The sequence below is a fragment of the Triticum urartu genome, chromosome 5, assembly GCF_003073215.2.
Source record: "Triticum urartu cultivar G1812 chromosome 5, Tu2.1, whole genome shotgun sequence".
Lineage (NCBI taxonomy): Eukaryota > Viridiplantae > Streptophyta > Magnoliopsida > Poales > Poaceae > Triticum > Triticum urartu.
The window spans coordinates 347,654,633-347,726,721 of record NC_053026.1 but is presented as its reverse complement, the minus strand read 5'-3'; the positions used below and the strand labels follow the sequence as shown (position 1 = coordinate 347,726,721).

At 41.9% G+C, this 72,089-nt stretch overlaps 3 protein-coding genes across 3 annotated transcripts; 2 read left to right on the top strand and 1 right to left on the bottom strand.

Annotated features, from left to right (window-relative positions):
- The first annotated feature begins 14,520 nt into the window (after window positions 1-14,520).
- Window positions 14,521-22,760, top strand: LOC125508948 (uncharacterized protein At1g32220, chloroplastic). The gene is made up of 10 exons (XM_048673768.1): window positions 14,521-14,816; window positions 15,062-15,200; window positions 16,017-16,105; window positions 17,447-17,502; window positions 17,584-17,639; window positions 18,549-18,642; window positions 19,699-19,778; window positions 20,770-20,812; window positions 21,198-21,289; window positions 22,349-22,760. The coding sequence occupies exons 1-10, from the start codon at window positions 14,755-14,757 to the stop codon at window positions 22,520-22,522; spliced, it is 885 nt and encodes a 294-aa protein (XP_048529725.1). The 5' UTR covers window positions 14,521-14,754; the 3' UTR covers window positions 22,523-22,760.
- Window positions 22,761-24,532: 1,772 nt separating this feature from the next.
- LOC125508947 (ribulose bisphosphate carboxylase small subunit, chloroplastic 3) lies at window positions 24,533-25,676 on the top strand. Its single transcript, XM_048673767.1, has 2 exons — window positions 24,533-24,819; window positions 25,030-25,676. The coding sequence occupies exons 1-2, from the start codon at window positions 24,673-24,675 to the stop codon at window positions 25,408-25,410; spliced, it is 528 nt and encodes a 175-aa protein (XP_048529724.1). The 5' UTR covers window positions 24,533-24,672; the 3' UTR covers window positions 25,411-25,676.
- A 25,452-nt stretch (window positions 25,677-51,128) lies between these two features.
- On the bottom strand, window positions 51,129-55,791 carry LOC125508946. Its single transcript, XM_048673766.1, has 2 exons — window positions 55,466-55,791; window positions 51,129-51,560 (listed from the first exon to the last, which is right to left on the bottom strand). The coding sequence occupies exons 1-2, from the start codon at window positions 55,704-55,706 to the stop codon at window positions 51,406-51,408; spliced, it is 396 nt and encodes a 131-aa protein (XP_048529723.1). The 5' UTR covers window positions 55,707-55,791; the 3' UTR covers window positions 51,129-51,405.
- Window positions 55,792-72,089: the final 16,298 nt, after the last annotated feature.

Sequence of the window (72,089 nt, the reverse complement as noted above, 5' to 3'; positions counted from 1 at the left end):
ACTAGAGAGCGACAACAGCCATATACATGCATTAAAATTAATAAACATTGGATGCAAGTATGAGTAGGATATAATCCACCATGAACATAAATATCGTGAAGGCTATGTTGATTTTGTTTCAACTACATGCGTGAACATGTGCCAAGTCAAGTCACTTAAATCGTTCAAAAGAGGATAGCACCCCATCATACCACATCATAATCATCTCAATAGCATGTTGGCATACAGGGTAAATCATTATAACTCATAGCTAATCAAGCATGGCACAAGCAACTATGATCTCTAATTGTCATTGCAAACATGTTTATTCATAATAAGCTGAATCAAGAACGAGGGACTCATCATATTTACAAAAAAAAGAGGTCGAGTTCATACCAGCTTTTCTCATCTCAGTCAGTCCATCATATATCATCATAATTGCCTTTCACTTGCACGACTGAACGATGTGAATAATAATAATAGTGCATGTGCATTGGACTAAGCTGGAATCTGCGAGCATTCAATAAATAGGAGAAGACAAGGCAATATGGGCTCTTGGTTAAATCAACAATAATGCATATAAGAGCCACTTCAACAATTTAATTATGGTCTTCTCCTACCGACCCCCAAATAAAAGAAAAGAAATAAAACTATTTACACGGGAAAGCTCCCAACAAGCAAAAGAAGAACGGGAAATATTTTTGGGTTTTATTTTTAATTATTACTACTACAGCAGAAAAATAAACTACTATTAATTTTTTGGTTTTTCTTAAGGTTTAACAAACACACCAGAAGAAAGCAGGAAAAAGAAAATAAACTAGCATGGATATTACAGTGAAAAAGTATGAGCACCGACATCTAGCAATGAGTGTGTGTGAGCATAAATGTAATGTTGGTGAGAAATACGTACTCCCCCAAGCTTAGGCTTCTGGCCTAAGTTGGTCTATGGCCACGGCTGGCCTGGCGGATATCCATAATAATAGTTGTCGGGGTCGTACTATGATGAGGAGGAATAGTTGGGATCATACTGTGATGAAGAAGAAGACTCTAACTGCCACTGGCTGACAGTCATCTCTGGATCCCAAGAATAAACAGATTGTCGTGGAGGCTCATCTTGTGGGTCCTATTCCGGGGCTGGTGCAGGATTCTTGTAAGCTTGGACGGCAGCCCACGTAACGAGGTAGGGTCCTACAAAATTAAACAAAGAAGGAGCAGGCAACGTAATAGTTTCAGGATGATGTTTGTTAAAGAACAATTGATATTTAAGCTCTCCTGCCCTATTCTTAACAATAAAATCATGTGCCACCATACTTTTATGATCTAGATAAACACGGGGCAGCACCTTTTCTTCCTTCTCAGCATGCCTAATAGGTATGTTAAAATGTGCAGCTAGGCATGTGGCATAGACGCCTCCAAAGATGGGACCCTTAGTACGGTTCATACTTAACCATCTAGCAATAATACCGCCCATACTAAAAGTGTTATCACTGTATAAACCGTGGTGCAGAATAATTATATCAGGGATACTCAGGTTTCCACTGTTTTCGCGTCCAATTAAACAACGACTAGCAAATAATGCAAAGTAACGTAAAACAGGAAAATGTATGCTAGTGATTCGTGCATCGGAAACCTTTCTAGTTTGTCCTACAGTGATAGTATCAATAAACCCAGCCACATCATCATGATGTGGTTCTTCTGTCTTGCCCTCGAAAGGGATTAAAAAAATCCAACAGAAATCATAAAGTGACATCTCCTTATGCTCATCATATAAATGAAACTCCACCGTAGGTGGTGAGTTCCTAGAATGAAAATGAAAGTTTTGCAAAAAAGTATTTGTGAGTAAGAGATACTGATCGCATTGGTCGTGGAGGAAAGCGGTGAGGCCTGCATTGTGAGTCAATTCATGAAAATCTTCATAGATACCGGCTGCTCTCAAGAACTCTTCAGAAGGCCATTCACGCGCCCAAATCTCCGTGGTGCGTGGCAAATTATACTTAGGCTTCGGTGCCTTTTCCTTCGAGCTTTGGCTCGACGAGCCCCTCAAAAATCTCCTCATTATTTTTCTGAAACAATCTGAAATTTTTAGTAACTTCAAACAAAAATGAACCAACTTCAATAATATTGATAGCAACTACTCCTACAAGTGCCTAGAGCCTATATCAAGCATTAGAACTACTTAGAACCATATAAATTTGACATGCAAGCTCAAGAACATGGTCGCCTATGCAGCACAAATTTGCAAAGAATAAAGCACTAGAATAAAAACTAATTGGACCAATGGAGGAGTCACATACCAAGGAACAATCTCCCCAAGCAGTTTTGTGAGAGGTGCTTTGAGCAAGGAGATCGAAAATCGCAGCAAAAGTGGCTAGAACTCGTGCTTGAGTTGGTTTTTCGGGTTTGTGTGAGATAGAGGAAGAAGATGGGTGCTAGGATAAGTGGAGGAGGGCCACCGTGGGCCCATGAGGTAGGGGGGCGCGCCCTAGGGGGGGCGCCCACCACCCTCGTGGCCAGGTGGCAGCTCCTCCCGCGGTAATTTTTGCATAGTAAATCCTCAAATATTCCCGAAAAAATCATATTAAATTGGCATGGCATTCTCAGGACTTTTATTTTCGGGATATTTTTATATTGCACGGATAAGTCAGGAAACAGACAGAAAATACTATTTTTACTTTATTTAATATAAATAACAGAAAGTAAAAGTGGGGTACAGAAGTTTGTGCTTCTAGTTTCATCCATCTCATGCTCATCAAAAAGAATCCACTAACAAGGTTGATCAAGTCTTGTTAACAAACTCGTTCCGATAATCATGAAACCGGAGAAATTTTGAATAACACTAAGTTACCTCAACGGGGATATGCACATCCCCAATAATAAGTATATCATATTTCTTCTTGACAGTAGGAAGAGGAAATTCAAAACCTCCAAATATAATCGATGGAATTTTTCCAATAGAGTTGATACTATGAACTTGAGGTTGTTTCCTCGGAAAGTGTACTGTATGCTCATTACCATTGACATGAAAAGTGACATTGCCTTTGTTGCAATCAATAACAGCCCCTGCAGTATTAAGAAAAGGCCTTCCAAGAATAATAGACATACTATCATCCTCGGGGATATCAAGTATAACAAAGTCCGTTAAAACAGTAACGTTTGCAACCACAACAGGCACATCCTCACAAATACCAACAGGTATAGCAGTTGATTTATCAGCCATTTGCAAAGATATTTCAGTAGGTGTCAACTTATTCAAGTCAAGTCTACGATATAAAGAGAGAGGCATAACACTAACACCGGCTCCAAGATCACATAAAGCAGTTTTAATATAATTTCTTTTAATGGAGCAAGGTATAGTAGGTACTCCGGGGTCTCCAAGTTTCTTTGGTATTCCAGCCTTAAAAATATAATTAGCAAGCATGGTGGAGATTTCAGCTTTCGGTGTCTTTCTTTTATTAGTAATGATATCTTTCATATATTTAGCATAAGGATTTGTTTTGAGCACATCAGTTAATCGCATACGCAAAAAGATAGGCCTAATCATTTCAGCAAAGCGCTCAAAATCCTCATCATCCTTTTTCTTGGATGGTTTCGAAGGAAAAGGCATGGGTTTCTGAACCCAAGGTTCCCTTTCTTTACCATGTTTCCTAGCAACAAAGTCTCTTTTATCATAACGTTGATTCTTTGATTGTGGGTTATCAAGATCAACAACAGGTTCAATTTCTACATCATTGTCATTACTAGGTTGAGCATCATTATGAACATCATCATTAATATTTTTACTAGGTTCATGCTCATTACCAGATTGTGTTTCAGCATCAGACATAGAAATATCATTTGGATTATCAGGTGGTTCAGCAATAGGTTCACTAGAAGTTTGCACAGTTCTATCATTTTTCTTTTTCTTCTTTTTAGAAGAACTAGGAACATCAATATTATTTCTTTGAGAATCTTTCTTGATTCTCTTAGGGTGGCCTTCAGGATACAAAGGTTCCTGAGTCATTCTACCAGTTCTAGTAGCCACTCTAACAGCATAATCATTTTTCTTACTATTCATTTCATTAAGCACTTATTTTTGAGCCTTAAGTACTTGTTCTACTTGAGTGGTAACCATAGAAGCATGTTTGCTAACAAGTTTAAGTTCACCTTTAATATTAGCCATATAATCACCCAAGTATTTAAGCATATCGGAATCATATTTCAATTGTCTACCAAAATAAGCATTGAAATTTTCTTGTTTGACAATAAAATTATCAAACTCATCAAAGCATTGCCTAGCAGGCTTATAGTGAGGGATATCACCTTCATCAAATCTATAGAGAGAATTTACCTTTACTACCTATGTCGGGATATCGGGATCAGGAGGTTCTTCAATAAATAAAGAATTGAGATCATATGTTTCTTCATCAGGCGGTATATTAAGACCATGTATTTCTTCAATGGGAGGTAAATTCTTAACATCTTCAGCTTTAATACCTTTTTATTTCATAGATTTCTTTGCCTCTTGCATATCTTCGGGATTGAGAAATAGAACACCTCTCTTCTTCGGAGTTGGTTTAGGAATAGGTTCAGTAATTGGAGCAGGAGTTGGCTTAGGAGCTGGCTCGGGAGGTGCCCAATTATTTTCATTTGTCAACATATTATTCAATAGAATTTCAGCTTCATCTGGTGTTCTTTACCTGAAAAGAGAACCAGCACAACTATCCAGGTTATCTCTGGAAGTATCGGTTAATCCATTATAAAAGATATCAAGTATTTCAGGTTTCTTAAGAGGATGATCAGGCAAAGCATTAAGTAACTTGAGAAGCCTCCCCCAAGCTTGTGGGAGACTCTCTTCTTTAATTTGCACAAAGTTGTATATTTCCCTCAAAGCAGCTTGTTTCTTATGAGCAGGGAAATATTTAGTAGAGAAATAATAAATCATATCCTGGGGACTACGCACACAACCAGGATCAAGAGAATTAAACCATATCTTAGCATCACCCTTTAATGAGAACGGAAATATTTTGAGTATATAGAGGTAACCCGATCTCTCATCATTAGTAAACAAGGCAGCTATATCATTTAACTTAGTAAGATGTGTCACAGCAGTTTCAGATTCATAGCCATAAAACAGATCAGATTCAACCAAAGTAATTATATCAGGATTAACAGAGAATTCATAATCCTTATCAGGAACACATATAGGTGAAGTAGCAAAAGCGGGGTCAGGTCTCATTTTATCTCTAAGTGATTCTTTGTTCCATTTAACTAGTAACCTCTTAAGCTCATATCTATATTTGCAAGCTAAAATAGCGGCAGAAGATTCCATATCAAAAAGATAGCCCTCAGGAATAACAGGCATATTTTCATCATCACTATCAACATCGTATTCAGATTCAATAATTTCTTGTTCTCTAGCCCTAGCAATTTGTTCATCAAGAAATTCACTAAGGGGCACAGTAGTATCAGGCATAGAAGCAGTTTCATCATAAGTATCATGCATAGCAGAAGTGGCATCATCAATAACATGCGACATATCAGAACGAATAGCAGAAGCAGATGTAGGTGTCGCTAGCTTACTCATAACAGAAGGTGAATCAAGTGCAGAGCTAGATGGTAGTTCCTTACCTCCCCTCGTAGTTGAGGGATAGATCTTGGTTTTTGGATCTCTCAAGTTCTTCATAGTGTCTAGCAGATATAAATCCCAAGTGACTCAAAGAATAGAGCTATGCTCACCGGCAACGGCGCCAGAAATTTGTCTTGATAACCCACAAGTATAGGGGATCGCAACAGCTTTCGAGGGTAGAGTATTCAACCCAAATTTATTGATTCGACACAAGGGGAGCCAAAGAATATTCTCAAGTATTAGCAGCTGAGTTGTCAATTCAACCACACCTGGAAACTTAGTATCTGCAGCAAAGTGTTTAGTAGCAAAGTAATATGATAGTGGTGGTAGCGGCAACAAAAGTAAAGAGAGCAAAAGTAATGTTTTTGGTATTTTGTAGTGATTGCAACAGTAGCAGCGGGAAAGTAAATAAGCGAGAACCAGTATATGGAAAACTCGTAGGCACCGAATCAGTGATGGATAATTATGTCGGATGCAGTTCATCATGTAACAGTCATAACATAGGGTGACACAGAACTAGCTCCAATTCATCAATGTAATGTAGGCATGTATTCCGTATATAGTCAAACGTGCTTATGGAAAAGAACTTGCATGACATCTTTTATCCTACCCTCCCGTGGTAGCGGGGTCCTATTGGAAACTAAGGGATATTAAGGCCTCCTTTTAATAGAGAACCGGAACAAAGCATTAGCACATAGTGAATACATGAACTCCTCAAACTATGGTCATCACCGAGAGTGGTCCCGATTATTGTCACTTCGGGGTTGCTGGATCATAACACATAGTAGGTGACTATAGACTTGCAAGATAGGATCAAGAACTCACATATATTCATGAAAACATAATAGGTTCAGATCTGAAATCATGGCACTCGGGCCCTAGTGACAGGCATTGAGCATAGCAAAGTCATAGCAACATCAATCTCAAAACATAATGGATACTAGGGATCAAACCCTAACAAAACTAACTCGATTACATGATAAATCTCATCCAACCCATCACCGTCCAGCAAGCCTACGATGGAATTACTCACGCACGGCGGTGAGCATCATGAAATTGGTGATGGAGGATGGTTGATGATGACGATGGCGACGAATCCCCCTCTCCGGAGCCCCGAACGGACTCCAGATCAGCCCTCCCGAGAGGTTTTAGGGCTTGGCGGCGGCTCCGTATCGTAAAACATGATGATTTCTTCTCTCTGATTTTTTTCTCTCCGAAAGCAAATATATACCGTTGGAGTTGGCGTCGGAGGGTTTCCAGGTGGGCCACGAGGTAGGGGGCGCGCCCTAGGGGGGCGCCCCCCACCCTCGTGAGAAGGGTGTGGTCCCTCTGGTCTTCATCTTTGGCGAGGATTTTTTATTGTTTTTTCTAAGATGTTCCGTGGAGTTTCAGGTCATTCCGAGAATATTTGTTTTCTCCACATAAGACAACACCATGGCAATTCTGCTGAAAACAGCGTCAGTCCGGGTTAGTTCCATTCAAATCATACAAGTTAGAGTCCAAAACAAGGGCAAAAGTGTTTGGAAAAGTAGATACAACGGAGACGTATCAAGGGTATGTACCAGTAGCTATGTGTTTGATCTCTCTCTCGTGTTCTTGAGGTGATACAATCTTAATGTATCGCGAGCTTTGCTATTATAGTTGGATCTTATGATGTTTCTCCCCCTCTACTCTCTTGTAATGGATTGATTTTTCCCTTTGAAGTTATCTTATCGGATTGAGTCTTTAAGGATTTGAGAACACTTGATGTATGTCTTGCGTGGGATACCCGTGGTGACAATGGGGTATTCTATTGATCCACTTGATGTATGTTTTGGTGATCAACTTGCGGGTTCCGCCCATGAACCTATGCATAGGGGTTGGCACACGTTTTCGTCTTGACTCTACAGTAGAAACTTTGGGGCACTCTTTGAAGTACTTTGTGTTGGTTTGAATAGATGAATCTGAGATTGTGTGATGCATATCGTATAATCATACCCACGGATACTTGAGGTGACATTGGAGTATCTAGGTGACATTAGGGTTTTGGTTGATTTGTGTCTTAAGGTGTTATTCTAGTATGAACTCTATGATAGATTGAATGGAAAGAATAGCTTCATGTTACTACGGACTCTTGAATAGATCGATCAAAAAGGATAACTTTGAGGTGGTTTCGTACCCTACCATAATCTCTTCGTTTGTTCTCCGCTATTAGTGACTTTGGAGTGACTCTTTGTTGCATGTTGAGGGATAGTTATATGATTCAATTATGTTATTATTGTTGAGAGAACTTGCACGACTGAAAGTATGAACCCTAGGCCTTGTTTCCTAGCATTGCAATATCATTTGTGCTCACTTTTATCATTAGTTACCTTGCTGTTTTTATATTTTCAGATTACAAAAACCTATATCTACCATCCATATTGCACTTGTATCACCATCTCTTCGCCGAACTAGTGCACCTATACAATTTACCATTGTATTGGGTGTGTTGGGGACACAAGAGACTCTTTGTTATTTGGTTGCAGGGTTGTTTGAGAGAGACCATCTTCATCCTACGCCTCCCACGGATTGATAAACCTTAGGTCATCCACTTGAGGGAAATTTGCTACTGTCCTACAAACCTCTGCACTTGGAGGCCCAACAACGTCTACAAGAAGAAGGTTGTGTAGTAGACATCAAGCTCTTTTCTAGCGCCGTTGCTGGGGAGGTGAGTGCTTGAAGGTATATCTTTAGATCTTGCAATCGAATCTTTTTGTCTATTGTTTTAGCACTAGTTTAGTTTATAAAAGAGAACTACAAAAAAAATATGGAATTGAGTTTGCCTCGTACGCTTCATCTTTTTAATATCTTTCGTGAGTATGATGGAAAGGAAAATTGTGCCCAACTGCTAGAAGAAGAATGCATTAGAATGTTTGGCACTAAATATTTGAATGATGAGCATGATTGCAATGTTGTTATTATGAATTCCTTGAATATCCATGATGCTAATGATATGCAAAGCCACAAGCTTGGGGAAGCTGTGTTTGATGAAGATGATATTTTTTGTCCCCCAAGTTTTGATGAGCAAATTTATTATGATGAAAGCGTGCCTCCTATTTATTATGATTATATTTATGAAAGTGGATTTGGAGAGGTCATGACTTTATTTTGTGATGAATCCACTAATTCGGAAGAGGTTCCAATTGATTATGAGAACAAAGTTACTATCTATGATGATTATTGTGATGACTTGTATGCTATAAAGAATAATGATATCCATGAAACTTGTCATCATGATTTTAGTTTTCAATTGTATTATGCCTCACATGATAATTATTTTGTTGAGTTTGCTCCCACTATTATTCATGAGAAGAATTTTGCTTGTGTGGAGAATAATAAAATTTCTATGCTTGTAGATCATGAAAAGAATGCTTTAGGTGCTGGTTATATTGTTGAATTCATTCATGATGCTACTGAAAATTATTATGAGGGAGGAACATATGCTTGTAGGAATTGCAATAATATCAAGTTTCCTTTCTATGTGCTTAAAGTTTTGAAGTTATGCTTGTTTTGCCTTCCTATGCTAGTTGATTATTGTTCCTATAAGTTGTTCGCTCACAAAATCCCTATGCACACGGCTAAACAATCAACTTGTGTGTCTATGGGGTGCCCCCTCCCCTGTATATAAAGGGGTGGAGGAGGGGGCCGGCTGGCCACCTTGGGTGCGCCCCCAAGGGGGGAATCCTACTCCTACTAGGAGTAGGTTCGACCCTTTCCTAGTCCTACTAGGAGGGGGAAGGAAAGGATAGAGGGGAGGAAGGAAAGGGGGGCGACCCCCTTCCCAATTTGGATTGGGCTTGGGGGGGGCGCCCCTCCTCTTGGCCTTCTACTCTCTCTTCCACTAAAGCCCATGTAGGCCCATTAACCCCCTCGGGGTTCCGGTAACCTCACGGTACTCCGGTAAATGCCCGAACTCATCCGAAACCATTCAGGTGTCCAAACATAACCTTCCAATATATAAATCTTCATGTCTCGACCATTTCGAGACTCCTCGTCATGTCCGTGATCACATATGGGACTCCGAACTACCTTTGGTACATCAAAACACATAAACTCATAATATCGATCGTCATCGAACGCTAAGCGTGCGGACCCTACGGGTTCGAGAACTATATAGACATGACCGACACTCATCTTCGGTCAATAACCAATAGCGGAACCTGGATGCTTGTATTGGTTCCTACATATTCTACGAAGATCTTTATCGGTCAAACCGCATAACAACATACGTTGTTCCCTTTGTCATCGGTATGTTACTTGCCCGAGATTCGATCATCGGTGTCTCAATACGTAGTTCAATCTCGTTACCGGCAAGTCTCTTTACTCGTTCCGTAATGCAACATCCTGCAACTAACTCATTAGTCACATTGCTTTCAAGGCTTATAGTGATGTGCATTACCGAGAGGGCCCAGAGATACCTCTTCAATACACAGAGTGACAAATCCTAATCTCTATCTATGCCAACTCAACAAACACCATCGAAGACACCTGTAGAGCATCTTTATAATCACCCAGTTACGTTGTGATGTTTGATAGCACACAAGGTGTTCCTCCAGTATTTGGGAGTTGCATAATCTCATAGTCAGAGAAACATGTATAAGTCATGATGAAAGCAGTAGCAATAAAACTTAAACGATCATTTATGCTAAGCTAACGGATGGGTCTTGTCCATCACATCATTCTCTAACGATGTGATCCCGTTCATCAAATGACAACACATGTCTATGGTCAGAAAACTTAATTAACGAGCTAGTCAAGTACAGGCATACTAGGGACACTCTGTTTTGTCTATGTATTCACACATGTACTAAGTTTTCGGTTAATACAATTCTAGCATGAATAATAAACATTTATCTGATATAAGGAAATATAAATAACAACTTTATTATTGCCTCTAGGGCATATTTCCTTCAAATTTTGCATAGCCTTACCCCCTCTATGCCACGAACCTCCTCCGCATGAGCCAATAAACTTGATAACCCTTCCGCGCACAACAAAAATAGATACAATGATAAAGCCCCCCCCCTAGCGAAGACCCCTAGTGGGAATAAATTATTCCGTTTTCCGGTCCTTGAACCCGACATTATATCTAATAGGAGAAAGACAAGCCATAAGAAGGACAATGAAATCCCGAGCATCATCTTTTGTAAAATATCCATTCCACTACGTCACAGGCCTTATGCATACCCAATTAACTCTCATATACAAAAGCCCAGAACCTTTCAAATAGTCTAGATATGAAGCTAGGATCGGATATGACTAGTCATCTCTTGGTCAGTATGCGGTTGTAGATTGTTTCCGAGATAGCTAACAATGCCGAGCAGTGTTCTCGACTATTTATACCAGATTCGCTGATAAAATAAAAGAGAGATTCCAAGATTATGATAGGTTTGGTTTTAGCTCAACTTTGCCTCATCAAATATTTGGCTAGCTAAATGGTTAGTTGCTTGCCCATGAGATGCCAGAGATTGCCAACATTTTCCCCGCAAGTCCATAGACTGCATGTTGTGTCATCGGGTCTTTTTTCTTTTCCTTTTTAAGAACTTATGATCTACCCATCACCTATCACGGTAATAAAAAAACACCAGAAGTAACAAAACTTATAACAAGGTCCATAGACCACCTAGCGATAACTATAAGAACTAGAGCGAGCCGAACGCTCCTTCCTCTTTGGAGTGGGTCCAACCTTGTTATAGTAGACAAATAGTTTCAAATAGCAGAGATAGCATTCGCTATTGCATCCGGAATAGCGCTAGCGCAATAGCCTACGCTATTGCTCAAATTAAATGTTATTACTTTTTGTTAATGATCTATAAATATACACAATAATATAGGTTTCTACAAATCCGTTACGTTGACATAGCGCCCGCAATGTCGCCCGCTATGCGGACCCCAATCCGCTACCAGCCCGCTATCTGCTATTTAAAACCATCTAGACAGTCAGGAAATCGGCGTGCTAAGGCCCCAAAATACTAGCGCATCAAAATAAACAACTGTCGTCGAAGTTTAAGTTGGAAGGATCCAACTTTGACATCACTTGAACGAAGTGGATCCAAGCAAATCCACCAAAGACCAACACCAAACTGAATCCTGCGAGATCGCACATCTCCACACGCCTCCGATGACGCTAGATGCACCGCCAAGCTAGGGCTAGGCGAGAAGGACCTTATTTCATCATCAGAGAGGGCCACCACCTCACCTACTTGAGCAAGACAAAACCCTAATGAACTAAAAAATGTAACTAAAAACGGTGCTGCATCCCTCCCATTGGCAAGGGCTGGGTCCACCACGCCTCCATGGGCTTAAGGCCACGAGAGACGTGGCGGACTGGTGGCGCCATGGCGGGGTGACAGAAGACATGAAAACCTATTTGCCTTGTCGCCCAGAGAAGCGAGATGAAGGGGGCACAAGGTGCTTGTCTTAATGCTCACCATGGAGTCTTTCAACGCGCCAGTTTCCACGCCGTTTGATTTTAGCTCCTTGTCCCTCGTGTGTGTGTGTGTGTTGCGATGGAAAGGATGTCATCTTGCAATCTAGTGTTGCATGATAGAGACGTTGCGCTATAGTGGTGTCCTAATTTTCTCTCAAAACAATCATCAAGTCGTTAGCATGCTAATACTTAACAACAAACAAAACATATTATTTTATCATTACCAAAAAAATTGGTAGCGTGAGAATCAACCCGTGTTTGAATGGGCACTGATGTTCGAGCCCACTAGGGATCAAACTTTAGGTTTGACGCTTTGGTATTTTGTAAAGACGTAATATTTTTCCAGTCGGAGACGACTGTGATGACTTTGTGATTCCACAGACTCAATGTCTCTAGGTGCTCATAAAATTAGAATGTACATGTTTGCATTCATAGAAAAGAGTGTATGTGCATGTTTGTGATCGTCTGCATCATGCTTCTTAAATTCTTTGATAAACGCGAGTTTTTTCTTGTTAATGTTTAAAATTTGACATAAAAAATTCCTTGAGCCAACTAAATTCATAGGAGGGGCTTTTTATTATGTATTATTTATTTATTATCTATTTAAAGCATGATAGCTCAATTTTAAATATGGGTTTTAACTATAATTTTTAAATATAAGGTTTTTTTGAACACAATAGAAACACATATGCTCATGCATAGATATGTATAGTCACCCACATGTACACATGCAGGTACACCCTACTCTAGGAAAATGTGACCACCAATGTCAAGTTTAGGACCTGAACTCTGATGGATTGGTTTCACCACAAAAAATTTAACCGTTTAACCCATGCTCAATTTGCAATTTTAGATATGAAGCTGATAACCACACATACCATGTGTCCTTTTTTGTTGTTGTTGAAGAGATGGTAACGTGAGTTTTGACCAACCTAAAACACACCCAAAACACGCGGAACGGCCGCGCCATGACACACCAGACACCACCTCGCTAGTCCGCTACGTTCGCCGCCTAGGAACCGCACGTCAAGCCGCGACCTAGCACGCCCCGACTGCGCCACCCGGGCCGCTTCCGCCCACCGCGTGGACCATATAGTAGGAGATCCCAAACCCCCTCTCGCGAGCATTCCATCGTTACACACACCTTTGCCCCCCCCCCTCCAAGCAAATCCACCAAAGACCAACACCAAACTAAATCCTGCGAGATCGCACATCTCCACACGCCTCCGATGACGCTAGATGCACTGTCAAGCTAGGGCTAGGCGAGAAGGACCTTATTTCATCATCAGAGAGGGCCACCACCTCACCTACTTGAGCAAGAAAAAACCCTAATGAACTAAAAAATGTAACTAAAACAGTGCTGCATCCCTCCCATTGGCAAGGGTTGGGTCCACCACGCCTCCATGGGCTTAAGGCCACGAGAGACGTGGCGGACTGGTGGCGCCATGGCGGGGTGACAGAAGACATGAAAACCTATTCGCCTTGTCGCCCGGAGAAGCGAGACGAAGGGGGCACAAGGTGCTTGTCTTAATGCTCACCATGGAGTCTTTCAACGCACCAGTTTCCACGCCGTTTGATTTTAGCTCCTTGTCCCTCGTGTGTGTGTGTGTTGCGATGGAAAGGATGTCAGCTTGCAATCTGGTGTTGCACGATAGAGACGTTGCGCTATAGTGGTGTCCTAATTTTCTCTCAAAACAATCATCAAGTCGTTGGCATGCTAATACTTAACAACAAACAAAACATATTATTTTATCATTACCAAAAAAATTGGTAGCGTGAGAATCAACCCGTGTTTGAATGGGCAGTGATGTTCGAGCCCACCAGGGATCAAACTTTAGGTTTGACGCTTTGGTATTTTGTAAAGACGCAATATTTTTTCAGCTGGAGACGACTGTGATGACTTTGTGATTCCACAGACTCAATGTCTCTAGGTGCTCATAAAATTAGAATGTATATGTTTGCATTCATAGAAAAGAGTGTATGTGCATGTTTGTGATCGTCTGCATCATGCTTCTTAAATTCTTTGATAAACGCGAGTTTTTTCTTGTTAATGTTTAAAATTTGACATAAAAATTCCTTGAGCCAACTAAATTCATAGGAGGGGCTTTTTTTATTATGTCTTATTTATTTATTATCTATTTAAAGCATGATAGCTCAATTTTAAATATGGGTTTTAACTATAACTTTTAAATATAAGTTTTTTTGAACACAATAGAAACACATACGCTCATGCATAGATACGTACAGTCACCCACATGTACACATGCACGTACACCCTATCTCTAGGAAAATGTGACCACCAATGTCAAGTTTAGGACTTGAACTCTGATGGATTGGTTTCACCATAAAGAATTTAACCGTTTGACCCATGCTCAATTTGCAATTTTAGATATAAAGCTGATAACCACACATACCATGTGTCCTTTTTTGTTGTTGTTGAAGAGATGGGAACGGCCGCGCCATGGCACACCAGACACTACCTCGCTAGTCCGCTACGTTCACCGCCTAGCAACCGCACGTCAAGCCGCGACCTGGCACGCCCCGGCTGCGCCACCCGGGCCGCTTCCGCCCACCGCGCGGACCATATAGTAGGAGATCCCAAACCCCCTCTCGCGAACCTTCCACTGTTACACACACCTTTGCCCCCGTCCCTCCCCCGTCCGATCCCCCGCCCCTCCGTTTTCGGCGCGGCCGCGAGGAGAGTTCGTCGGCGGCGGCGATGAGGTCGGCCCTGAGCCGCCTGATCCGTTCCTCCTGCTCCGTCTCGCCCTCCCGTCTCAGGTGACCCCCGGCGTCCCTTCTCGTGTCACGCGTTTCATGCGTCCCCGAGGACAGAGCTCGGGGAATGGGGGGGGGGGGGGGGATAATCCTCAATTCGTCAATTTGCGACATTGCGGCGGTTTTATCGCAGTCGCGAGCCGCATTTGGCGGCCGGATTGTGGCGCGAAATCCTCGTATTTTTCTTGCTGCCGAGATATCATCGCCGACTGTGTTTTCTCTTACCTTGGGTGGGATGATGTGAGCAGCTCGCCAGTTCTGTTGAAGAACGGCAAGGCGTTCTCGAGCGATGCCACGCCCAGGGATTCCGGCCGGGTCGACGAGCCTTTCAAAGTCGAGGAGGCAGAACCCGTGAAGGTGCCGCCGCCGCCGCCTTCTCCTCATAAGGTAATAAATAGTGCCATGATTGCATTTTCCTAGTTTGCTGGAGATCGTTTTGTTACAACCTGGCGGTACTGTTCATCGTACCCATATATGCTCCGAGAGGCTCATTGTTTTTTCCATGTGGATGAGCACCGTGCCACCAATAGATCCGTCCTTTTGTGGATGGAACAGTTTCCCCCATGCCCACTGGAATTACATTGTATGCAATCATGTACGATGTTGGTTGGTAGCACTCAGTTCCCTCGGTTAGTGCTTTGACTGTCGCTGTAACTGTAAGGTTTAGCGTTCCTCTTTTTTTTTGGGGGTGGGGGGGGGGGGGGGGGGGTGAAAATGCTGGTAATTCTGACCTTACTTTATCAGTTTATATTAGTAGTTGATAATTTTTATTGGGAGTGAGGCTCTTATAAACGAACATAAGGCCTGCTTCTTGTCTTAATAAGGTAAATCAATTATACATCAGAAAGCAGAAATACCACACATATATAGCTGAGAATATCAGGGGACAAGTGGAGAAAATTGGATACCCCTGTTTAGTTTCTACCTTCACCCTTATTTTGCTTCATTAACATTTGTATTGACACTTCTCATTGATAATCATGTTATACATGTATGCACGACATTTCCACATGGAATGGTGTTTCATCCATGCACAGCTGTGCATGTATACTGTTTTATTTGTAGATGTTTTCTTTTTGGTATTACTGTTGTAGCTCATTATATGTTTTTGGCATGTTTGACACAATTTGTGAGTGTGTTTGTTCTTGTGTTCCATCTTCTGTTAGGATTACCGAGCTGCCTCTGACGTTTGTGTCGATATAGCTGCTTGTGCTAGGTGGAAGTGGTTTCGTTGGTTCACATGTTTGCAAGGAGGCTTTGGAGAGAGGATTTGTTGTCTCTAGTCTAAATAGGTAATTCCATAAGCTATTTTTGTGAACTGATATTTTTTTCTTTACTTCTTCTTTAGCCTTTGCATGCACGTGGGTTGCACTTTTTTATTTGTCCGTAAGCTGTTGAAAACTATTGTAAAAGAATAAATAAGAAATTGATATCTATCCTGGTCTCCTGGATGTTAACTGAAAATTAAACATATAGTTATGGACAAATATAACCCTTTATTCTACCTGTAGATAAGATGACAAAGTCCTCCAATTTTCTGTTGATGCTCTTGGCTTCAGCACTACATGAAAGCTTCCCATTCCCCCATTTCATATTTCTCCATTGTGTCATCATAGTTGTTCTGATGATGGCTTGTTTGCTGTATGTACTTCTGTAGTAGCTCTCAGTTTGTTGGACATATGTTGAAAAAACTCTCATAAAGCTGTTTGTGAAAATTCCACTTGCCTCATGAATTCACGATATCAAGTTTTCAACCATGGTTCGTCTATACATCTTAGGAACCATAAGATACACTTGGAATTCTGCTTTGAAGATGAAATCGTTGGTTTTGTTCACTTAAGCTACACAAATCATCCTATTTAGCTTTAGCTTACTCATGCTTGATAGGAAGCTGACAGTTGAGTCGAGGCCAAACAGATCCGCGTGAGTGGGCAAGTGATCTGGAACAAGCATGTCAATTTACTAGGAGAACCTATCCGGACTCTTCACTTTCCAAACTAGACACAAAAACATCTTCCTAATAGATGGCCTTCACTTCTTTAGAATCGTGGGAATATTTATCTCTCTCACAAGTTTTTCATCTCAGTCTTTTGTCTATGCCTCCCCCAAGAGACTCTAACACCGTTCAAGCCATGCCTTCTAGCAGCTCTTTCAATGATGGTCACCGAGCTGTTTGGATATTATAATCGTTCTTTAATGTCACAACATAAGCATCTGGTATATGTTTCCTATAGTAGAATGGACTCACAGAAATCTTCGTAGAAAAAAATTGAGTGAATTCTGCTTGTTAAAATTTGCATTAGGTTTTCCATGCTATAGTTTCTCCGAGCAAAGATTTCTACTATCAAACAGCCCTAGTTAACACTTCATGACAATTTGCAAACAATCCTTTACCCCAGCGCGATCCTTTCTTCTTTGCAATATGCACATTTTGGGATTTCCTTCAAATAGCTGACTGAACTGGACATAATTCCGCAACTGGTTTTGAAAATACAATTGTATTTTCTGTAGAACTCTAGTGCCTACGATTGAAAATGTAATTGCGTTATGTACAGCTAGAATAGCTGTATATCTTAGCCCAACCAAAATGTTGCCCTGTTCTCACCAAGTGTGTTTTGACCTTCTATGAACAGATCTGGAAAGCCATCGATAAGTGAATCTTGGGCTGACAAAGTTATATGGAATCAAGGTTGCTCATTATGAAGTTAATTTTGCTTGCGTAATTATAAATGGTCATATTGTTCACTATCTATTTTATTCTCTCGAACAGGCAATCTCCTTGAACCTGCTTCACTGGAGGATAGTATGGATGGTGTCTCTGCTGTTGTATGCTTAACTTCTATTCTCCCTTCTAACATGTTAATTTCATTATTGAACATTTCATATTGTGCATATTTTTGGGACCTGGTCAGTTGATATTGTATAGTTAAGTGCACTTTATATGTTTGGTATGTTTATGTTTTAGTTTTCTAGTTTCTTAATTTCACGTATTATGGTTTTGATAATGTGTACAGTTATTATTGCATAATTATCAGTTTGTTATTGAATGCCATAGTTATCCAAAAGAATGCAACATCGGTATGCAGGGATACTCTGTTGACGCTAGTTCTCAAAGCAAGCGAGATGCCAATATTTTTCCATGCTTAAAGCAGTGCGAGCTTAAATGTGCACTCGAACCATGTACAGTTGAACGCATAGTTCCATCCTTCAAATTTGCAATATTATAGGGTGTTTGGTTTTCAATAACAGCTGCTACTTCATCATTTTTGTGATACATATAGCAGCTGATCCAGTTTTTATTGGTGAATGGTTGAAACCGAGCCACAAAAGACGTGATAAGAACTACACCAATGTGGCAATGAGAAGCCAATCATAGGAATTTAGGATATTATACAAATATGAACCATGCTTAAGTTTGGTTTGTGTACCTTATGCACTGTTTGTAACTGTTAAGTACAACAATTGTTGGGTTTAATGCAACTCCAAAACTCAATGTAACAAACTTTATTTGATGAGCTAGAAATCCTAAACCGAAACCACTTTTTGTTGACACGAGCTGCTTTCAGCAACCCATTTGTAGTTAAATTAATGTCTACTTGTTGCATGGCTTCATATCTGAGATAAGCGCAGATACCATTATGTACTTACACCTAATTAAGACAGACATGTATCAAACATTTTATGCCAAAGTGGATTCATAAGAAATATTACTAATAGGAAGGAAAACTGTCGTAGGTATCCTGTGTTGGAGGCTTTGGGTCAAATTCTCAAATGTTCAAACTGAATGGGACTGCAAACATCAATGCCATCAGGGTTGCAGCTGAGAAAGGTATTTTGCATTATAAGCTAGGTCCGATATTGACTGTGGCATGCCATGTAACTTTTTAAAATTTACTTGGTTTATTCGGCCTTCCCTGTTAAGTGAGAACTTCTGTTCCTTTCTACTGTTAAAACCACAGCGGCCTTATGATGTGGATATATAAAACCTACCCATTGAGAAATATTTGGGTAATGGATTTCCTAATGGACCACTATTGGGCATTTCCTTGCCTTCAGTGTGGATTCTTGCCCAGTCTTTGGTGTACATGTAGTATGATATATAAAACCTACCCATAGAGAAATATTCGGGTAATGAATTTCATAATGGACATGAATTTTCGGAACACAATTATCCTATTGTTGGTTTGCTTTCCCTGAATAATAAAGATAAAGTTCCATGTTGTAGTTACACAAAAGAGAGTTGTACATTTTCCAACTCTTCCTATCATCGCTGTAAGTTGCTAAGTTCGAATGCATCATATTGCAACCTATTACTCATAGTGTTGATACGAGGAAAATTTGTGGATGCACCCCATTGATTTTGTGCACCTCGAAGTTTGAGAATAATTGTTGGAAACAATTCTGGTTGTACATTTTCTGGTGAAGAGTGAACCTGCATATTTTGGGCGAGAAGTAGTGTTTGTCTGATGCTGAACCTCTAACAATATGTATGCTTGCCACATGCTGCACCCCTAATAAAGTAACTGTGCACACTTACAATGTGTCTTAGACCCACCTCCCTATTCTGAGAAATGCAACTGGATATAATTTTTGGCCCAAATTGCCAGGTTTATGCTTCATCAACAAATGGATGTCCACCAATTTGGTTCAGAATTTTAAAACTTCCAAATGACCTTTCTGATTTTGGGGAGATAAATGCTGCATAAAGTCCACTCTTCTAGATATGATGCAATTTATCTATTTGTATTGTATAAATCTGTACTGTAAAAGCACTCAAGATATAATATTCCAACCAGCTCTAGAAATTTCATGCTTTATGAATTTAAACTGGAAAGATAGATTTTCTACCAGGATTTCTCCAATTTACCTCTGTTTCTACCTGCAGGCATAAAAAGATTTGTGTATGTGTCAGCTGCAGACTTTGGTTTAGTGAATTACTTATTGCAAGGTTATTATGAGGGCAAGGTAAGATGTCTGGATTATTGACATGATTAAGGACCCATTCATTTCTTTTCTGAAATTGCTATATATATTTGATTTGTGTGGTGTGCAATATGTTTCACCTCTAGCCTACCCCAACTTGTTCGGGACTAAAGGCTTTGTTGTTGTGGTGGTGGTGGTGTGCAATATGTTGACTATTATCAGTGCCAGTTGAACTGTTGTGAGAAATCATGTCTTATATATTTTTATTTGTGTTCCCTCCAGGAGTACTTATATTTGGGTTTATCATAAATTAGTAGTAGTACGTTTTGTTCCGCTGTTCATATCAGATGTAGTGCCTCTTTAAACGTTACTACTATTGAACTTTCTGCAAAGATCCATGAATTCTTCCCTTTTTATAGTTAAATTGTTTCAATCCAATGAGGACAGGTTAGATGATATATGAATTTGGTATTTCAAGCCAAATAAAAAGCCATATACTGCTACCCATTAAAAATATAAGGTATTTTTTAGTTTATCATGTTGTGGGAACTGGGAAGTCATAAAAACAAGAGATTACTAGCAGGAAATGACCATGCTATTCATGGTATTAATGTCTTGGGCTCTTGGCAATAGGAGGCAGATAAGTTATAGTGTAGTCATAAATGTTGAAGAGTGACGGAAGATAAACAAAGGCAAACAAGAGAAACTGTCATAAACTTCACATGCCAAACCCTGTGTTGTAATAGGCAAAATTATAGGCCTTATTATATTCTTGATGGAGGGATTGTTAGAATAGGTAAATGTTGATTACGGACTGACGAGTAGTGATATCACAATCTGGTGTGAAATATTCAGATAATTACATGCTTAGCATGATACTGTAATCCTAATTGACCCTCTAGGTGCTCTCTTTGTACTCAATTCTTCACAAAACATTGACGTTTGTTTTGTTGCATGACATTTTTCATATCCACCCTCTTTAAGCATATATCATTGTGCAAAATATTGACCTCCTTTGTTTTGTTTACTAAAGAGAGCTGCTGAAGCTGAACTGCTGTCGAAGTTTACCTATGGAGGTAAGTTCCAACCTGGTGCAAATAGTTATATTCAGAAGCCAGAATAATTGCTTTAAAAAGCAAGACAGTAAAAGTTACATATGTTCCATGAATTATTAATTGTAAAAGCAGGCCTTGACCAGTAAAGGTCATATCTACTCCATGAATTATTAATTGTAAAACTATGCGCAGAGAGGACAACCTTGATGTGATCAAAGTACCAAACTGAAGTAAATCCTATATATTGAAGTCACTAAATTGGTGTAACTTAACTCATGAATCCCTCTTGGATCAAAATGGTTTTTGAGATCCCTTCGAAGTATTATTTTATTGATTTGTATTTCTGATGCTCCTTCTCTACTGGAATCTTTCTTGATGGTGCAAACAATTATTTTGTTATTTGTAGGAGTGATATTGCGGCCTGGTTTTATTCATGGAACTCGTCGAGTGGGTAGTGTGAACATACCCCTTGGACTTGTGGGTTCACCTATGCAAATGGTAAAGTTTCTCTCTTCTCATGGGCATACTTTCTCGAACACGCACAAGAGGAAACTTCCCATGGTGTGCTAGTGCCCAGCTCCTCATAACCGTTAATACATTGTAGTTCGACCCTTCCGATCCCAAGCACTTATCATGTACCATATATGATGAGCAACTGTGGTTGAGTGGACTTTGAAGGTTATTTGAGTTGAACTAATAAGCAAGGGCAACTAAAGGAGTTTAGACTAAATGTGAGCATCATTTTGTGTGTGTCTAGCATCAAATCTTGTCTTACAGGAATTCATAGTGCTAGGTGTTAGAATTGCTATAAGTTATCCTAACTATCTGTAGATGCCCTGGCCTAGTAGGGATTGTGAATAGAATGGACAGTGCTAGGGATATGGTGAGCTTCAGCATGTCAATGTAATATGATTTTATTTACCAAGATTAGACTGAATGTGAAGGCTTCGGATTGAACTACTTGGGTTAGATCAAATGTATGCTTCCAGTTTATTAACAACAAAAAAATTCCATGAAAAGTGTATCACACATCTAACTCACCTGCTAGTACTGGCGCTGCCTTCCCTTAGTGAGTCCAGTCCTTCAGATTTGCTTTATGAGTCTTTATGACTGCACCGAGTTCCATAGGCATGAGGTTGATGGATAATGATGATGCATGTATCATCAGTTTTTTTCTTTCAAACCAAGTCTGATTTTCGCAGGGTGTCTTTTTGGTATATGTTTCATATAAATTCAGTACCCAAACCGGGTATTGGTTGCATTAGTTCACAGCTATATTGTTAACGGTTACAATGGCCGAGAGCAATCTTTTATGTTTCAATAGATGCCAATCAGGTGCAATGCCAAAGATAAAACTTGCCTGTAGTAACCCAGTATCCAAAGATCGTAACTCATCTCCTGTGCAAATGCCATATTCAGCTTGCAATTACTGTTAATGTTGGTATTGTTTGTGATGTAAGTTATACTCCTTGAACGATTCATTTCTGTAATTGTACTGCATTATTATTTCTTGCCGAGGTGGTATAGCCCTAATCTGAGGTCCCTCTACATCCGCAGGTGCTCCAAAATGCAAAACCACTAACCAGATTGCCACTTGTCGGCCCGATGCTAACTCCTCCAGTGAGTGCTACCTCGGTAGCGAAGGTTGCTGTAAGAGCAGCGACGGATCCGGTGTTCCCTCCTGGTATCGTTGATGTGTATGGCATCATGCGTTACAGCGAGCAGAAGTAAGCGTATGCTTGTACAGGATGATAAGGCGTGTCTCCACCCATCTTTTGTTACCTGGTTTTTCCTATTTGCTCTAAATGTGTAAGCGGACATCACAAGACCATGGGGTCTCAGCTACGGTCGCAGATTCTCTGATAGTTGTATCCTGGCGTGGCCCTGTTTGCCTGATCTACTTACTAGCCAAGGATGTGCTCAATAAAGAAGCAGTTAACCTCGAGTTTCCTGTTGGAAACTGTTTTTACATGCTTGTTGCTTGAAAGTGTTCCTTTTAGTTACTGTAGAGAGCAGGTTAAGGTTTGTAACTTCGAGTTTATGGTAAGGAAAACTCTATTCCTGGTCGTGAACCGATTGTGGATAATTTTCTTAGTTTATCTGTACCGATTGGTGCTTTTGGTAGAACTAGTAGCATACAACATGTTTACTTCGCGTGTATAATTTCCCAATCCATCGTTAGACCCTAGCCAGCAGTAGTCGGCTCTGTTTCGATGTGGCCTTTTGTAACATCCAGATCTTCGAAATGTTCAAGAAGTTATCTAAAAAGTACTACCTCTGTAATATAAGACATTTTTGCAGTTCATTTTAGTAGTGGTTAGGAATTCTGGTTAGGAATTCTCGTTTGTTCAGTTAGTTAACAAAAGACTAAATTGGCTTTTAACAGACTTCAAGGATTTGATTTGAATAAATACCAACTTATTAAATTAAAATACTCCCTCTGTTTCTTTATACAAGGTCACATCATCCTTTTTGTCAAATTTTCACTTATAATTTTGGTCAATAAAATATAGATTATATGTCATAAAAAATATATCATCTATATTTTTTTTTGAAATGTACATCTAATGGCATACCTTTTAGGGCATAGAATAGTTTATTGATAAAATTAATGACCAAAATTGGACATAAAAATATGAAGTGGCCATGCATACAAAAACGAAGCATGCACGTTCATTTGTTGTATGATCATCGGTAGGGAAGTGAGCCTTTATCAAAGGGACCCAACCAAGAAAAAGTAAGGGATCCAACCAAGAAATCTACTGTTCATTTGTTGTATGATCATCATCGGTAGGAAGGGAGCCTGTATCAAAGGGACCCAACCAAGAAAAAGTAAGGGACCCAACCAAGAAATCTACTGTTCATTTGTTGTATGATCATCGGTAGGAAGGGAGCCTGTATCAAAGGGACCCAACCAAGAAAAAGAAAAAGGGACCCAACCAAGAAATCTACTGTCTTGGAGCGAAAGTCTTGTATCATGGAACTAGACGTTTATTTGATTGATAGGTCGGATAGGAAGCAAACAAGCAAACCAAATTATAGGATTGAAAGTTAGAACTGGGAAAGGTTGTCCTGTGCATTGAGACTTGAGACCACCATACTAACCGTGTCAGGTGAAGGAAACTATGTTTGCCATGTATATTACTCTGGTAGTGTACCTAATGCGGATGCCCTTTCACAATATAACTGCCTCTAGTTTCCCTCGAAGAAAAATTACCTCTAGTTAGTAGGAGTAGCAATGTTGATACATCTCACTATCTCACCATACATACGGTACAGCAAACCTAGAGAATAATGTGAATGGGCACGAGTGCAAGTAGGCTGGTCACAATGGGCAGGAACATAAGCTAGTAACCTACACACTTCCCTAGACTATATTACTACCTCCATAGTGGGTAGGAACATGTATGTAGTGTCATGCAACAATGTATTTATTAGGTTATAGACTCATTGTTTCTTGGAGTGTGTGATGTTCCGGTAACTTAGCTAGTTATCACAAGCACCTCTCTCTTTATTAAATATGTGTTGCATAAGTAAAGTTGCATTGGAGTGTGTGATGTTACCTCTAAATTCCTGTCCATTATGACCAGCCGTAGGCAGGAAGGAGTAGGACCAGCAGGTAGCGCAGCAGGGCACAGGGCCGTTGATTGGATGGCACAGAGGATAAGGCGCCCAGACATGTGGTTGCTTATCCGGACCTTATCAGGAGGCCGGTGATGCGCGGGGGCTAATCGCCGCCGCGGAACATCAGCCACCCCTTCCACATCTTGTTGTTGCTCAGCAAGGGCCCAAGGGTTATATAAGCCGCTGCTGACCCAACGCAGCAGTCCTCAAGCCAGAGTGCCTCCTCCTAGCAAGCTATATACCTACATAGCACAGCCATGGCCCCCACCGTGATGGCCTCGTCGGCCACCTCCGTCGCTCCTTTCCAGGGGCTCAAGTCCACCGCCGGCCTCCCCGTCAGCCGCCGCTCCAACGGCGCTAGCCTCGGCAGCGTCAGCAACGGTGGAAGGATCAGGTGCATGCAGGTAAACTACATCGTCTCTGTTTTCTACTCATTTTCTACCTCACGGAAGACAATAACAATCATATGTGAACTTTCATATGGTCAATTACATACAATAGTTTCAAATCCCGACGTCAATCAGCACACAATTTAGCCGGCTACTCCATCTGATATGTGCAGAACTAGAGTTATAGTCTGTTAATGTATACATGACTGTCAATCTGATTTGCAGGTGTGGCCCATCGAGGGCATCAAGAAGTTCGAGACCCTGTCCTACCTGCCACCGCTCAGCACGGAGGCCCTCCTCAAGCAGGTCGATTACCTGATCCGCTCCAAATGGGTGCCTTGCCTCGAGTTCAGCAAGGTTGGGTTCATCTTCCGTGAGCACAACGCATCCCCTGGGTACTACGATGGCCGGTACTGGACAATGTGGAAGCTGCCTATGTTCGGGTGCACCGACGCCACACAGGTGATCAACGAGGTGGAGGAGGTCAAGAAGGAGTACCCTGACGCGTATGTCCGCATCATCGGATTCGACAACATGCGCCAGGTGCAGTGCGTCAGCTTCATCGCCTTCAAGCCACCGGGCTGCGAGGAGTCCGGCAAGGCCTAAACAGCTCACTCACCACGGGCCACATATAAAGTGCCATTGCGGTTTTGTCAACTCTGACATTGCTTTGGGTTTTCCTTCTCCATTTATCTTTCTTGTTTGTTCCTAAGAATATGTGTATGTCCATGTTCATGTACCAACATGGCTCGAGAAAGCATGCTCGTATGTGAATGCAATCGGTGGCTATGTATATGCACATGCACATAATATATTTATACAATCTGTCGACTATGTATTCGGGTAATTAATAATGAGAAACATCTTTGGCACGGCACGCGCATCTTTTATTTCCGCCGCTAGACATAGTTTATGTTGGATTGATGAGCAATCAAGAATAACACGGTAAGGCATTGTCTGATACTAGTGTATTTTAGGGAATTGGTGAGGATTATCCCGATTAAACCCCTAAATTCCCACATATTCCAAAACTTCATTTGGTTTTAGTGTATGTGATATATTCCATCCCTATATTTTCCCACAAATCCCTAAATTCTATTGCATTTTTCTCGATATGGAATACACTATCTCTACCTGGTGGATTGGGGTAAATGGGGATTTGAAGAGATTGGGTGAGGCCTTGTTCGGTACTAGTGTATTTTAGGGAATTGGTGAGAATTATCCCGGTCAAACCCCTAAATCCCTATATATCCCAAAACACCATTTGGTTCTAGTGTATTTGATATGTTTCATCCCCACATTTTCCCACAAATCCCCAAACTCTAGTGCATTTTTCTCAATGCCCAATACACTACCCCCACCTGGTGGATTGGGGATAAATGGAGATTTGAAGGGATTGGGCTAAGGTTGGGGTTTCACCTAATCCCTATGGGGATTATCCCCACCAATCTCCTCAAAAACCCTAGTACCAAAGAAGGCCCGATGGTTGGGGTTTCACCCAATCCCTATGGGGATTATCCCCACCAATCCCCTCAAAAACCCTAGTACCAAACAAGACCTAATTGTTCTTATACCAAAGTGGAATCTCCGGAGCTCATTACACAGTACATGCACATTAGCTTGTGTAATGTTTTATATAAGGAAATCTCCAAAATAATAACTCTCCGGTTAAAATCTATTCTAGATGATATCATCCCTCCGATACATAGTGCCTTTGTACCGAGTCGACTCATTACAGATAACATTTTGTTGGCTTATGAGAGCATTCATACAATAAAAAAATAAGAAGAAAGGCAAGTGGGGCTATTGCACAGTTAAACTAGATATGCACAAGGCCTGTGATAGGGTTGAATGGAACTTTTTGAGCAGAATGATGACACGCTTGGGCTTTCATGTAGAGTTTGTAAATCTGTTGATGGCATGTGTCCAGTCAGTTAAATATAAGGTCAGATTCAATAATCAAGAAAAAATATATTTTATTCTTAGAAGGGGACTCCGACAGGGAGGCCCCCTATCTCCATATTTGTTTTTGATTTGTGAAGAAGGGCTTTATAGTCTTCTGGCTCATAGAGAGGAGGTTTGTGGCATTGAAGGTGTCAGGGTTTGCAGAAATGGACCATCAATTTCACATTTACTTTTTGCTGATGACTCCCTTATCCTTATGAAAGCTGATATGAATAATGCAACCTCATTGAAACAGGTTCTAGATCAATATTGTGCAAGTTCTGGCCAAGTGGTTAGTGAAGCAAAATGCGGCATTTACTTTAGTCCTAATGTGAGTGTGGAGACTAAGGCCGACATATGCACAAAGTTGAATATTATGTCTGAAGCTCTATCAGATAAATATTTAGGACTGCTGGCTATGGTGGGTGTGGACATGAGTGACATTTTTATTCAACTCTTGGAGAGAATTATAGTGCGGCTAAAGAGCTGGAAAGAAAAAAATTGTCTATGGGAGGAAAGGAAATTTTACTGAAGGCAGTTATACAATCCATTCCAGTTTTTGGCTTTTTGCTATGTCTGTCTTCATACCGAAGAAATTATGCAAAGAAATGACTGATGCAATGTCTGAATTCTGGTGGGAAGATATAGAGGACCAAAAACGTATGCATTGGATGGCATGGTGGAGAATGTGCATCCCAAAGAAGGATGAAGGTATGGGCTTTCATGATCTGCACTCCTTTAATCTAGCTATGTTGGCGAAACAATCATGGAGACTCATTTCAAATCCAGATTCTCTGTGCGCCAAAGTTCTTAAAGCTAAATATTACCCAAATTGTCACTTGTTGAAAGCGGGTCCGAAGAAGGGGTCATCTTTTACCTGGCAAAGCATAGTGGCAGGTCTATGTACTTCTTTTGTGGAGGACACATTTGGAGAGTGGGTTCAGGGGAGATGATCAACATCTGGGAGGATCACTGGATTCCAGGAAGTATAAATCGCACATACAGACTCCCAAGGGACAAATAATATTGAAAACAGTTAATGAGCTTATTGATCCAACGACTGGCAAATGGGATGAGTGGTTAATTCGGAATATTTTTTACCCTGTAGATGTGGACAGAATCTTGCGGATTCCCTTAAGCGAACATCAAGAGGAAGATTTTGTGGCTTGGAAATCTTATTCCTTCTCCATCCGATCTGCGTATTATATTGACTGGTACTATTCTCATCGTCACAGGTTGACGCGAGTGGATGGACAAGGGACATCAGGTCGGAATCCGGCATGGGAGATTCTGTGGAAATTGAGGGTTCCGAGCAAAGTGAAAATATTCGCGTGGAAGGCCTTGCATGGGATTCTCCCAGGGTTGGATATACTGGCAAACAGGCATATCCCGACTAGATGCCAATGTCCGGTTTGCACAAAGGGTGCAGAGGACATCAAGCATCTGATGTTTACTTGCTATCAAGCAAAGCAGGTATGGCGAGCCTTGGGCATTCTGTACATAACTGAGGAAGCTACAAACATTGATAAGGATCAATTGTGTTGGAAGAGATCTGGCAGTGACTGAACAACAAGTCTCATGTACTTGGTCATGTTGGGCTGAAAGAATTAATTGTTGTTGGATCCTGGTATATTTGGTGGCAACAGAGGGAGTTTGTCAAGGATGCGTACGTTGCACCACCGGCACGATCAACGTGCAGAATACATGCATTTGCAAGTGATTTTGGTGCTATAGGTCCTAAAGTTGTCACAAATGAAATACTGTGGAGCAAGCCACCGAAGAACATGTACAAACTGAATGTGGACGCCTCTTTCTTCAGTGATGGAACATGAGGTGCAGGAGCTGTTTTTCATAAGGATCAGGGAGAAGCAATTGTTGGCTCGTGTATACCCCTAAACCACTTGCTAGATGTGGCTACGGCTGAAGCAACGACCCCACAGGAAGGGATCAAGCTTGTAGAAAGAGTTGGATGTACTTCAGTCATTATGGAATCGGACTCCCTCGAGCTAGTTCAGGCTTTCAATGGAATTGCTCCAGTTTTCAGTCCTTACTCAACGATACTTGCAGAGTGTTTTCAATTAGCTCAAAGAATTGGACCTACTTCATTGCATCATTGCAACCGGGAAGAAAATTTGGTGGTGCACAATTTAGCTAGACATGCAGTTACAAATTCTAGTGTTTTTAATGATAATCCTTCTAGCTTTATTGTTTCAGATGTAATAAATGATGTAACTTTGTTTAAATTTCAATAAAGAGCGCCATGAAGGCTTTCCGTAAAAAGGGAATACTTATTTTGATTGAGGCCCTTCATTATCTGCTCCGGTCTGTGACTGAGCATGGAATGCTTTCTGGCTTGAGTAATCATGGACTCTCCCACCGTTTGTCGATATTTTTTGATGATGTCATGATCTTCCTGAAGCCCTTGGATCAAGACATTGGGATGTGCGCGACAATTCTTGAGGACTTTAAGATTTCGGTTTAAGGATTAACCCGGAAAAGTGTGTGCTTGTGCCGATTAGATGTTCTCTGAATCAGGTGGATCTACTTTGGGATGGACTTGGATGCACAGTTGGGAATTTTCCATGCAGATATTTGGGCCTTCCACTTTGCTTAAGGAAGCCAACAGCGGTGCAATTCCAAAAGATTGTGGATGGGTTTGCCAAAAAATTACCATCATGGAGAGCCGCTTCCATGGACAAGGCTGGGTGTTTGGTTCTTGCCCTACCGGTGCTATGTGCGATGCACATCTATGCCATGATCACCCTCGATGTGCCATCAAAGGTTATAACCAGCATGATCAAAATCTGCAAGGATTCTCATGGGCTGGGAGTGCAGACGCGAGAGGTGGACAGTGTGCGGTGGCTTGGAGCACCGTGTGTACTCCAAAGTGGTCGGGTGGATTAGCCATACCCAATTTGCACTGGCTCAACTTTGCACTTCGTGCGAGATGGCTATGGATAAACCATGTCAATGGATTCTAACTGTGGGTAGAGTTCCATCTCAATGTGCCGCTAGAGTCTCGTGCTATATGTTAGGCCGCGGTGTTCGTGGATCTCAAAGATGGGAGGTACTTTCTTCTGGGAGGACCGATGAATTAGTGGAATGAGGACTCAAGAGATTACCCCAAAACTGTATGATTGAGTCCGGCCACGAATTAGGGCTGCCAAAATGGCGGAGGAGGCGGTAAACGATGCATGGCCAAGTGACGCGGGTCCAGACTTAAATGCGGCAGAAATTGAGGAGTACCTGCACCTATGGGAGCAAGTGAGCGTGGTCACCCTGGAGCTGGGCGTGATGGACATTGTGAGATGGGCTTGGGAGCCCAATGTCGTGTATTCAGCCTATGCGTGTAGGTTTGCCGGCCTTCAAGCTGACCCGACAGCTATGGTTGTATGGGAGTCTGATATGTCCATTTTGCATTATGTTTTGCTATTGTTTTTATAATGTTTTTGGTCATTATTTAACTTTATGTTGCAACTCTAATGCCTTTTCTCTCTTAATTTGCAAGGTTTACACAGAGAAGGAAATTACCGACAGCTGAAATTCTTGACCTAAAAGAGCTACAACAGAGATAGCTATTCTACGGAGCTTCAAATGACTTGAAACTTCATAAGGATTTTTATTGAATATATAAAAAATACTATAATAAAGAAATACTAGAGGGGGCCACCTGCTGCTCACAAGGCAACAAGGCGCGCCCTGGTGCCTTGTGGGGCCCATAGCTGGCCTCTGGCCCCTCCTTCTGCTATATGAAGGGTTTTTCTCTAGAAAAAAAATGAGAGTAAGACTTTTGGGACTAAGCGTCACCGTCTCAAGGCGGAACCTAGGCAGGAGCACTTTTGCTTTCCGGCGGAGCGATTTCGCCGGGGATACTTCCTCGGGAGGGGGAATTGAAGCCATCGACATTACCAACGATCTTCTCATTGTGGAAAGACCAATATTCATCAACATCTTCACCAGCACCATCTCATCTCAAACCCTAATTCATCTCTTGTATTCAATCTTTGTCCCAAAATCTAAGATTGGTACCTGTGAGTTGCTAATAGTGTTGATTAAATCTTGTAGTTGATGCTAGTTGGTTTATTTTGTGGAAGATTATATATTCAGATCCTTAAGCATATTCAATAAACCTATGATCTTGAACATGAATATGATTTGTGAGTAGTTACTTTTGTTCTTGGGGACATGGAAGAAGTCTTGTTATAAGTAATCATGTGAAGTTGGTATTCGCTCAATATTTTGATGATATGTATGATGTTCTTCCTTTAGTGGTGTCATGCGAACATCGACTACATGGCACTTCACCATATTTGGGCCTAAGGGAAGGAATTGGGGAGTAATAAGTAGATGATGAGTTATGAGAGTGATAGAAACTTATACCCTAGTTTATGTGTTCTTTCGTAAGGGGCTGATTTGAATCCATATATTTCATGATATGGTTAGATTTATCTTAATTCTTCTTTCATAGTTATGGATGTTTGTGAGAGGGGGTAATCATAAGAGGGTTGCTTGTTCAAGTAAGAACAACACTCTAGCATCGGTCCACCCACATATCAAATTATCAAAGTAGCGAACGCGAATCAACCAAACCTGATGAACGTGACTAGACGAGAATTTCCATGTGTCCTTGAGAACACTTTCTTTACATAAGAGAACGTTCTGACTTGTCCTTTTCTATAAAAAGGATTGGGCCACCTTGTCGCACCTTTATTACTATTGCTACTTGTTACTTGTTACGAATTACCTTGCTACAAAACTATCTGTTACTGCTACTTTCAGTACTTGCAGAGAACACCTTGCTGAAAACCGCTTATCATTTTCTTATGCTACTCATTGGGTTCAACACTCTTACTTATCAAAAGGACTACGATTGATCCCCTATACTTGTTGGTCATCGAGACTCTTTTCTGGCATCGTTGCTGGGGAGTGAAGCGCCTTTGGTAAGGAAACATTTTTATTATGTGTTGAAATTTATCGTCACTTATCACTATGGAAAATAATCCTGTGAGGGGCTTGTTCGGGGTATCTTCACCTCGACCGGAAGAAATAAGAGTTGTCCCTCAACCTGCTGAACCTACTAAAATATTTATTATGAGATTCCTTCGGGTATGTTAGAGAAACTGCTAGCCAATCCTTATGCATGAGATGGAACAGTACATCCTGATATGCACTTGCTATATATATATATATATAATATGTGGATTGTTTAAGCTTGCAGGTTTATCCGAAGATGGAATTAAGAAGAAAGTATTCCCTTTATATTTGGAGGGAAAGACATTTACATGGTATAGGCTATTGGATGATACTAGAACATGGGACTGGAACCGGTTGACAATGTAATTTCATCAGAAGTTTTATCCCATGCATTTGGTTCATCGTGATCAGAATTATATATATATATATATATATATATATATTTTGACCTCGTGAAGGAGAAAGTATCGCTCAAGCTTGGGGAGGATTAAATATATGATACACACATGCCCCAATCATGAGTTCTCAAGAGAAATTATTATACAAAACTTTTATGCTTGGCTTTCTCATAATGATCAATCCATACTTGATAATTCTTCTATTAGTTCCCTTAGTAAGAAGACTACAAAATTCAAATGGGGTCTTCTAGAAAGAATTAAATGCAACTCTGAAGATTGGGAAATCGACAAAGGTAAAGAGCCATGTATAAATCTTGAGTTTTATTGTGTTAAATCTTTTATGGAAACCGATACTTTTCATAAGTTTAGTACTAAATATGGACTTAACTCTGAGATAGTAGCCACCTTTTGTGAATCATTTGTTGCTCATGTTGATCTCCCTAAGGAGAATTGGTTTAAATTTCATCCACCTATTGAAGAAAATTATGAGGAACCTATTATAGCTAAAGATGAGACAATCATCTATAATGTTGATCTAGTTATGCCTATACTGTTGGGGAACTCAGTAGTTTCAAAAAAAATCCTACGCACACGCAAGATCTATCATGGTGATTCATAGCAATGAGAGGGGAAGAGTGTTGTCCACGTACCCTCATAGACCGTAAGCGGAAGCGTTATGACAACGCGGTTGATGTAGTCGTACGTCTTCACGATCCGATCGATCCTAGTACCGAAAGTATGACACCTCCGCGATCTGCACACGTTCGGCTCGGTGACGTCCCACGAACTCTCGATCCAGCTGAGTGTCGAGGGAGAGCTTCGTCAGCACGACGGCGTGATAACGGTGATGATGATGCTACCGTCTCAGGGCTTCGCCTAAGCACTACGACGATATGACCGAGGTGGATTATGGTGGAGGGGGGCACCGCACACAGCTAAGTGATCAATGATCAACTTGTGTGTTCTAGGGTGCCCCCTGCCCCCGTATATAAAGGAGCAAGGGGGAGGCCGGCCGGCCATAGAGGCGCGCCAGGAGAGGAGGAGTCCTCCTCCTAGTAGGAGTAGGACTCCCCTTTCCTAGTCCTATTAGGAGGAGGAAGGGGGAAGGAAGGAGAGGGAGAGAAGAGAAGGAAAGGGGGGCGTTGCCCCCCTTCCCTAGTCCAATTCGGACTAGAGGGGGCGGGGCGCGTGGCCCTGCCTTGGCCGGCCCTCTCTCTCTCCACTAAGGCCCATGTTGGCCCATTAGTCCCCCCGGGGTTTCCGATAACCCCCCGACACTCCGACAATTATCCGGTGACCCCCGGAACTCATCCTGTGTCCGAATATAGTCATCCAATATATCAATCTTTATGTCTCGCCATTTCGAGACTCCCCGTCATGTCCGTGATCACATCCGGGACTCCGAACTACCTTCGGTACATCAAAATACATAAACTCATAATACCGATCGTCACCGAACGTTAAGCGTGCAGACCCTACAGGTTCGAGAACTATGTAGACATGACCAAGACACGTATCTGGTCAATAACCAATAGCGGAACCTGGATGTTCATATTGGCTCCCACATATTCTACGAAGATCTTTATCGGTAAAAACCGCATAACGATATACATTGTTCCCTTTGTCATCGGTATGTTACTTGCCCGAGATTCGATCATCGGTATCTCAATACCTAGTTCAATCTCGTTACTGGCAAGCCTCTTTACTCGTTTCGTAATGCATCATCCCGCAACTAACTCATTAGTCACATTGCTTGCAAGGCTTATAGTGATGTGCGTTACCGAGAGGGCCCAGAGATACCTCTCCGATACTCGGAGTGACAAGTCCTAATCTCGATCTATGCCAACTCAACAAACACCATTGGAGACACCTGTAGAGCATCTTTATAGTCACCCAATTACGTTGTGACGTTTGATAGCACACTAAGTGTTCCTCCGGTATTCGGGAGTTGCATGATCTCATAGTCATAGGAACATGTATAAGTTATGGAGAAAGCAATATCAACAAACTAAACGATCATCGTGCTAAGCTAACGGATGTGTCAAGTCAATCACATCATTCTCTAATGATGTGATCCCGTTAATCAAATGACAACTCATGTCTACAATTAGGAAACATAAGCATCATTGATTCAACGAGCTAGCCAAGTAGAGGCATACTAGTGACACTCTATTTGTCTATGTATTCACACATGTACTAAGTTTCTGGTTAATACAATTCTAGCATGAATAATAAAAATTTATCATGATATAAGGAAATATAAATAACAACTTTATTATTGCCTCTAGGGCATATTTCCTTCAGTCTCCCACTTGCACTAGAGTCAATAATCTAGATTACATTGTAATGATTCTAACACCCATGGAGTCTTGGTGCTGATCATGTTTTGCTTGTGAGAGAGGCTTAGTCAACGGGTCTGCAACATTCAGATCCGTATGTATCTTGCAAATCTCTATGTCTCCCTCCTTGACTTGATCGCGGATGGAATTGAAGCATCTCTTGATGTGCTTGGTTCTCTTGTGAAATCTGGATTCCTTTGCCAAGGAAATTGCACCAGTATTGTCACAAAAGATTTTCATAGGACCCGATGCACTAGGTATTACACCTAGATCGGATATGAACTCCTTCATCCAGACTCCTTCATTTGCTGCTTCCGAAGCAGCTATGTACTCTGCTTCACACGTAGATCCCGCCATGACGCTCTGCTTGGAACTGCACCAAATGACAGCTCCACCATTTATTAAAAACACGTATCCGGTTTGTGACTTAGAGCCATCCGGTTCAGTGTCAAAGCTTGCATCGACGTAACCGTTTACGACGAGCTCTTTGTCACCTCCATATACGAGAAACATATCCTTAGTCCTTTTTAGGTATTTTAGGATGTTCTTGACCGCTGTCCAGTGATCCACTCCTGGATTACTTTGGTACCTCCATGCTAAACCAATAGCAAGGCACACATCAGGTCTGGTACATAGCATTGCATACATGATAGAACCTATGGCTGAAGCATAGGGAATGACTTTCATTTTCTCTCTATCTTCTGAAGTGGTCGAGCATTGGGTCTGTCTCAACTTCACACCTTATAACACAGGCAAGAACCCTTTCTTTGCCTGATCCATTTTGAACTTCTTCAAAACTTTATCAAGGTATGTGCTTTGTGAAAGTCCAATTAAGCGTCTTAATCTATCTCTATAGATCTTGATGCCCAATATATAAGCAGCTTCACCGAGGTCTTTCATTGAAAAATTCTTATTCAAGTATCCTTTTATGCTATTCAGAAATTCAGTATCATTGCCGATCAACAATATGTCATCTACATATAATATCATAAATGCTACGGAGCTCCCACTCACTTTCTTGTAAATACGGGCTTCTCCAAAAGTCTATATAAAACCATATGCTTTGATCACACTATCAAAGCGTATATTCCAACTCCGAGAGGCTTGCACCAGTCCATAAATGGATCGCTGGAGCTTGCACACTTTGTTAGCACCTTTTGGATCGACAAAACCTGCTGGTTGCATCATATACAACTCTTCTTTAAGATATCCATTAAGGAATGCAGTTTTGACATCCATTTGCCAAATTTCATAATCATAAAATGCGGCAATTGCTAACATGATTCGGACGGACTTAAGCATCACTACGGGTGAGAAGGTCTCATCGTAGTCAACTCCTTGAACTTGTCAAAAACCTTTTGCAACAAGTCGAGCTTTGTAGACAGTAACATTACCGTCAGCGTCAGTCTTCTTCTTGAAGATCCATTTATTCTCTATGGCCCGCCGATCAACGGGGCAAGTCAACCAAAGTCCACACTTTGTTCTCATACATGGATCCCATCTCAGATTTCATGGCCTCAAGCCATTTTGCGGAATCTGGGCTCATCATCGCTTCCTCATAGTTCGTAGGTTTGTCATGGTCAAGTAATATTACTTCCAGAACAGGATTACCGTACCACTCTGGTGCGGATCTCACTCTGGTTGACCTACGAGGTTTGGTAATAACTTGATCAGAAGTTTCATGATCATCATCATTAGCTTCCTCACTTACTGGTGTAGTAAATCAATGGAACTGATTTCAGTGATGAACTACTTTCCGATAAGGGAGCAGGTTCAATTACCTCATCAAGTTTGTCGGATCGAAAGTATGTCTAGAGGGGTGGGGTGATTAGACTACTTGACCAAATAAAAAACTAGCCTTTTCCCAATTTTAAGTCTTGACAGATTTTAGCAACTTAGCACTAGTCAAGCAATCAACCTACACATGCAAGTCTAAGAGTATAGCAGTGCAATGTAAAACATTGCACATGAAGGTAAAGGGAGGAGTTTGGAGGGAGCAAACGCAATGTAGACACAGAGATTTTTGGCGTGGTTCCAATAGGTGGTGCTATCATACATCCACGTTGATGGAGACTTCAACCATGAAGGGTAACGGTTGCGTGAGTCCACGGAGGGCTCCACCCACGAAGGGTCCACAAAGAAGCAACCTTGTCTATCCCACCATGGCCATCGCCCACGAAGGAATTGCCTCACTAGGGTAGATCTTCATGAAGTAGGCGATCTCCTTGCCCGTACAAACTCCTTGGTTCAACTCTACAATCTTGACGGAGGCTCCCAAGTGACACCTAACCAATCTAGGAGACACCACTCTCCAAAAGGTAATAGATGTTGTGTTGATGATGAACTCCTTGCTCTTGTGCTTCAAATGATAGTCTCCCCAACACTCAACTCTCTCTCACTGATTTGGATTTGGTGGAAAGATGATTTGAGTGGAAAGCAACTTCGAGAAGACTAGAGATCAAGATTCATATGGTTGGAATGGAATATCTTGACCTCAACACATGAGTAGGTGGTTCTCTCTAAGAAAATGTATGTTGGAAGTGTAGGCATGTTTTGATGGCTCTCTTCACGAATGGAGAGTGGGTGGAGGGGTATATATAGCCTCCACACTAAATCTAACCGTTACACACAAATGAACAAACTCGGTGGGACCGAATAATGAAACTCGATTGGACTGATTTAGTTCAAAATGTGAATGTTAGGATTTTCGGTGGGATCGACATGTCAACTCGGTGAGACCGATTTCATTAGGGTTAGGGCATAACGTAATCTTGGTGATACCGATTACACAAACTCGGTGGGACCGATTTTGGTAATAAGCTAACCAGAGAGTTGGTCAAGCAAACTCGGTGGGACCGATCCGCTCATCTTGGTGAGACGAAACATTACGAAGGGGAAACAGAGAGTTTGCATTGCGAACTTGGTGGGACCGATCGCTCATTTCGGTTGGACCGAAACATTACGAAGGGAAACAAAGAGTTTGCAATCCCATCTCAGTGAGACCGAGTTCCCTATCGGTGAGACCGAAAAGACTAGGGTTTTGTGGCAGTGGCTATGTCAACTGAACTCAGTGGCGCCAGATAGAAAGTTTTGGTGGGGCCGAGTTTGACTTTTGGTTTGGGACATATGTGGATATGAGAAAGTGGTTGAGGGTTTTGGAGCATATCACTAAGCATTTTGAGCAAGCAACCCATTAAGCAACACCTCATCCCCTTTTAATAGTATTAGCTTTTCCTATGGACTCAATGTGATCTTGGATCACTAAAAGTAAAATGTAGAGTCTTGAGCTTTAGAGCTTGAGCCAATCTTTTTTCCTTAGCATTTTGAGGGGCCCACATTTCTAATCCATGCCATGCCAATCATTGAGCTTTCCTGAAATATTTATCTTGAAATAGTATTAGCTCAATGAGCTATATGTTGTTAGGAATTACCAAAACCACCCAGGGATAGTTGCACTTTCGAAGTTCTACTTTCCTCCCACTCACTTCTTTCGAGAGAAACTCCTTCTCTAGAAAGGATCCATTCTTAGCAACGAATATCTTGCCTTCGGATCTGTGATAGAAGGTGTACCCAACAGTCTTCGTTGGGTATCCTATGAAGACACATTTCTCCGATTTGGGTTCGAGCTTATCAGGTTGAAGCTTTTTCACATAAGCATCACAGCCCCAAACTTTAAGAAACGACAACTTGGATTTCTTGCCAAACCATAGTTCATAAGGTGTCGTCTCAACGGATTTAGATGGTGCCCTATTTAACGTGAATGCAGCTGTCTCTAAAGCATAACCCCAAAATGATAGTGGTAAATCAGTAAGAGACATCATAGATCGCACCATATATTTAGTAAAGTACGATTACGATGTTCGGACACACCATTACACTGTGGTGTTCCGGGGTGGCTTGACTTGCGAAACTATTCCGCATTGTTTCAAATGAAGACCAAACTCGTAACTCAAATATTCTCCTCCAAGATCGGATAGTAGAAACTTTATTTTCTTGTTAGGATGATTTTCCACTTCACTCTGAAATTCTTTGAACTTTTCAAATGTTTCAGACTTATGTTTCATTAAGTAGATATACCCATATCCGTTCAAATCATCTGTGAAGGTGAGAAAATAACGATATCCGCCGCGAAAAGCCTCAATGTTCATTGGGCCACATACATCAGTATGTATGATTTCCAATAACTTTGTTGCTCACTCCATTGTTCCGGAGAACGGAGTTTTAGTCATCTTCACCATGAGGCATGGTTCGCAAGTACCAAGTGATTCATAATCAAGTGATTCGAGAAGTCCATCAGAATGGAGTTTCTTCATGCGCTTTACACCAATATGACCCAAACGGCAGTGCTACAAATAAGTTGCACTATCATTATCAACTCCGCATCTTTTAGCTTCAATACTATGAACATATATATCACTACTATCAAGATTTAGTAAAAATAGACCACTCATCAAGGGTGCATGACCATAAAAGATATTACTCATATAAATAGAACAACCATTATTCTCTGATTTAAATGAATAACCGTCTCGCATCAAACAAGATCCAGATATAATGTTCATGCTCAACGCTGGCACCAAATAACAATTATTTAGGTCTAAAACTAATCCCGGAGGTAGATGTAGAGGTAGCGTGCAGACGACGATCACATCAACTTTGGAACCATTTCCCATGCGCATCATCACCTCGTCCTTAACCAATCTTCACTTAATCCGTAGCCCCTGTTTCAAGTTGCAAATGTTAGCAACTGAACCAGTATCAAATACCCAGGCACTACTACGAGCATTAGTAAGGTACACATCAATAACATGTATATAAAATATCTTTCACTTTGCCGTCCTTCTTCTCCGCCAAATACTTGGGGCAGTTCCGCTTCCAGCAACCACTCCCTTTGCAGTAGAAGTATTCAGTCTCGGGCTTAGGTCCAGACTTGGGTTTCTTCACTTGAGCAGCAACTGGCTTGCTGTTCTTCTTGAAGTTCCCCTTCTTCCCTTTACCCTTTTTCTTGAAACTGGTGGTCTTGTTGACCATCAACACTTGATGCTCCTTGATTTCTACCTCCGCAGCCTTTAGCATTGCGAAGAGCTCAGGAATCGTCTTATCCATCCCTTGCATATTATAGTTCATCACGAAGCTCTTGTAGCTTGGTGGCAGTGTTTGAAAAACTCTGTCAATGACACTATTATCAGAAAGATTAACTCCCAGCTGAGTCAAGTGGTTGTGGTACCCAGAAATTCTGAGTATATGTTCACTGGAAGAGCTATTCTCCTCCATTTTGCAGCTGTAGAACTTATTGGATACTTCATATCTTCCAATTCGGGCATTTTCTTGAAATATTAACTTCAACTCCTGGAACATCTCATATGCTCCATGACGTTCAAAACGTCGTTGAAGTCCCAGTTTTAAGCCGTAAAGCATGGCACACCAAACTATCGAGTAGTCATCAGCTTTGCTCTGCCAGGTGTTCACAACATCTGGTGTTGCTCCTGCAGCAAGTTTGTCACCTAGCGGTGCTTCCAGAACGTAATTCTTTTGTGCAGCAATGAGGATAATCCTCAAGTTACGGACCCAGTCCGTGTAGTTTCTACCATCATCTTTCAACTTAGCTTTCTCTAGGAACGCATTAAAATTCAATGGAACAACAACACAGGCCATCTATCTACAACAACATAGACATGCAAAATACTATCAGGTACTAAGTTCATGATAAATTAAAGTTCAATTAATCAAATTACTTAAGAACTCCCACTTAGATAGACATCTCTCTAATCATCTAAGTGATCACGTGATCCATATCAACTAAACCATGTCCGATCATCACGTGAGATGGAGTAGTTTTCAATGGTGAACATCACTATGTTGATCATATCTACTATATATTCACGCTCGACCTTTCGGTCTCAGTGTTCCAAGGCCATATCTGCATATGCTAGGCTCGTCAAGTTTAACCCAAGTATTCCGCGTGTGCAAAACTGGTTTGCACCCGTTGTATGTGAACGTAGAGCTTATCACACCCGATCATCACGTGGTGTCTCGGCACGACGAACTGTAGCAACAGTGCATACTCAGGGAGAACACTTATACCTTGAAATTTAGTGAGAGATCATCTTATAATGCTACCGCCGAACTAAGCAAAATAATATGCATAAAGGATAAACATCACATGCAATCAATATAAGTGATATGATATGGCCATCATCATCTTGTGCCTTTGATCTCCATCTCCAAAGCACTGTCATGATCACCATCGTCACAGGCTTCACACCTTGATCTCCATCGAAGCATCATTGTCGTCTTGCCAACTATTGATTTTACGACTATCGCTACCACTTAGTAATAAAGTAAAGCAATTACATGGCGATTGCATTTCATACAATAAAGCGACAACCATATGGCTCCTGCCAGTTGCCGATAACTGTGTTACAAAACATGATCATCTCATACAATAAAATTTAGCATCATGTCTTGACCATATCACATCACAACATGCTCTGCAAAAACAAGTTAGACGTCCTCTACTTTGTTGTTGCAAGTTTTACGTGGCTGCTACGGGCTGAGCAAGAACCGTTCTAACCTACGCATCAAAAACCACAACGCGATATAGTGATTGATTTTTGATCTTCAGAAAGAACCCTGTTCATTGAATCCGATTCAACTAAAGTTGGAGAAACTGACACCCAGCAGCCACCTGTGTGCGAAGCATGTCGGTAGAACCAGCCTCGCGTAAGCGTACGCGTAATGTCGGTCTGGGCCGCTTCATCCAACAATACCGTTGAATCAAGAATCAACTAGTGACGGCAATCAATATGTATATACCCACGCCCACAACTCCTTTGTGTTCTACTCATGCATATAACTTCTACACATAAACCTGGCTCTGATACCACTGTTGGGAAACGCAGTAATTTCAAAAAAATTCCTACACATACGCAAGATCTATCATGGTGATGCATAGCAACAAGAGGGGAAGAGTGTTGTCCACGTACCCTCGCAGACCATAAGCGGAAGCGTTATGACAACGCGGTTGATGTAGTCGTACGTCTTCACGATCCGACCGATCCTAGTACCAAAAGTACGACACCTCCGCGATCTGCACACATTCGGCTCAATGACGTCCCACGAACTCTCAATCCAGCTGAGTGTCGAGGGAGAGCTTCGTCAGCATGATGCCGTGATGACGGTGATGATAATGATATCGTCACAGGGCTTCGCCTAAGCACTACGATGATATGACCGAGGTGGGTTATGGTGGAGGGGGGCACCGCACACGACTAAGGGATCAATGATCAACTTGTGTGTTCTAGGGTGCCCCCTGCCCCCGTATATAAAGGAGCAAGGGGGAGGCCGGCCGGCCCTAGAGGCGTACCAGGAGAGGAGTCCTCCTCCTAGTAGGAGTAGGACTCCCTTTTCCTAGTCCTACTAGGAGGAGGAAGGGGGAAGGAAGGAGAGGGAGAGAAGAGAAGGAAAGGGGGGCGCCCCCACCCCCTTACCTAGTCCAGTTCGGACTAGAGGGGGAGGGGCGTGCGACCCTGCCTTGGCCGGCCCTCTCTCTCTCCACTAAGGCCCATGTTGGCCCATTAGCCCCCCCGGGTTTCCGATAACCCCCCGGCACTCCGACAATTATCCGGTGACCCCCGGAACTCATCCGGTGTCTGAATACAGTCATCCAATATATCAATCTTTATGTCTCGACCATTTTGAGACTCCTCGTCATGTCCGTGATCACATCCGAGACTCCTAACTACCTTCGGTACATCAAAACACATAAACTCATAAGACCGATCGTCACCGAACGTTAAGCGTGCGGACCCTACGTGTTCGAGAACTATGTAGACATGACCGAGACATGTCTCCGGTCAATAACCAATAGTGGAACCTGGATGTTCATATTGGCTCCCACATATTCTATGAAGATCTCTATCGGTCAAAACCGCATAACGATATACGTTGTTCCCTTTTGAAGGAAATATGCCCTAGAGGCAATAATAAAGTTATTATTTATTTCCTTATATCATGATAAATGTTTATTATTCATGCTAGAATTGTATTAACCGGAAACATAATACATGTGTGAATACATAGACAAACAAAGTGTCACTAGTATGCCTCTACTTGACTAGCTCGTTAATCAAAGATGGTTATGTTTCCTAACCATGAACAATGAGTTGTTATTTGATTAACGGGATCACATCATTAAGTGAATGATCTGATTGACATGACCCATTCCATTAGCTTAGCACCCGATCGTTTAGTATGTTGCTATTGCTTTCTTCATGACTTATACATGTTCCTATGACTATGAGATTATGCAACTCCCGTTTGCCGGAGGAACACTTTGGGTGCTACCAAACGTCACAACATAACTGGGTGATTATAAAGGAGCATTACAGGTGTCTCCAAAGGTACATGTTGGGTTGGCGTATTTTGAGATTAGGATTTGTCACTCCGATTGTCGGAGAGGTATCTCTGGGCCCTCTCGGTAATGCACATCACATAAGCCTTGCAAGCATTACAACCTATATGTTAGTTGTGAGATGATGTATTACGGAACGAGTAAAGAGACTTGCCGGTAACGAGATTGAACTAGGTATTGGATACCGACGATCGAATCTCGGGCAAGTAACATACCGATGACAAAGGGAATAACGTATGTTGTTATGCGGTCTGACCGATAAAGATCTTCGTTGAATATGTAGGAGCCAATATGGGCATCCAGGTCCCGCTATTGGTTATTGACCGGAGATGTGTCTCAGTCATGTCTACATTATTCTCGAACCGTAGGGTCCGCACGCTTAACGTTACGATGATAGTTATTATGAGTTTATGCATTTTGATGTACCGAAGTTAGTTCGGAGTCCCGGATGTGATCACGGACATGACGAGGAGTCTTGAAATGGTCGAGACATAAATATTGATATATTGGAAGCCTATATTTGGACATCGGAAGTGTTCCGGGTGAAATCGGAATTTTACCAGAGTATCGGGAGGTTACTGGAACCCCCCGGGAGCCATATGGGCCTTAATGGGCTTTAGTGGAAAGGAGAAAGGGGCAGCCCAAGGTGGCCGCGCGCCTCCCCCTCCCCTAGTCCTATTAGGACTAGGAGAGGTGGCCGGCCCCCCTCTCTCTCTTTCCCCTCGGGGAATCCTAGTCCAACTAGGATTTGGGGGGGGAGTCCTACTCCCGGTAGGAGTAGGACTCCTCCTGCGCCCTCCTCCTGGCCGGCGGCCCCCTCCCCCTTGGCTCCTTTATATACGGAGGCAGGGGGCACCTCTAGACACACAAGTTGATCCTTGAGATCGTTCCTTAGCCGTGTGCGGTGCCCCCTGCCACCATATTCCACCTCGATCATATTGTAGTGGAGCTTAGGCGAAGCCCTGCGACGGTAGAACATCAAGATCGTCACCACTCCGTCGTGCTGACGAAACTCCTCCCCGACGCTTTGCTGGATCGGAGCCCAGGGATCGTCATCGAGCTGTACGTGTGCTAAGAACTCGGAGGTGCCGGAGTAACGGTGCTTGGATCGGTCGGATCGAGAAGACGTACGACTACTTCCTCTACGTTGCGTCAACGCTTCCGCAGTCGGTCTGCGTGGGTACGTAGACAACACTCTCCCCTCTCGTTGCTGTGCATCATCATGATCTTGCGTGTGCGTAGGAATTTTTTTGAAATTACTACGTTCCCCAACACCTTTGTCATCGGTATGTTACTTGCCCGAGATTCGATCGTCGGTATCTCAATACCTAGTTCAATATCGTTACTGGCAAGTCTCTTTACTCGTTCTGTAATGCATCATCCCGCAACTAACTCATTAGTCACATTGCTTGCAAGGCTTATAGTAATGTGCATTACCGAGAGGGCCCAGAGATACCTCTCCGATACTCAGAGTGACAAATCCTAATCTCGATCTATGCCAACTCAACAAACACCATCGGAGACACCTGTAGATCATCTTTATAGTCACCCAGTTACGTTGTGACGTTTGATAGCACACTAAGTGTTCCTCCGGTATTCGGGAGTTGCATGATCTCATAGTCATTGGAACATGTCTAAGTTATGGAGAAAGCAATAGTAACAAACTAAACGATCATCATGCTAAGCTAACGGATGGGTCAAGTCAATCACATCATTCTCTAATGATGTGATCCCGTTAATCAAATGACAACTCATGTCTATGGTTAGGAAACATAACCATCATTGATTCAACGAGCTAGTCAAGTAGAGGCATACTAGTGACACTCTGTTTGTCTATGTATTCACACATGTACTAAGTTTCCGGTTAATAGAATTTTAGCATGAATAATAAACATTTATCATGATATAAGGAAATATAAATAACAACTTTATTATTGACTCTAGGGCATATTTCCTTCATATACTGCTTACATTGAGAAACCCCCTTTTCCTGTTAGGATTAAGGAACATGCTAAAGCTACAATTGTGGTTCATAAGAGTAATTTTAAAACACATAAACCCTTTGAACAAATTAAGGTGGAACCTAATGTTGCAATGGTTAAATATCTATTAGTTGATAATATTGATGTTCATGTCATATACTTCTGCGAGGAAGCAACTAGAATTGCTAAGGAGGATACCCTCAATAAAAATAAACCTGTTGTTGGCATGCCAGTTGTTTCTGTTAAGATTGGAGATAATTGTTATCATGGTTTATGTGATATGGGTGCTAGTGTGAGTGCCATTCCACTTTATCTTTATTAAGAAGTTATAAATGATATTGCACATGTTGAGATAGAAGACATTGATGTTACTATTAAGCTTGCAAATGGAGATACTATTTCACCGCTTGGGATTGTTAGAGATGTTGAAGTCTTGTGTGGAAAGATCAAATACCCTACTGATTTTCTAGTTCTCGGAGATGATTTTTGTCCCATTATTTTTGGTAGACCTTTCCTGAATATCGTTAATGCGAAAATTGATTACACTATGGAGACAGTCAGTGTTAATTTTAGTGATGTATCTCATGAATTTAATTTCACCAACTTTGTAAACAACCACATGATAAGGAATTACCTAGTAGAGATGAAATAATTTTTCTTGCTTCTATTACTGTACCTCCTACTGATCGATTAGAACAATATTTGCTAGACCATGAAAATGATATGCATATGAATGAAAAAAATGAAATAGATGAGATATTCTTAACACAAGCACCTATTCTTAAACACAATTTACTTGTTGAAACTTTGGAGATCCTCTCCCACCTAAGAGTGACCCTATGTTTGAATTAAAGAAACTACCTGATACATTGAGATATGCCTATCTTGATGAAAAGAAGATATATCCTATTATTATCAATGCTAACCTTCGGAGCATGAAGAAAAGAGAATACTTAAAACCCTGAGGAAGCACCGTGTTGCTATTGGATATACTATTTATGATCTTAAGGGCATTAGCCCCACTTTATGTCAACACAAGATTAATATGGAACCAAACGCTAAACCAGTTGTTGATCATCAACGTAGTCTGAATCCCAAAATGAAGGATGTGGTAAGAACTGAAATATTAAAGCTTCTGGAAGCAGGTATAATTTATCCCATAGCTGATAGTAGATGGGTAAGTCATGTCCGTTATGTCCCTAAGAAAGGAGGCATTATTGTTGGCCTAATGATAAAAATGAACTTACCCCACAAAGAATTGTAACTGGTTCTAGGATGGTGATTGATTTCAGGAAATTAAATAAAGCTACTAGAAAAGATCATTACCCCTTGCCTTTTATTGATAAAATGTTAGAAAGATTGTCTAAGCATACACACTTTTGTTTCCTTGATGGATATTCTGGTTTTTTTATCAAATACCTATATCAAAAGAGGATCAAGATAAAACTACCTTTACTTGTCCCTTTGGAATTTATGCTTATAGACGTATGTCTTTTGGTTTATGTAATGCAACCGCTACTTTTGAAAGATGTATGACTGCTATATTCTCTGATTTTTGTGAAAAGATTGTTGAGGTATTCATGGATGATTTCTCCGTTTACAGAACTTCTTTTGATGATTGCTTAAGCAATCATAACCAAGTTTTGCAGAGATGTGAAGAAACCAATCATGTCTTGAACTGGGAGAAGTGCCACTTCATGGTGAACAAAGGTATAGTACTTGGGCATAAAATTTCTGAACGAGGTATTGAAGTAGATAAAGGTAAAGTTGATGCAATTGAGAAATTTCCATGTCCTAAAGATATTAAAGGTATATAAGAAGTTTCCTTGGTCATGCTGGTTTCAATAGGAGATTCATTAAAGACTTCTCTAAAATTTATAGGTCTCTTACTGATCTTTTGCAAAAAGATGTTCCATTTGTTCTTGATGATGATTGCATGGAAGCCTTTGAAATACTTAAGAAAGCCTTAATTTCTGCACCCATTGTTCAACCATCTGATTGGAATCTGCCTTTCAAAATTTTGTGTGATGCTAGTAATTATGCTATTGGCGTTGTTCTAGGACAAAGAGTTGGACAAGAAATTGAATGTTATTCATTATGCTGGTAAGACTCTGGTTAGTGCTTAAAAGAATTATGCTACTACTAGCAGTTGTATTTGCATGTGATAAATTTAGACCTTACATTGTTGATTCTAAAGTTACTATTCACACCGATCATGCTGCCATTAAATATCTTATGGAAAAGAAAGATGTTAAACCTAGACTGATTAGGTGGGTTCTACTATTACAAGAGTTTGATTTGCATATTGTTGGTAGAAAAGGAAATGAGAATCCTATAGCAGATCATTTGTCCAGGATGGAAAATGTTCTTGATGACCCACTGCCTATTGATGATAGTTTTCCTGATGAGCAATTAGCTGTTATAAATGCTTCCACTTCTCGTAATAATACTTGGTATGTAGAATATGCTAATTACATTGTTGCTAAATATATACAACCCAGTTACACCTACCAACAAAAGAAAAGTTTTTTCTTTTATTTAAGACATTACTTTTGCAATGACCCCACATTTATATAAAGGAGTAGATGGTGTTATTAGACGTTGTGTACCTGAGCATGAATATGAACAAATCCTATGAAAGTGTCACTCCGAAGCATATGGAGGACACCATGCAGGATACAGAACTACACATAAGGTACTACAATCTATTTTTTATTGGTCAACTCTCTTCAAAGATGCACATAAGTTTGTCCGTTCTTGTGATGAATGTCAAAGAATTGGTAATATTGGTAGACGTTAGGAAATGCGTATGAATTATTCACTTGTTATAGAACCATTTGATGTTTGGAGCTTTGATTATATGGGACATTTTCCTTCCTCTAATGGGTATACTCATATTTTAGTTGCTAAGTGGGTGGAAGCTATTCCAACTAGTATTCTTGATCACAACATCTGTATTAAAATGCTTAAAGAAGTTATTTTTCTGAGGTTTGGATTTCCTAGATATTTAATGACTGATGGTGGTTCACATTTCATTCATGGTGCATTTCATAAAATTCTAGCTAAATATGGTGTTAACCATAGAATTGCATCACCTTATCACCCTCGATCTAGTGGTCAAGTTGAATTGAGAAATAGAGAAATAAAATTAATTTTGCAAAAGATCGTTAATAGATCTAGAAAGAATTGGTCTAAGAAACTTGATGATGCATTATAGGCTTATAGAACTACTTATAAGAATCCTATGGGTATGTCCCCATATAAGATGGTGTATGGAAAAACATGTCATTTGCCTCTTGAACTAGAACATAAAGCCTATTGGGCAATAAAAAGAACTTAATTATGATTTCAAACTTGCTGGTGAAAAGAGGTTATTAGATATTAGCTCTCTAGATGAATGGAGAACCCGAGCCTATGAAAATGCCAAATTATTTAAATAAAAAGTTAAAATGTGGCATGACAAAAGAATCCAAAAGCGAGAATTTAAAATTGTTGATCAAGTTCTGTTGTACAATTCTCGCTTCAGATTCTTTGCAGGAAAATTTCTCTCTAAATGGAAAGGACCATATATCATCGAAGAAATTTATCGCTCTGGAGCTATCAAGATCAACAATGCCGAAGGCACTAATCCGAGAGTGGTTAATGGGCAAAGAATTATTACATCTCTGGTACGCCCATTAATGTTGAAACTAATATTATTCAAACAATGCCACCGGAGAAGCACATAAAAGAGACCTTTCGTAATGCTCCAGAATCTGAAAAGGAGTATGTATGTGATACGGTAAGTAAATCGACTCCAAAATTTTCATAAAAAATATTTCTGTCCTTTTGGAATATTAGAAAATTTTTACAAAAATAAGAAACAACCAAGGGGACCCATGAGGAGGTCACAATGCAATACATAATTTTAATGTTGAAACTAATATTATGCAAACCCCAATACACAGTGTCTCTCTTAGCAGTAAGCTGGAGACTAGCCATGCATCTACACATCTCATGCCATTGGCCCACAAGCACTGGATTAAGTCTTCTTCGAAAGAAAGAACAAGGATCGACAACACCAAACTTGTCAATAGTGCAGTCTTGTTCAGTGCAAATATCAAAGAGTTATAGGAATTGCTCATTAAATGGGACCAACCCATTAATGGAGTCTTTCCACAATCTAGCTAAATCACCGAAGTCAACCTCAATCTTCCTACCAATCATATATAAGTATTTTACTTTCAAGAGAATTTTTCATAAGGGGGAATCAGAAATCTTAGGTTGCACAATGGCTAAAGTTTTGTTAGCTACGTATATAGCTCTAACAATGTCTTCCCAACACCCGCAAAAAAAACAATGTCTTCCCAAGTCACACTCTCGGTACTTCCACCACCACTTGACCATTGAACTAATATTTTGTTGTCTAAAATCTTTAACCCACAATCCCCCTTTGTCCTTGGATTTGCAGATTCTATTCCATTTGACTAGAAAGCATCTTCTTTTTATTACACCCTTGCCAAAATGATTTTCTCATGTGTTTATCTAATCTTTTCCACAGAGAATTCTTGTTCATAAGCCACATAGACATGTGATATAAGGATATCTGAGTGAGAACAACATCAAGTAGGGTATGCCTCCCACCCATAGAGGAAAGATTACCCACCTAGGCATTAAATCGTTTGAGATACTTACCTTCCAAGAAATTCCAATAAGAGTTTTTTAAGGAAAGTAAAACTCACGGGCATGATACTTAATAGGAAAATGACCAATATCAATAATTAAAAGTTCAACATTGTTTTTAACAATCTCATCATCACCCCCAACGGTTGGGATTTCACTTTTGGAAATTGACTTTAAGGCCACACATCATTTCAAACATGTATAACATCTTTAGGTTAACAACTTTGTCAAGATCATGATCAAGACAAATGTTGGTCATCTGCGTACTGCAAGACAGCCACATCCTTAGGAATCCGATCAAGAGCCATCCCCACTAATAAGCCATTTTCTTGAGCATTTTTTATTTATCATTTTAGTTAAACAACCCGGCTCAATATCAAACAGAAAGGGAAAAGGGGGTCCCTTGGCGCACCCCTTTGGACTCTGGAAGTAGGGACCGACATAGTTGTTGAGCTTGATACTAACCGTACTGTTATAAAGATTTTGTTTGATCCAGTTTCATCTGGTGCTATTAATCCTCTAAGTTCATGACACTCCAACAAAAATTCCTAATTGAGTTGGCTGGTCACAATGGGAAGTAACTGGAATCATGCAAGCCTTCATTTATTAGATCTAGACTCATTTTGCCTTGGGTATGTTATGTTACGGTAATATTATGTTACCAGAAATATTTAACTCATCATAAACTACTTGTCACATGAGCAAATTTGCTTACCTGACATGCATGTTACTAGCTAAGTTACTGTCATTATGGCCAGCCTTAGTTTCGTCAATGATTGAGTAGCATGCAGGTTCATTGCTTTAGGTTTCAGCTATCTGACGACAACCACATAGTCCATCCCAAGAATGATTGGACCTCTGTACAATTTCCACAACGTGTGCACACCAATCAGATAAGCCAGGCTCTCAGCCTCTTCAACAGAACAACACACACCCATATGATGGCTCAGAGAAAAGAAAACTCTGCCTCGGTAGTCCTGAGCGACAACGCCACCCCAACTTCCAGAATCAGGTGAGAAGGTCACATTTGTATTTAATTTGACAGTGCCTACACTGTGAAAATGGACATATTTCACGTTTTTAAAAAAACTTCAGCATAAAATGGACTGAATCTGATTACTTTTCACAATTTGACCCGTTTGTATGATAGGCTGGGACGACGTCATGCTATCTAGCATGACGCCCAGTCCTAGATAACACATACTCTCTCCGTCCGGAAAAGCTTGTCCCAAACTTGTTTTTCAAATGGATGTATCTAGCACTAACATGGTACTAGATACATCCATTTGAAGGACAAGTTTTTTCAGACCGAGGGAGTAACTTTTTTTATCTAAAAACTTAGCATAGCTAGAGCAGAGGCAATGTTAATAAACAAGCTTGTTAGGCCAAGACGGTTAGAACAAAACTACCATTATCAAAAATAAATTAGTCATCTAGGATTCGTTCTAGGAATAATTCCGTTCAAGCCACTAAGTAATTCTGATATTCGGTGGCAGCCACTTAAACTTGACGAATTCAGTGTGTGCTGCTATCAAATGCGAAGCAACGCTACATACCTCTAAGTGCCGTCTCCGTCAGTTATCATGTCAAATACAGCAAAGAGGAGACACGCTTGACTTTAGCTTCCGCTGTGATATCATATAATTTGCACTCAATAAACATGGGTACTCTCAGCATAATAGCACATCCCTAATTTTCGCCCACCTCGTGTGGCATGTCATATATCAAAGAGAAGCTTTGCAGCGCTACATACAATGTTACATTTGAATACATGCGAATCCGCTGTGCACCTGAGCAGGATGTATAATACCACTTGTTTGTTCATACAAACACAGGAAAGTTATATATATACCAGTAAAACTGAGACTGTAACCATTCCTAGGGCATATTCACTTGGATTTGTTTCGAAACCGTTGGCCCTTCTTGCCCCCTGAGTTGTTACTTCCACCCCAAGCACTGCCCCAGAAAAACAGTGACATCCAGAACAGAACTGCAAAGAATATCCGTAACGTATCCTGTAATCTTGACAACCTCTCTTGCCAATCTGCCCAAAAGAAAAAACAAGATCTATTACATGCAGCCATGTCACAAGCATGCAACCATTATGTAGGACCTACAATTTTGAGGGAGAAACTGCCATACACAAGAAAACCATGTGCTAAAATGTAGAGAATTGATGGATCCTCACTCCATAAGAACATAATGTACAGAAACCATTCCATTGCTCTGCTGGCTGAAGGCTCAAACAATATTAACTCTTAACATTGACCTTGACTATCTAGATTGACTGTTCCAGTCCAGAGCCCCAGATGCAAGAAGTAATGATGAACTTCAGTAACCAACTAAGGTAATTAATTTCTGTTTGGATGTATCTGTTTCTCAAAATAACCTATTGCTGACATGCTTCGAAGAAAACCTGTGGATCTTTTGATGAAAGATGCTCTGGGTGTTCTCAAAACAGCACGGACTCCAGCACAAAGACTAAGGAAGAGAGACACTGTGTGAATATGCAGTGGGCATTGTTCTTCTATGTGTATGGTAAGTAAGCTCTAGGCCATTTGAGACTGCAACTGAAGCTTCTTGTCAATGAGGTTTAAGGGTACAGGCCCTAGGCCAATGAGCTACAAATGTTTGCAAAGTATATTGTTAGACTTTGTGCTTCATGATCCGGCTGTGAGGTTAGACCATGTTTGAGTTTGTGTGTCACCTAGTAAAGTCTTTGTATTTATTCAAAAGTAATTGCAGCAAGCTATTTAGATCCACACAAAGAAAAGGAACCGGTTAGAACGCCAAACATTGAATGACTTGGTGTGAGTAGGTTTCAAAAGAGGCGTGCGAAGATGCGCGGCAAAAGCTATGACCCTTTGGTCATTGAGGATTTTGATTGGGACTATATATGGGTTGACCCAAGAATTCCACCACATCGAGGTGCTTCAGGGTGTCCTGAGGACATTATGGCTATGTTTGGTTTTAGCCCAAGTTTGCTCTACCAGCCAAAGATTTGACCAAGCTTTTGCTTTGCCATGAGTTGGCCAACATTAGCAAGAAAAATGAACTAGAGTTGGCTAAGAAACATCAGCTTGACAAAAAATTAGCAACGATAAAAATTAGCTGCTGCTCTTGAGCGAAACACTGCCTCCGGTGCCACGAACTCCCACAATGACGCAGGAAATAGGAGCATATGGGACGTCATATGGAAAATGAACGTCCCAGAGAGAATCAAGATCTTTGGCTGGAGGGTTGCTACGTGCTCGTTAGCAACAAGAAGAAATAAATGTAAACGTACAATCGTTCATGACAATGTGTGTGACATCTGTGGTAATGGAGCTGAGGATGAATACCACGCCGTCATCGCATGCACTAAGAGTAGAGCCCTAAGGTTTGAAATGAGAAAGAAATGGGCTCTACCGAATGAGAAGGAGTTCAGATACACCGGTACAGACTGGCTACAAATTCTGCTTGACAAGAATAATGCAGAGACAAGAATCAGAATTTTATTGCTCACTAGCAAACATGCCAGTGCGTTGCACCGGGAGTGATAATTGGCGTGTGTACCAAAATGTCCATCGACACGACAATGAAAACATTCGGACGGTGCCACTCGGTGACAGCAGGGAGGTGTCCACCAAAACGTCCATTAGCGTGTCACAGAGACATTGGGACGGTGCCACCTGACGGCCGCAGAGAGGTGCACACTGGTCTAGCAGAAATGTATATTGGTGGCGAATTAAGAATCATATTACACATATGATACTCTTGGTATGATTTTTGTACGCGAAGTCTGATCACACCAAACATGAATAAATCAAACTGCGGCAAAATCATTACATTGACTATATAAATCTCCCATTCTACTGATTTTAAATCAAAAGGCGGCTCTATTTGTCCGGGGCCTAATTTTAAATCTCCCATTCTAAGCCGTTGTGATAAAATTGGAGCTATTTTTAAAGCCATTAGGGTGGGAGGTGAGATCATGAGTTCGACCTCCCACTCAACCTTTTTTTCCTTGGCCCGTGCATTTAATTTTAGGCTGCTCTCAATAGACCAAAAAAGTGTTGTACAGGCCAGTTTGTGAGCGCGGCCCAGGATAAAGCTGAGGAGAGATCTATCGATCTAAAACACGCACAGAGTCGGCTCACGAAAAAGAAAACAACGCGCAGAGAGATCGATCAACGTACGAACGCACAGGAGGGAACAAATGTAAAAAAAATCAGGGGATGGATGAAACCAAACCAAGAATACCTATTCCCTTTAATAGTACGTATAGATATAGATATAGATATAGATGTGGAGAGCTTGGTTCCTGCGGGACAATTGTGTCCACAATGACGGGAAAGAATCAGTATCGCGGTCCGTGATGTTTCTGGTTGGGTATGATGAGGAATTGAAAAATCTGGACCAACCAGCTACGGGAAACAAAGGAAAGAGCAACTGGGCTCTCACTGCTTCTGCCCCTGTCCAACCTAGGGATGTGAGTGGAAACCGGGAGGCTCTGCCTGAGGGGACAGTGAAACTGAACTCTGATGCAGCATTCCTTCCGGACGCCGAGGCGAGCTGGGCGGGTGCAGTAGCACGTGACCACAGGGGCCAAGTCTTTGTCTCGGTGAGCAAAAAATTGAGATCAAGCGGGTCAGTGGAAGCTGCAGAGGGACATGCCATGTTGATTGGAATACAGATGCTGTCGGCTCTGTACAACGGCCCTCTAATCATTGAAACTGACAATGCCATGATTGCAAAAGAGCTTGAGAATAGAAAACAGAACCGATCCGAGTGTTTCTCAATTGTCAGTGAAATCAAACATGCCCTGCTGGGTTTCAGTAATGCTGCAGTCAGACACATCCATGGGGACAAAACAAGTTGGCTCACGCTTTGTCTGCCAGGGCCAGACATGGAGAAGATTCGCTGACTATAGCGAATGTGCCGGAGCAACTCTGCTCCCTGATGCTATCTGAACAAGCCGACTGATGTGTGGAGAGTGTGATAGTCATCCTCAAAAAAAAAAAAAGCCACCTGTTTGTGCGTTGCACCATTGCCAACATCATATGGAGCTCGCTTCTTCAGTGGGCCAATCTTCAGGCTGTCACACCCCACCATGGATCAGGAGCTCATTCCATGGTGGATTGGTGTGAAGGACTTCTACCACGGCATAGACAGTAAGAGACTGGACTGCCTGTGTGTCTTGGTGGTTTGGGCTATCTGGCGTGAAAGGAATGTTCGCCAATAAAATCACGCCAATTCTGCAGATCGTCCATCAGCTTAAGGCTCATGCTGGTGTTCATGAAGCTTTAGCTCCCCTAAGAATACCATTTTACCCTTCAAAGAAGGGCACTCAGTTTTTTAAGGTAGTAATGGAAGAGTTGGTTGGAGTACGGATGAAGCTTATCCCGTTGGATTCACATAGGTAGACACTCCATTATCATTGAGGGTACCGTAGAAGAACTCCTAGGTTACAAGTCATCTTATCTTAACTAAACAAACTACTAGTATATTTTTCGTCTGAACCAAGATGAATCCCATAGAACATGAATTCGCACCCACAGAAAAAGAACGCCTCAAATATGGAAACATTTATGCAGCAAACTACTCTGTTTCTAAACATAAGACATAAGCCTCTAAAAAGGCTTATTATTTAGGAACTGAGGGAGTTTTTTTTGGGGGGGGGGGGGGGGGGGGGGGGGGGGGGGTAAGATACGGTCAGGCTCCGCCCCTCATTCGGCCACGGGTATTATCTTGGCGGAAATTTGTAAGGTGCCTTTCAATCGCCCGAAATGCCAATTTTTAAGTTCGTGAGAGACGGCTATCAAGAGCTCCCGAAATGACCAGCAACAATAAACTGAAAATCAATCCTCTAGAGCCTCTAATCCCTAACTACAACTGATTGGAGGGTAGTAGTATAAAACTATAAAAACTACAGTAAGCAAACGGAGAGGTGAGAGGCAGTGGCGCTACCTTGAGGAGATGGAGGCGGTGGCTCGGAGGAGGGCGGCAAGGGTCCGGCAGCGCTTCGGCAGCGGAGGCTGAGCCAAGAACTGCAGCCACGGCCCAAGGCGGAAGTAGAAACCGCGCCGGCTGGTGGTGGTGGTGGCTTGAAGCGGAGGTGGGAAGGACAGACTGGTGGGAGGGCGGAGGAGGTGCAGGTGGAGGTGGAGGAGGGGAGATGTAGGAGACGAGGGCAGCTCGTCGTCGCCATCGGTGAGAGGTGGTTGCTAGGTTAGGGTGGGAGGCAGGGAACGTACCTGGGCACCAGGTCTTGTGTGGTGCGCCCGGTGTTCCCCATTCCGGCTGTGTGCATACTAGAAAATTCATAAAAATGTTATCCAAAATAATTAATAACTTTGTTTTAATTCGAGCCTTTTTAAGTTTAACTATTTTTATAGAAAATTAATACAGTGTATTGAATGGGCATAGAAACTCGCAAAACCTGATCAATGTGTTATTACACACCATAGTTTATATTCAATTCTGATAGGATGCCGCTAACGCCCACACGCACAAGTGTGGTGTCAGTCGAATACCCCACACACCCTATAACACACAAACTGCGCTACGCCACCGCATGCATGCATGTGAGAATCTTTTTGATTTCTTAGTTTTTAAAATGTTTTACCTTTTAAATGAAAATTCCAATTGAAAATCCATTTTCATCATTAAATTCCTTGCGACGAGATCTTTAAAACTAGATCTCCTATCAATATATTTCGACGAAATTTTTTTGGGTTAAAAGTTGTCATGTCTATTGCACATGAATTACCATAATGTTTACACTGAAATTGCCATGATATGCTTCAGCTATTTTCTTCTACTAGTAAATGCGCACGTGCAATGCACGTTAATATTTAGGAATATATTAATTGCATGCGAATATTATGTATGCTATTATTTGTGTGTTAATCTATGATTAATACAATATTTGGTATGATATTAATTGCATGTTAAATATGTTTAACGCTCGCCATTGGAGCAGTCTAGATTGTTGGATTAACTTAGTTCGATGGCCGAGATCAATTGGATCTGCCCCTTTGGGTCTTTTTATATTGGTATAGATATTTTAAAGTAAATTTTGACATATTATAAAACAAGAAAATAAAAAACTATACTTGCCATGAACCATAATCTAAAATTGACATGATACATGCACTTAAAATTGCCATGGTTCATACAAAATTAATTTTCATGATCAAAATACTGGAATTGCCATCACCAAAAAATTAAAATTGCCACACGGCAACAAATATTGAAACAACATTTCGGCAATTAAAATGTTACCATGCCAACATAATCTGAACAATGATAATATAAATAAAATAATCAACAATTAACATAACACATAATAACCTTAATTTGAAGCAGTGCAACACTAGATTCATATTACATAAGACATAATAACCATAATTGGTAGCAGTGCATCACTAAATTCATATTACATAGTCTCATTTGAAGTACACTTTATAATAGGCATTACAAAAGGGATAGTCTCATCAAGCACGAGCTAACAACAACTCAAAGAAGATCGGGATTGGCTTTCAAGATTCGCTTGAACGATGCTTTTCGGACTTCATCATTCATCTTCACAAAGTTAATGCCTTTTGCCTTATGTTCTGTGAGATAATCTAAAACAGCCAAGCGCTCATCTTGCTCAAACACAAGAAGGTCCATGACAGCGTTGTACAAGTCAGGGTGTGCCTCAGCATGGCAAGTGTTGTTGATAGCACTTGCAATCTCATGCATAGCATCAGTCATGTTGCTACACTGGATTGAGTCCTCCTCAGTCAAGCCAGATGCCCTCTTTCTCTTCTTATTTGAAGTAGGAGAAGGGTCCTGAGAGGCACTAGCAGTAGGAAGTACCGAGTTAGACCCAGGAAGATGTTGCAATACCTCATCAGTTGTTCCTTGCCCCTCCATGACATCGGGTTTATCTTTGTCTTCCACAACAATAGGCGTTCCGAGTGGCACACTGATGGCCATTGCATAATTCCCGGTGGCTTGCTTATTAGCAAAGCAATTTTCCATATAGTTGTAGTTCTCAAGTGGGGAATTTAGCAATTCAGCATCTGTTGGATGATCCTACAACATCATTGAACATAAGTAATTAAAAAAGACGGCATTTCAGCAATGAGGCATCATCATATGACCAAAAGTAACTCATTTCAACATCAGTTCAACAAAAGTAATTGACTACAACATCATGTCAACTATAAAATCTATGCATTTCTGCAAAACTAACTCATTTCAACACCGTTTCAGCAATAAGACAACTCATTTCAGTAGGGAAAAAGGGTTGATACATGTGCATGCATACCTGAGTATGGCCCAAATAGTGTTGTTCTTCTAGAACTACCATCTTCTTGTCATCATCCCAAAGTGCCCCACTTAAACCCTTCAAATAAACAATCCTTGTCCACCTATTCCGCCACTTGCGAATATGATTGTGCACTTGAGTAATAGACACGTCATAACCAACGAAAGCAGATATACACTTTGCAACTTTCAATTTTTCAGCCTCTTTGAATCCTTTGTCAGTCTTGGCACCTCTTGCCGCCACCTCTGAAAGACCTTTCAACATCATTGCCGACATAGGCGGAGTCCAATTCATGACCTTGGGGGCCTTCTTGGGAAGAGCACCAACATTTGGAACCTCCAGCACGTCATCATCCATCTACACCATAAACATTCCAGAAGTTAATAACACATTCCAGCACCTAAAATGATATTCCAGCACATAAAAATGATATTCCAGCAGACAAAAGCATATTTCAGCATATAAATAACACATTTCAGCACCTAAAAATGATATTCCAGCACATAAATAACACATTCCAGCACCTAAAAATGATGTTCCAGCACCTAAAAAGCATATTTCAGCAGTCAAAAACATATTTCAGCACATAAATAACACATTCCAGCACCTAAAAAGCATATTTCAGCAGCACAAAAACATATTTCAGCACATAAATAAAGCAATACATCAATTGTTTTACAACACCAAGTCACACATCAATTGTTTTACAACACGAAGACATGATACATCAAATGTTTGCTAGCCCTCTATTTGCCCACATATGATTTGCAAATTCATCTCGCTTCTGAGCCCAAGAATGATTGTCATGGACAATATCATTGGGATCTTCATCATTGGGTTCCGGATCCCATGTTTCCTCGGGCGGGAAATATTCATCCTCACCATATTGAAGTACCCAATTGTGAAGAATTGCACAAGTTAGCACTACTTTGACTTGGGTCTTATAACCATGGAATGGCTTATTGTAGACAAACTTCCAACGGTTTTTGTATGCGGCAAAAGCCCTTTCAACCGATGTCCTCAAAGAAGAGTGTCTTAAGTTGAACAACTCTTTAGCATTTTGAGGATGGTTCCCTCGACCATACTCTTTCAAGTGGTACCTCATGTCACGGTATGGTGGAAGAAAACCCGGCCTCACAGCATAGCCCGCATCAACAAGGAAGAATTTTCCTATGAACAAGCAACTATTAGCTATGGGTAGAAATATTAATATACTTAGGTAGTAGACTCTAATTTATTACCTGTAGGAACTTTTAACCCATCTTCCCTCTCCAATGCATTTGCAAGTATAAGGGCATCATGAGCTGACCCCTCCCAACCCGCAAGTACATAGGTAAACTTTAGATCAAAGTCTACCGCGGCCATCACATTTTGGGTAGTCCCCTCTTTTCTGCCCCTAAAGGCAGCTGAGATACTTTTTGGGACTCTAGCAAGCACATGAGTCCCATCTATTGCTCCAACACAATCCTAATTAATAAAGACAAATGGTTATTATTCATAAGTCCCATCAATTGTTTGTCTTTGTTTGAATAAAAAATTTACTTTGAAATATGGATTGAAGCGGGTGCTTTCTTGTATTTTACGATGGCAATGGTTGGAGGGAGGCCGAATCATCTCATCTCTCAACTCCCCAACAGCATAAAGCACTGCCTTAAAATACCTACTAATGACTTCGATAGATCTTCTAAAGATAGGTTGTAGTGTCCTATACCTTTGGTTATGGCCAACTACGTAAAGAAACATGGCAACTTGTTCCTCAATAGAAGTATGGATGCTATCCAACAACAAATTTCTCTCTCTAAATATAGCACACAAACGGAAAAATGGAGCTTTTCTCATTCTAAGTTGATTTGAACAATTTATGTCACTAGAGTGATAAATGTATCTCAAATTTGACTCTCTAGATATGGCACAATCGGCCATGCTTCCCACGGTTATCCTTGGTGTTTGTTGCCTAGATCTTCTAAACATGACCATCATGTAAGCATACAATCCAGCCACTAGACCGACTCCTCTCACAATTAGTTGCCTTCGTTTTCTTGCCAATTCATCCATCTATGACAATACAAACAAATAACAGGAAACTTAGCACACCATAATTTTTCAGCATGACAAGCAATGAACAGAGATAAGTAGTTCAATAAATTCCTATTCCAATTATGATAAGCAATTTTGTCAGCATGACAAGCATGATAAGCAAGTCTCTCTTATTCCACTTTAGCTCTAGCCTGTTCAAGGTGGGGAGCCGAGTCAGGAACAAGATCTCTTCTCTGTTCTTCCCTGTACAGCAACAAGAGCTCTACCCTGTTCAAGGTGGGGAGCCGAGGCAGGAAGGAGGGATAGGGGAAGGAAGAGAGGAGGAAGGCGAGGGAAGGGAAGGGACGGGCGGATCTGCTACCTTCAGCACGGTGGCGGCGGCGAGTTGAGGACGGCCAGGAGTAGGGGCGGGCCGGTGACGAGTCGAGGACCGGCCAGGCGTACGGGCGGGGCGGCGGTGACGTACACCTTCAACACGACGGCGGGGGGTTGAAGAAGGAGGGGCCCGACGGGGGGGTAGGGCGAGGGGATCGACGGCGGGCGGGCGCTGGTGGCTAGGTTAGATGGGGTCGCGCGAGGGGAGGGGGGAGCGGGTCGCGCGAGGGCAGGGGCGGGGTGGTCGTTCGAGAGAAAGTGGGTCGGGGGGAGATTTTTCTCCTATGCGGTCTCAGCCTCGCTCGACCCGGCAGGGCTGTGTGGGGTGCTTCGACTCAGCTATGTGGAGGCCCTTTTTAGCATCGGTTCGACTATGCCCGAGGGAGCCCATACAGTCTACCAAACAGAGAAAAGTGGGTCTGATAGGGAACTTTTAGGCCTATACACTCTTCATGCATGCTACCAAACACACCCAAAGAGAATACACACTCTCTTTTTCTACATAAAAAAGGAAACATTTCCCTACAGACGACCGGCGGAGCGCTTGGCCAGTCGCCCCCTCGCTCGCTCGCTCGCTCGCTCTTACAGGCGGGAGCAAGCCAGCGCATGCGTTTGGTGGGCCTCAAGCACTTTCTTTATCTCTTCCATGCTGCTTTTTCCTGCTTTTTCTACTTATTTTTCCTTTGACCTTGTCGCTTCTTCCTCTCCCCTTACCTCTCCAGTCCCACGCATCTCAAACTGCTCCCCACTGATAATACAACTGTTGAGATTTCTTGCTGGAACCAGTGGTAAATTTTGCTGGAATCAGCGTTGATTTTTTTGCTGCATGGGTGCTACAACTAGTTCCGTGCAACCCACAAAGCTGCAACCGGCACCTCAAAAAGCTACAACCGATCATGAAACAGTTTCAACCAGAGATGGCGAAAGTTAGGGGCCAATCAATGCTAAAACCATTGACAAAAATAGCTTCACTGTAGATGAAAAAAGCTTCAACTAGCACTATGAAAAAGGAAAAGGCTACAACCGTTGACAGAAAAAGCTTCAACCATGGATGCAACAGTCGCGATGGATGCGTCCATACACAACATCTTCCTCTTTTTTATGGAGTGCTGCAACCGACCGCGGGAGATGCTACATCCGGCGGCGAGGGATGTTACAACCGAGATTTTTTTGTTAGAACCAACAATAGGTTTTGTCACTGATTTTTTTGCTGGAACCAGTGTCTTGTATTGCTACTACCGGCAGCTTCATTTGCTACTACCAGCGACAACATTTTTTGCGACATAATTCGTGAAGATGATGCAACCTCGACGATGGGCGACAACATTTTTGCTGCAAACTATGATATTTTTTGCTACCACCGGCTACAGGGTTTGTTACCACTGTACACAACGGCCGGCCAACGTTTTTTTGCTACAACCACATCATTTTTTTGCTGCAACCGGCAACCACAAAAGTTACATCCAGTTAACATTTTTCCTACAATGACGATAGCGGACGGCATCGGTAATCTCTTTTTGCTGGAAGCAATAAACTTTTTTGCTACAACTGGCATCGTTTTTTGTTGGAACCAACAAGAGCCTCGAGCGGGCACACAACGAGGTACATCATGAGCTGAATGACAGGTGCTGCGGCCGGCGGTCGGCACCACCGGACCTGCAGCCATCTCCCACAAGTGCATGTTGTTGCATGCATGGAGCTAGCGAGAAACGCCGGCAGCGAGGGGCAGCGACCGGTGGTAACCGACGGTGAGGGCGGCGATCGATGGTGACCGACGGCGGGGGCGGCGACGGGCGGCGGTTCTTCAAGGTTTGCTACATCGTTCATCCATGGCGAGTCTTGGCGACGATGCTGCTTTGTTTTTTTCCTCAGCTTTTTATTGGATGCGCTTTATTTGGAGAAAACGATTCGGGATCTGACGGTTAAATATAATCAAATCAAACGGTCGCGCGGTGTCCGGCCGAATTGATTGCGTCGGTGCGCCGACGCAGAGTAGTCACCAAGGCGCACACAAGAACTCATCTCCCTTGCCCCGTTCCTCTTTCTCGACCCCCCCTCCCGAGACCAATTCTCTACATTTCTTTCCATAATTGCTATTACATTATTTTTTAATTTTATTTTTGCATCATCATGTGATCATGCCATTAAATATTTACAAGCCAAATTAAAATGTAAATGAATAAATTACATAGATCTTTGACCTATTTGAAATGAGAGAATTCACATGGTAGTTCTCTTTATAACCAATGAACATATCCTCCTAGGGAGCTAGAATAAAACATTCCATTAATTTGGGAGATCACCCATAATCACACTTGTAGTTTAGTTTTCTTTGGTTCCAAATATTTTAAATCCATGTCTCCAAATACTTTTCAAGTTGTGGGACTTTGATTTCTGTTGGACCATCTTCTTCTCTCTCTCCCTAGCCGCCCAGCCCAGTTAGGCCTCCTAGCAGCCGCGACTCAAGGCCCAGTCCAATCTTATCTTAACCCTAAGCCTCTCATCTCTCGATCGGTAAGCTCCCCACCCAACACTCGTGTCCTCACGATCCCCTTGCTGCACCGCCATCCAGGGGGCTCGACCCCATAGCCGATCCTGCGCCCGATCGACCACTGGAGCAAGTCGCTGTGCGAGACAAGCTTGCCCGCCGTTGCACAAGCATCCATTTCTTGCCCCCCCTCTTGTCGTGCCTTCCGAGGCACCGTAGCCACGGCCATCCATGGCCTTCCCCTGCCTCGTCGTCCCTCAATGAAATAACGCCGGTAACCGTCACCTCCGGCGAACCATGATGTTCGCGTGCTGCCATGACGCCCCCTCATATAGACCTCTCCTTCCATCACACCCGGGCTTTGCTCGCCCACTGCAGGTTTCTAAGCTCTACTGCTACCCCCGACCTTCCTCCCGTGGCCAGCGCCCTGCCTAGCGAGCTCTATCACTAGACCAACACTCGGCCACCTCCTATGTGCACCTCATCGCCGATGCCCTGCTCCTCCCGTTCATTGACCTCCCGTGGAGTGCCGTCACATTTGTCGTGCACTCCTCCTCCTCCAGCCACCTTTAATTAGCCTCAGTTCTCTTATTTTCTTATCTCTTTGTCATGTTTTTTTCCCGATCTCTAACTTCTCCTTATTGATATCCCAGAAAACTCAAAAGAGTATACAAATTTGATAATTGAATATAAAGTAGCGATGTGAGACTATTGGACTATTGAATAGATGAATTAGCCCTCAGTTATAAACGTCATATCATGATGGACCCATAATGTGTTGTCGTTACCTAAAACTGAAAGCTTGTTACCAGTATGGCACATAAAAAATAGTATCGTACCTAGTACGGCAAAAAGAACAGTACCACCTCAGATATAAAAAATATCTAAAATATATAATATGGGTGAACAGATTAGAAAATTGGAGAAACACACGTTGCTTTATCAGTAGGTATAGATATACCGTTATTTACAACATCAAATACATATACTAAGATAATATTTTTGAGGATGAATCTAATATTACTCCTATAAAGGATGTTAGCGTACCCGCCTTCCTGGGCTGCTCGTTGGCGAAGAGGCTCCTGGTCATCCGTCGCGCGATGGCGTGGCGCGGGAGCCTCTGTCGGCCACTCATGGTCGTCTGATCTGCTCGGACGGCTCGTGCCCGGACAACTTGGTTGGGGGGGGGAGTCGATGACGGAAGGACTGGAGGGTTCATCCAAGACCACCGCCATTGGGCAGCTTCAGGCACGCCTGCAGGTGAGGCACCACACGCTCTCCCGCATGCACTAGGCGGACATGCCTTATTGTGAGGTCCATTCTGGGTGGACCGCCGAGCGCGCCCCGGGCCACAATCATTGGCGCGTATGGTCCACCCAACATTGGGTGGCTTCGGGTGCGCATGCGGGTGAGGCCCTACGTGGGGCCGGCCCAGCAAAGCCGTGACTGAACCCGCTTGGCGGTGTCCTGGTCTTTTCGGGTTAGTTCGGTCATGCCAGTCGGGTCGTGCGTTGTGGTCGCAATGCTGGCGCATGCGTGGGGCCTGTTTCGGGCACCATCATGGAAGTTTGTCCCGTGTTGGCTTGCCACCGTGGCCTCTTAGCGGCTCTCTGAGCCGTATGATCTGCCCAGACGGCTCAGACCCGAGCAATCCAGCTAGAGGCTCCATGATGTGTGGACCGCCCAATCGCTAGGGCTACCATCATTAGGTGGCGTCAGGCGCGCCCACGAGTGAGGCACCGTGCGCTTTATTGCGCGCGCGGATGAGTATGCTGAGCCCACCTGATGGCGTCATTGTTCCGCACTAGGCTGGTCCGGTCAAGACAGGAGGTGCGGTCTATGCAGCCATGCTCTCTCGTGTGTGATCCCGGCTTGTCAGCATCATTCGTTGCGTGCTGGGTTGGTTTGATGGGGTCCTATGATGGGGGTGACTACCACCAGGGAACCCGACCTCATAGTCTACAAGGGGCCCACTAGGCCCAATGCAAGGAGCGAACCCTAGAAGGCGAAGAGGACCTTTGTGGTCTCCAAGACTAGAAGACGACATCGCCCAGATCCCATCTATCATGTAAACCCTAGCTTTTTCCTGCCTATATAAAGGGAGGTCTAGGGTCCTCATACATCGTTTATTCACAGATAGGAAACTCCCGGTAGCAATCTCGTACACCATTGTAACCCCTCGCACGAGGTATCCCTCCATTATGAACCATCAAAACCAGCAGGACGTAGGGTATTACTCTCTAGAGGCCCGAACCTAGATAAACCCCTCGTGTGACTGTTGACCCATGACTTCTAGCTACACTTGCACCCCTACCAAGGGATCTGATGGTATTTTGCACCTCCAGTTCATGTGCCAGGCACGAGCGGCACTGGCTAGAGATCGATCTTGGATCAGATCTTTTTCTGCCTCTAGCGACCTACCGCCGGGAGAGAGCCTAACCTTTGGCTCCTTGACGTTTGTCACTGACGGGACAAGCCAGGTCAACATCTGCCCATCGACCAGCCCCATCATCTCAGGGTCTCTCAAGGGACCACGCGACAGTCACGCTCGATCAAGTAGGCATTGCTACTTGTGAGCTGCGTTTGGATTTCCTCGAAAAGGAGAGGATGATGCAGTATAGTAGAGATAAGTATTTCCCTCAGTTGCGAACCAAGGTTATCAATCGAGTAGGAGAATCACACAAAGCCTCGTGAACAACACCTGCACACACAAAAGCAAATACTTGCACCCGACGCAAACAAGAGGGTTGTCAACCCCCTTGGCGGTTACTAAGGATTAAATCTCGTAGTGGTCGATAAATAAATTATAAAGATAAAATAAAAGGAAATAGAAAATTGCAGCAAGGTATTTTTTGTTTCTATACATGATAAAAGTAGACCTGTGGGTCATAGTTTTCACTAGAGGCTTCTCTCTAACACATAATGGGTAGACAAATTACTGTTGGGCAATTGATAGAAAAGCGCATAGTTATGACGATATTCAAGGCAATGATCATGTATATGGGCATCACATCCGAGACAACTAGATCGACTCCTGCCTGCATCTATTGCTATTACTCCACCCATTGACCGCTATCTAGCAAGCATCTAGGGTATTAAGTATAAAACAAAGTAACGCCTTAAGCAAGATGACATGATGTAGACAAAGTAAACCCAATCAATATGAATACACCCCATAGTTTTACCTTAATGAAAACAATACAAATATGTTTCTTGTCCCCTACTTTGTCACTCGGATGTAGCACCGCAAGATTGAACCAACTACAAAGCACCTCTCCCACTGAAGATAAATCAATCTAGTTGGCCAAACCAAACGGATAGATCAGAGAGAAATACAAAGCTATAACAATCATGCATAATAAAGTTCAGCAAAGACTCCATTAATATTCACAAATATTCTGATCATAAACCCGCAATTCATCGGATCCCAAGAAACACACCGCAAAATAAGATTACATCGAATAGAACTCCAAGGACATCGAGAAGAACATTGTATTGAAGATCAAAGAGAGAGAAGAAGCCATCTAGCTTCTAGTAATGGACCCATGGGTCTATGGTGAACTACTCATGCATCATCGGAGGGCACTGATAACCCACAAGCATAGGGGATCGCAACAGTTTTCGTGGGTAGAGTATTCAACCCAAATTTATAGATTCGACACAAGGGGAGGCAAAGAATATTTGAAGGTATTAGCAACCGAGTTGTCAATTCAACCACACCCGGAGATTAATTATCTACAGCAACGTGATCAGTAGCAAAGTAATATGATAGTTTTGATAATAGTAGCAGTAGCAATGGTAACGGTAACAGTGATAGAAGAAGTTTTGTAACAAGTGCAACAGTAACGATAGCAGTAGTAACTTAGCAAGAACAATATAGGATAAATTCGTAGGCATTGGATCGGTGACTTGTTGGATGATATTCATCATGAGACAATTATAACCTAGGGCGATACGACACTAGCTCCAGTTCATCAATATAATGTAGGCATGTATCCAGTAAATAGTCATACGTGCTTATGGAAAGAACTTGCATGACATCTTTTGTCCTACCCTCCCATGGCAGCGGGGTCCTGTTGGAAACTAAGGGATATTAAGGCCTCCTTTTAATAGAGAACCGAAACAAAGCATTAACACACGGTGAATACATGAACTCCTCAAACTACGGTCATCACCGGGAGTGGTCCCGACTATTGTCACTCCGGGGTTGCCGGATCATAACACGTAGTAGGTGACTATAAATTGCAAGATCTGATCTAGAACATGGATATAATGGTGATAACATAAACGGTTCAGATTTGAAATCATGGCACCCGGGCCCAAAGTGACAAGCATTAAGCATGGCAAAGTCATAGCAACATCAATCTTAGAACATAGTGGATACTAGGGATCAAGCCCTAACAAAACTAACTCGGTTACATGATGAATCTCATCCAACTCCTCACTGACCAGCGAGCCTACGAAGGAATTACTCACTCCCAGTGGGGAGCATCATGGAATTGGCGATGGAGAAGGGTTGGTGATGACGAAGAACGAAGACCCCCCCTCTCTGGAGCCCCAAATGGACTCCAGATCTGGCCTCCCGATGAAGAACAGGAGGTGACGGCGACTCCGTCTCGTGGATCGCGATAATTCTTTCTCCCTGAATTTTTTCTGGAAAAATAGGTATTTATGGAGTTGGAATCAGGGTATGCGGGGTCACCAGGTGGGGACAACCCACCTAGGCGCGCCAGGAGGGGGCGCCCTGGTGGGTTGTGCCCACCCAGGTGCCCCCGTCCGATGGTTCTTGGCTCTAGAAATTATTATTATTTATTGTATAAAAAATCCTCGCAAAGTTTCGTTCCATTCCGAGAACTTTTATTTCTGCACAAAAACAACATCATGGTAGTTTTGCTGAAAACAATGTCAGTCTATGGTTAGTTTCATTCAAATCATGCAAATTAGAGTCCAAAACAAGAGGAAAAGCGTTAGGAAAAGTAGATACGTTGGAGACGTATCAACTCCCCAAGCTTAAACCTTTGCTTGTCCTCAAGCAATTCAATTGATAAATTGAAACCGAAAAAGAAAAACTTTTACAAACTCTTTTGCTCTTATTTGCATAAATAATCTTAAACAACACCCAGGTTTTCAGCCAACATTATAACTAACCATGCCGACAATAACTCTTAAAGATTATATTAACTCATATCAATGACATATCAGCTAGCGAACAATAATAAGGTATCTCAAATGGCAACACATTGTCAAAACAACCATGATATAATATGACAATAGTGGTATCTCGCTAGCCCTTTTTGAGACCAAAAAACATAAATGCAGAGCACCTCCAAAGTTCAAGCAACGTCTAAACATTGTAATTCATGGTAGAAAAGATCCAGTCGTGATGCACCCAACATTAGCTACACACAATGCATAAGTCATGGCAGCAATGCTCTCAGGTTCTAGCGCTTGTTTTAGAAGGTGATGACACAACACAAAAGTAAATAGATAGTTCCTTCGCAGAGGGAAGCAATGATTTGCAGAGGTGTCAGGGCTCAAGTTTTTAAAACAGAGGTAAATGATATTTTGATACATGCACCCTTCTCATTTACTTCACGACCATCAGTTATCAATATCTTCCATGCTAAGCACGCTAGTGGCAGTTCCCAAGCGATAAAAGTAAAGGTTTTGACTCCATTGGGAGTTTTTGTTTGATTATTTGTAAGCTTTTTCTGTTTGCAGTTTGGGACCGGGCATCCCTAGTACCACCCTTTTCTCATGCGATGCCGAGTGAATAAACACTCGAGCTGAGAATAACCCGCTTAGCATGGAAGATACCGACCACCTCCTGTAGTTCCATGAAGGATCCAGGCACACAAAAGGATATTTTTTAGAAGTTTTTAGAGGTGGCACATGCAAATTTACTTAGGATGGCAGGGTAATACCGCATATAGGTAGGTATGGTGGACTCATTTGTAATAACTTTGCGTTCAAGGTTTTTGATGCACAAGCAGAATTCCCACTTAGTACAGGCGAAGGCTAGCAATTAGATTGAGAAGCGGCAAGCTAGAGAGCAACAACGGTCATGAACATGCATTATGCATAAGTAACATTGGACACTAGCATGAGTAGGATATGAACACCATGAACATAAATATCATAGAGGCCATGTTGGTTTTGATTCAACTACATGCATGAACATGTGCCAAGTCAAGCCACTCGAACATTGAGAGGAGGATACCATATCATCATACTACATCACAATCATTGTAACACAGTGTTGATATCCAAGATAAATCATCATCCACTCCCAGCTACTTATGCATGGCATGAGAAATTATAATCTCTAATTGTCATTGCAAACATGTTTAATCATAATGGGCTGAATCATGGATACTAGGTTAAGCATATTTACACAAACAAAACAAGTCGAGTTCATACCAGTTTCTCTCTGCCATGGCTAGTTCATCGAATATCGTCATTATTGCCTTTCACTTGCACGACCGAACGATATGAAAATAATAATAGCGCAAGAGTGCCATGGACTAAGCTGGAATCTGCAAACATTTTATTCAATAGGAGAAGACAAGGTAAAATGGGCTCTTTATTAGGTCAATAATTATTCAAATGAGAGCCACTAAATATTTTCATTGTGGTATTCTCCTCGGGACGACTCGAATAAGAAGAAAAGAAATTCAGAGAAACACACTGCAATATTTTTGGAGTTTTTGGTTTTCTTGAACAAGCAAAATAAAAGGGAAAGCAAAAACGAGAAAACTATTTACACGGGAAAGCTCCCAACAAGATGTAGTGTGAATACACGAGAAAAACTATTTACACGGGAAAGCAAAAAGGGAAAGCAATACACGAGAAACACACTTTCCTCTTTGAGGTAGCCTCATCCTCAACAGCCACATAGTCTTCATCCTCGGAGTATGAGGTTTTCTTCTTCCTTGTCCTGGTGGATGCCTTGGGCAAGTTACTAGGAGTGCTCTTGCTGCCATCATCTGAGGTGCTTGATGGATCTGAACCCTCACTCAATTGCACATGTTCCTCAGATTTGTTCTGACTGTCACTCTGGTCAGACATCTTGGCAATCACTGATAGCAAACCCTGTGAATAGATGTAGATGAGGTAGAGTGGATGAGCATCACAAAGTGCAGAGTTTTTGCAAAACAAATGACTTAAAAACTTAGTTTTAGTTCTCCACAGAAAGCATTTCAGAGCTATCGATTTGATAAACTCAGTGATACCAAAGCAGCTTTTGGAACCTAAACTAGTGAAATCGGTCAGACCAATTTACAGTTCGGTGGCACCGAGACTGCTAGGGTTTCACAGAGAATCGAACTCAGTCACACAGATTTGCAATTTTCGGTCAGACCGAAAATGCATGTGCTATGGCCTAAGCCAAATCGGTGAGACCGATTTCTACAATTCGGTCGGTCCGAGATGAGTCCGGGGGGTAGGGCGCGCCCCCACCCTTGTGGGCCTCTTGTGCACCTCCCGACCTAATTCTTTCGCCTATATATTCTCAAATATCCCCAAACCACCATAGGCATCCACGGAAACACTTTTCCACCACTGCAACCTTCTGTACGTGTGAGATCCCATCTAGGGACCTTTTCCGGCACCCTGCCATAGAGGGATTCGATCACGGAGGGCTTCTACATCAACTCTATTGCCCTTCCGATGAAGCATGAGTAGTTTACCTTAGACCTACGAGTCCATAGCTAGTAGCTAGATTACTTCTTCTCTCTCTCTTTGATTCTCAATACCATGTTCTCCTCGATGTTCATGGAGATCTAATCGATGTAATACTTTTTTGCAGTGTGTTTGCCGAGACCCGATGAATTGTGGATTTATGATCAACTTATCTATGAATATTATTTGAATCTTCTCTGAATTCTTTTATGCATGATTTGATATCTTTGTAATCCTCTTCGAACTATCGGGTTGGTTTGCCCAACTAGATTGGTTTTTCTTGCAATGGGAGAAGTGCTTAGCTTGGGGTTCAATCTTGCGGTGTCCTTTCCCAGTGATAGTAGGGGCAGCAAGGCATGTATTGTATTGTTGCCATCGAGGATAAAAAGATGGGGTTTTCATCATATTGCTTGAGTTAATTCCTCTACATCATGTCATCTCACTTAATGTGTTACTCTGTTCTTCATGAACTTAATACTCTAGATGCAGGCATGAGTCGGTCGATGTGTGGAGTAATAGTACTAGATGCAGAATTGTTTCGGTCTACTTGACACGGACGTGATGCCTATATTCATGATCATTTCCTTAGATATCGTCATAACTTTGCGCTTTTCTATCAATTTCTCGATAGTAATTTGTTCACCCACCGTATTATTTACTATCATGAGAGAAGCCTCTAGTGAAAGCTATGGCCCCCGAGTCTATTTTCCATCATATAAATTTCTGATCTACAATATTAGTTTCCGATCTACTATTTTGCAATCTTTTACTTTCCGGTCTATAAACCAAAAATACAAAAAATATTTACTTTATGATACGTCTCCAACGTATCTATAATTTTTGATTGCTCCATGCTATATTATCTATTGTTTTGGACATTATTGGGCTCTATTATCCACTTTTATATTATTTTGGGACTAACCTATTAACCGGAGGCCCAGCCCAGAATTGCTGTTTTTTGCCTGTTTTAGGGTTCGAAGAAAAGGAATATCAAACGGAGTCCAAACGGAATGAAACCTTTGGGAACGTGATTTTCTCAACGAATAAGACCCAGGAGACTTGGACCCTATGTCAAGGCACAAGAGAGGAGGCCACGAGGTAGGGGGCGCGCCTGCCTACCCCAGGCGCGCCCTCCACCCTCGTGGGCCCCCTGTTGCTCCACCGACGTACTCCTTCCTCCTATATATATCCACGTACCCCCAAACGATTAGATACGGAGCCAAAACCCTAATTCCACCGCCGTAACTTTCTGTATCCACGAGATCCCATCTTGGGGCCCGTTCCGGAGCTCCGCCGGAGGGGGCATCGATCACGGAGGGCTTCTACATCAACACCATAGCCCCTCTGATGAAGTGTGAGTAGTTTACCTCAGACCTATGGGTCCATAGTTAGTAGCTAGATGGCTTCTTCTCTCATTTTGGATCTCAATACAATGTTCTCCCCCTCTCTTATGGAGAACTATTCGATGTAATATTCTTTTTGCGGTGTGTTTGTTGAGACCGATGAATTGTGGGTTTATGATCAAGTCTATCTATGAACAATATTTGGATCTTCTCTGAATTCTTTTATGTATGATTGGTTATCTTTGCAAGTCTCTTTGAATTATCAGTTTGGTTTGGCCTACTAGATTGATCTTTCTTGCAATGGGAGAAGTGCTTAGCTTTGGGTTCAATCTTGCGGTGTCCTTTCCCAGT

Bases quoted from the DNA above. Each gene is read 5' to 3' on its own strand.
- LOC125508946 (XM_048673766.1), bottom strand. From the start codon at position 55,706: ATGGCGACGACGAGCTGCCCTCGTCTCCTACATCTCCCCTCCTCCACC. The intron at 51,561-55,465 runs GTAGCGCCACTG...TCTTTTGGGCAG, and splicing joins ACCGCCTCCATCTCCTCAAG to ATTGGCAAGAGAGGTTGTCA.
- LOC125508948 (XM_048673768.1), top strand. From the start codon at position 14,755: ATGAGGTCGGCCCTGAGCCGCCTGATCCGTTCCTCCTGCTCCGTCTCG. The intron at 18,643-19,698 runs GTATTTTGCATT...TTCTACCTGCAG, and splicing joins CAGGGTTGCAGCTGAGAAAG to GCATAAAAAGATTTGTGTAT. The intron at 20,813-21,197 runs GTAAGTTCCAAC...TGTTATTTGTAG, and splicing joins GTCGAAGTTTACCTATGGAG to GAGTGATATTGCGGCCTGGT.
- LOC125508947 (XM_048673767.1), top strand. From the start codon at position 24,673: ATGGCCCCCACCGTGATGGCCTCGTCGGCCACCTCCGTCGCTCCTTTC. The intron at 24,820-25,029 runs GTAAACTACATC...TCTGATTTGCAG, and splicing joins GAAGGATCAGGTGCATGCAG to GTGTGGCCCATCGAGGGCAT.